General features: G+C 46.0%; 1 protein-coding gene, 1 long non-coding RNA gene and 1 pseudogene across 3 annotated transcripts; 2 read left to right on the plus strand and 1 right to left on the minus strand.

Annotated features, from left to right (window-relative positions):
* The first annotated feature begins 11,955 nt into the window (after positions 1-11,955).
* Positions 11,956-50,763, plus strand: CLIC2 (chloride intracellular channel 2). 2 transcript variants are annotated; one of them, XM_074278606.1, is made up of 6 exons: positions 11,956-12,244; positions 39,646-39,755; positions 44,201-44,326; positions 46,454-46,560; positions 47,873-48,054; positions 48,213-50,763. In XM_074278606.1, exons 1-6 carry the CDS (start codon positions 12,188-12,190, stop codon positions 48,366-48,368), a joined length of 738 nt encoding a protein of 245 aa, XP_074134707.1. In that variant the 5' UTR covers positions 11,956-12,187; the 3' UTR covers positions 48,369-50,763. The 2 variants fall into 2 exon arrangements, with proteins under 2 accessions (XP_074134707.1, XP_074134708.1); XM_074278607.1 differs by lacking the exon at positions 11,956-12,244 and adding an exon at positions 30,228-30,412.
* Positions 31,475-35,153, plus strand: LOC141548419 (polyadenylate-binding protein 1 pseudogene; annotated as a pseudogene).
* Positions 50,764-62,904: 12,141 nt separating the features above from the next.
* On the minus strand, positions 62,905-63,342 carry LOC141548449 (uncharacterized). The gene is made up of 2 exons (XR_012483952.1): positions 63,254-63,342; positions 62,905-62,970 (listed from the first exon to the last, which is right to left on the minus strand). It is a non-coding gene; the product is annotated as an uncharacterized LOC141548449 (long non-coding RNA).
* Positions 63,343-71,354: the final 8,012 nt, after the last annotated feature.

Genomic DNA, 71,354 nt, shown 5'->3' on the forward strand with positions numbered 1-71,354 from the left:
TCATGTGGATAGCCACTGTTAGCACCCCTCATCTACAACACCTGGCATATCATTTTAAAGTCTGAAAACACCTACTAGATTCTCATACATAGAATTTTGTTATTTTACAGATGAAGAAACTGAGGCACAGAGAAGTTAAAGGATGTGCTCACAGCCACATAACAAGTTAAGCCTCAGAGTTTGTGTTGAACCCATATTGTTTTCACTTCAAGCACAGTCGTCCATCAATTTCCCCACACTGCCTCCTCCTTAGGGCTAGCCTCCCTGGTCTCCCTGCCACTCCCTTTTCCCTTTCACACTTCTCTATTAAATCAATGTTCCAAATGTAAAGGTCTGTGATCATCATCCCCCCCCCAACTGTTTTACTCCAAGGAATAAAATATAACCTCCTTAGCGTTATTTTTGTGGGTCTTCCAGTTTCCTCCTCTATAAAGCAGGGCTTTGGGCCCAAATGACCTCTACAATTCCTTCCAGCTCCAAACTCAAAACACCTGAAGGAAAAATGACAGTCAGCTGGGTGGTCTACACAGCTGAGAGTGGAATTGACCGCAAGAATCAGAAGAAGTGCTTTAAAAAAATCTCTTCATTTAAAACATAAATACACAAAATAGAAAAAACCACATTTCCATGTGGCACCATTGTGGCACAGCACAATATTCAAACTATAAAACAATAAATTTCCATTTCAAGAAAGCCTATATAATGAATACTACACATTGTCTTCAGAGCTGTCCATCTTTGCTTCCTTGGAAGTTTTCTTTTATTCTCTGTCTGCACTTTTTATTTTCTTTTTTCCCCTTCCTGATTCCCTCCCCAAACAAGTACTCTGAATGAAGCACTTTCCCCCAGAACTGAAGGATGGTCTTAGCGATGCTTGGACCCAACCTCTATCCACATCCAAAGATCCCGGAATCAACATAGACAGAAAGACACACAGGGTAAGGCCCAGAAAATTTTTGAAATAGGAGAATTTGTCCTTGGAGCCTCGGTGAAAGTCCCCTCCCTAGCTTTATCAAAATATCTTGATCACCTCTTCCTTCCCCATCCCCCTATAGTGGTAAATCATGCATTTCCCCAGAAGATATGAAGATCTGGGGATTTTACATTTTATAATAGAGGCAGAGCCAAGATGGCAGAACAGCATGAAGCAAAGAAGTCCCACACCCCTCCAAACAGATCTAGAAAACGCAAAACTGAAACTTGTTGGGGAAATCTAAGAATGAGTCACTGTGTGTCATTTGTCCAGCCAGTGGCAACATTGGGAGATAGGTATGGATGTCTGTAAACAATGAGAATGGAGTATGGCCAACAAAAGCACACCAGCAGAGTGCTCCAGCGTGCACCAGACCTATTGCCTGGTAACTCCCAGAGCCATACCTCAACAGGAGCAGGTGCCAATTGATAGCTCTGTTGGTCACTACCCAGTTCTATGGCACAGATTCAGGGCTGATTCACTGTAATTGACTAGTATAATCAGAGCTGATTGAGGATGGGGCTCCCACCCAAGGGTGGTAGTCCAGAGTCTTAGACTTAAGCAAATGATGCAGAAAATATCAGAAATGAAGATTACTCTTCAAAGTGTGTGCATCCTGAGGAGAATGAAGTCAAGATGGTGGAATGAGGAGAAACATTTTTGCCTAGGTTACCCAGCAAGCCTCCTCTACAAGCTGGAAAAAAGTTTCTCTGAATTCTTATCAGCAAAGCCAAGAAAAAGTCCCAGCAAGTGATTCTGTAGATCCTAAGGTGGGATATGATCAAGAACACTCAACGCCCAGCACCCAGGCCTAGAGACAGAAAGGGACCAAGCCAAGGCGCCACAACAGGAAGCCCTGCACGAGCACTGGCTATGGGAATGGGGGCCATCTGGTAACTCAGGAGCCCATTACCCAGGTCCCCATTACAAAGCCAGGACAAAGAAGAACAGCTGCAAATGTATATAAGGAAGATCCTACTGTGCACTGAGCCCTCACCAAATTCCAGAAGCATAGCTCTCTGCATGGCTCAGAGTCTGGGGCAAAGGGTGCTTCACTTGTAATCTTTAGCCCATGAGCCTGCAGTGGAAGGAACCCCAGACCAACTGGAAGCCAGCAGTTCAGTCTTTCTGAACCTACAGAATCTCCCAGTGGGCTAAAAGCGACTGAATCCAGCAACAGCATATGAAAACTGAATCACTCATATAAACATGTGCTTTTCGTGAATTAGCCAGAGACTCCTGAGTGAATTGTGGTATTGGGAGAGCCTTGGTAGCCACTTGCATCTCTTTCTCTTTTTCTGTGTGTGTGTGTGTGTGTGTGTGTGTGTGTGTGTGTGTGTGTGTGTGTCTTTTTCTGTCACTGTCTCTATCTTTGTCTCTGTCTCTGCCTCTGTATCTCTTTATGTCTCTCTCTCCCTCCTTCCCTCTTCCTTTCTCCCCCTTCTCCTCTTTCTCCCTTCTTACCACCCTTTCCCTCTCCCCACCTCACATTCACACACACACACACACACACACACACAGATTTGGGTACAGAAATATATTTTGTTCCATACAGAAATGGGAGGGAGGAAATGAAGGGAAAAGGGGGAATTAGAGGGAGAGCTTATTTCTAATCAAAACAAGTTTGTAAACCAACCTGCATAGCATCTTTTTGTAGAGGCAAAGAACAGGAATCTGAGGGAGTACCTAAAATGGCTGAACAAGGTATGGTATATGAATGTGATAAAATACTATTGTTCTATAAGAAATGATGAAGGGAATGGTTTCAGAAAAACCTGGGTTGGTTGCTTGTTGTCCTCTGCAGTCAAAAGAACCAAGATAACATCACCATGTCAGGGCCAAATTACGATGTGTGTAACTGTAGCCGATCAGACCAATAGGAGCTCAGAAGGCTCACAGGTCAACTACACACGGTCCTTATGAATATCTGTAGGGGAGATGGCTCCAGATTTGCCCATCTCATGTTTCTTTTGAACTCTCACAATTATGCTTTGCTCATAGAGGATAGAGTCTTCTTTGATGCTGGTACGCCATCCTGGGCTTGGCTTTGCCAGTTTTGATTTCAAAATTCTTCAGAAAGACCCTGAGATTGTCCTTGTATTGCTTCTTCTAACCTTCATGCTTGCCTTGTATGAGCTCTCTATAAAAAGTCTTTTTAGGTGAGTGTATGTTTGACATTCAAACAAAGAGGCTGGCCCATCAAAGTTACATGCTCTGCAATAGAGTTTAAATGCTTGGGGCACTTCAGTTCAAGAAAGGACCTACTGTCTACCCAGGTTACTTATACCTTCGGAATCTAATAATGTGCAACAAAAAAATTGGATTTACACACATATTTTATATCTAGGTTATATTGTAACACATGTAAAATGTATGGGATTGCCTGTCATCAAGGGGAGGGAGTAGAGGGAGGGAGGGGATAATTTGGAAAAATGAATACAAGGGATAATGGTTTTTTTTTATTTAGAATTTTTTTCCACAGCACATATGCATGAGTAATTTTTTATAATATTATCCCTTGTAGGATATGAACAGATAATTCTCAGATGATGAAATTGGAACTATTTCCACTCATATGAAAGACTGTTCCAAATCACTATTGATGAGAGAAATGCAAGTTAAGACAACTCTGAGATACCACTACACACCTGTCAGATTGGCTAAGATGACAGGAACAAATAATGATGAATGTTGGAGGGGATGTGGGAAAACTGGGACACTGATGCATTGTTGGTGGAGTTGTGAAAGAATCCAACCATTCTGGAGAGCAATCTGGAATTATGCCCAAAAAGTTGTCAAACTGTGCATACCCTTTGACCCAGCATTGCTAATATTGGGCTTATATCCCAAAGAAATACTAAAGAGTGGAAAGGGACCTGTGTGTGCCAAAATGTTTGTGGCAGCCCTTTTTGTAGTGGCTAGAAGCTGGAAGTTGAATGAATGCCCATCAATTGGAGAATGGTTGGGTAAATTGTGGTATATGAAGGTTATGGAATACTATTGCTCTGTAAGAAATGACCAGCAGGAGGAATACAGAGAGGCTTGGAGAGACTTAAATCAACTGTTGCTGAGTGAAATGAGCAGAACCAGAAGATCACTATACACTTCAACAACAATACTGTATGAGGATGTATTCTGATGGAAGTGGAAATCTTCAACATAAAGAAGATCCAACTCACTTCCAGTTGATCAATGATGGACAGAAATAACTACACCCAGAGAAGGGACACTGGGAAGTGAATGTAAACTGTTAGCACTACTGTCTATCTACCCAGGTTACTTATACCGTCGGAATCTAATACTTAACGTGCAACAAGAAAATGGTATTTACACACATATATTGTATCTAGGTTATATTGTAACACATGCAAAATGTATGGGATTACCTGCCATCGGGGGGAGGGAGTAGAGGGAGGGAGGGGATAATTTGGAAAAATGAATTAAAAAAAATATTATCCCTTGTATTCATTTTTCCAAATTATCCCCCCCATGACAGGCAATCCCATACATTTACATATGTTACAATATAACCCAGATACAATATATGTGTGTAAATACCACTTTCTTGTTGCACATTAAGTATTAGATTCTGAAGGTATAAGTAACCTGGGTAGATAGACAGTAGTGCTAACAATTTACATTCACTTCCCATTGTTCCTTCTCTGGGTATAGTTATTTCTGTCCATCATTGATCAACTGGAAGGGAGTTGGATCTTCTTTATGTTGAAGATTTCCACTTCCATCAGACTACCTCTCCATACAGTATTGAAGTGTATAGTGATCTTCTGGTTCTGCTCATTTCACTCAGCATCAGTTGATGTAGGTCTCTCCAAGCCTCTCTGTATTCCTCCTGCTGGTCATTTCTTACAGAGCAATAATATTCCATAACCTTCATATACCACAATTTACCCAACCATTCTCCAACTGATGGACATCCATTCATCTTCCAGTTTCTAGCTACAACAAAAAGAGCTGCCACAAACATTTTGGCACATACAGGTCCCTTTCCACTCTTTAGTATTTCTTTGGGATATAATCCCAATAACAGCAATGCTGGGTCAAAGGGTATGCACAGTTTGATAACTTTTTGGGCATAGTTCCAAATTGCTCTCCAGAATGGCTAGATTCTTTCACAACTCCACCAACAATGTATCAGTGTCCCAGTTTTTACAAGGGATAATGTTATAAAAAAAATTACTCATGCATATATATTGTCAAAAAATTATAAATAAAATTTAAAAAAAAGAAAAAAGAAAAGATCTCAGTGCTCTGTACCCTATCTTGCCAGGTGATATTCAGAATCTTTCTCAGAAAATCTGAATGGAAGTGATTTCCTGGAATGGCGCTAGTATACTGTCCAGATTTCATAGGCATACAATAATGATGGCAGCACTTTCAGTTTGGTAGGCAGTCTAATATTTCTTCCCGCAAACACTTTCCTTTGGGGCTTCCCAAACACTAAGCCAGTTCTGACAATGTGTATATCAACCTCATCACCTATGTAGACAATCCTGGAAAGCATATTGCCAAGGTAACTGAATTTATCCACAATATTCATAATTCTCTATTTGCTGTAACTACAAATAGATGGTGTGGTGTTGGCTGGTGGAGAGCCTCTGTTTTCTTGGAGTTCATTGTGGGGCCAAAATTAGCACAAGCAGCAGAGAATCAATCTGTATTTTGTTGCATTTCAGCCTCAGAGACTGTACTGAATGCACAACAATCTGTAAATCAAAAATCACACACACAAAAGTTCATGCACCAACTCTCCCTCCACTTTCTCCACGTCAGTGTTGGCTTTAGCCTATTCAAGTTAAATAATTTACTATTCGTGTTGTAGCTGACCTTGGTGCTTTACTTGTTCTCATTGAAGGCACTGGGCAACATTGCTGACCACGTCATGCTAAAAGGCATGGGAACAAGCACACGGCTCTGGTTCACTCCATTAGTGACTGGAAAAGCATGATAGCATTGCCCATCATCCAGAAACTGTGCAAGCATGCCATCATAGAATTCTATGACGTACAATACTGATAAACTTCTCTGAGCAACTAAATTTTTCCATGATCTTCCACAAGCCCTCACAACTGACAGGATCTAAGGCCTTGGTCAGATTGATGCTGTGTAGAGAGACCTCTGTTCTGCTCCTGGCATTTCTCCTGGAATTGTCAGGCAGCAGATCCTAGAGCCATTCCTTGGTCCTTTCTGAAGCCACTCTAACTCTCAGGTAGATGACCATCTTCCAGGTAAAAATAACCTGGGGAGAAAAACCAAAAATGCGAACAGTTATGTAACCCATTTTCAATTAGCTTTTTTATGAGTAGTAGAATCCCTGCCTTGTAAATGTCAGCTGAATAGAGTCAGCACCAGGCAATTTGCCACCAGAAAGAAGAACCTAATGGCATTCAAAACCTTTTCTTCAGTTGGAAGTTCAGCTAGAAAGGGACTGACTTTAACCTGAGGTATATGGTCAATAGCTTCAGCATCAGCTGATGATGATCTGTTGGGAACACTATGGGAGTGTTCAGCCCATCTCTTCAGGATCATGTCCTTATCACTCATCAATGTGACTCCATTAACACCGAGTAGCTGAGATACACTCTAGGTCTTTGGCCCATAAATATCCTTTAGGGCATCAAAAAAGTGCTTTGGATTGTTACTATCAACATAAAATTTAATTTCATCTATATTCTTACTGAGCCAAGAATCCTGCATCTCTTCTGAGCTTTGCTTGCACTTTACTTTGGGAGTTAAACATTGCCTTTTTAGAGGTGGATGAATGATCCTGCTGGTACGCATTGTAGATTTCTCATTTTTTCATTTAGCAGCTTCTAAATTTTCTCATCAAACCAGTTGTGGTGTTTGTGGGTATTCTGACCCACATAAGTGCTGTAAGCCAAATCTCTGAAAACTGCCCATTCCTTTTCTTCTCCATTGTTGTGTTGGCTCAGTTTATCCTCTGAGTTAACACAAACTGGTACCTCTCAGAGGAGCACTCTAATCTGTTGACATTAATTCTTCTAGTAGTTTTTTTTTGCCTTTGGCCCACCATTTTTGTTGAATGTGAAAGGATAAGTCTATGATCAGTCCGATATTCTGCACCACGCATTGCCTTGCTCACTATGTCTCTTCTTCTTACGATCCCATAATTTAATAAATGCCAGTGTTTGCTGTGAATGCACCTCCATGAAATTGTATTGCTTTTAGAAAAGTGGAAGACAGTGCTGGTGATGAGGTTATGAGATGCACAAGTCTTCAATAGTAAATGACCATTGCTATGACTGTTTCCAACTCCATTCCTCCCAAGGACTCTCTGCCTTGTCTGGTAGTCTGAGCCTACTCTAGCATTAAAGTCACCCAGAATTGTAAGCTTGTCATCTTTTGGCATATTAATGATAAAGGTCTTCAGGTCTTCATAAAAGTTTGCTTTGACCTCATCAGAGTTCATCATCTGGGAACATAGGCACAGATGTGATGGTACTTTTTCTGCAAGTGGCAATCACATTGGCATGAGCCTGTCTTTCATTGCTTTTGGAAAGCATGGGAGCTGGTTTACTAGATTAGTTTGGATTGCAAAATCTCTACCAGCTTCATGGTGCTTCTCCTTACTATGGCCACTCCAGAAAAAGGGGTATCCATCTCTGAGGAATGATGGCCTTCACTTGCCAGCCTTGTTTCACTCGGGGTTGCTATTTGTAGGTGATATCCGATGAATTCTCTTGCAACAAGAACTGTTCATCTTTCAGATCTACTGGATTTTGTGTTGTCTACAAGTGTACACACATTCCATGAACCAATGGGGAATGGAATCATTTTCACAAATGTTTTTGTGCATTTGTTTTTGTGTTTCGATCTCAAGGTAGGATCCCTGACTACCATGGTTAGCAGGCAAGGGTTAGCTTAGATGAAACTGACAACGTTTTAGGGCACCATTTTTTCTCTTTTTTTGTTAAGTCTTAACGTTATTCAGTATTCATTATTTTACAATGACAGAATAATTCTCATATTTGAATTGAAAGATCACTCTTTTTGATTCAGGTTCCCACCCATATGGGCTCTAATATGATGTGAACTTCTTTAACATCATTTGTTTTGACTTTTCTTTTTTCTTTTTTAAAATGTTTCTCAATAGTATTTTATTTTTCCAAATTCATATAATGATAGTTTTCAACATTCACGTTTGTAAATCTTTGTGTTCCAAATTGTTCTCTTTCCCTTCCCCCTCCTCAAGACAGCAAGCAATCTCATATGGGTTAAATATGTGCAAATTTTAAAAATACATTTCCATATTTGTCATGTTCTGCAAGAAAAATTAGACCAAAAGAGAAAAAACATGAGAAGTAAAAAGCAAGCAAACAAACAAACAAAAAGTTCAAAATACTATGCTTGGATCTACATTCAGCCCTCATAGTTCTCACTGTGGATGTGGACGGCATTTTCCATTCAGGAACTTTTTTAGCCCCTTTCTCACACTAGGAGGTGAACAGTACTGTCCTTTAAAAAGGATACTCAAACACCCAGGGAACTGTGGAATCCTAGTCCAGTGAGATCACCCTATGGTCTGGGCTGCCTGCAGTTAGGGTTGTGACTGTATCTCCCAATGTATCTCTACCGGATACTTTGTCATTTTCCTGTTGCCACAGGATTTTGAAGTACATAAAATTTGCAAAATGGTATAGGTGACATCTTTTTATTTGTGCACAAATTGGTTTTAAGGCAGTCAGAGTTGCACAAAGTCATCAGACAAATTCTCTCTTCCAGCGTTATTACAGACCAGTGGCAGGACAAAGTCAAAATGACTAGTGAAGAGAAAACTATGGAAACTGAATGTGAATCAAAGCATAGTATTTCTCCTTTGGTTTTGTTGTTTGCTTGTTTTTTTCTTTCTTGTGTTTTTTTTCCCTTTGGATGTGATTTTTCTTGTGCAGTATTACAAATATGGAAATATATTTAAAAGAATTGCATATTTAATTTATATCGGATTGCTTACCGTCTAGGGGAAAGGGGTGGGAAGGAGGGAAGGAGAAAAATGTGGCATACAAGGATTTGCAAAGGTGAATGTTGAAAACTATCTTTGCACATATTTGGAAAAATAAAAAGCTACTAAAAATGATTGGTGATGGCCCGGGATGCGGTGGGTGACCTTGGCATATTTGGTGTCTAACCAAGCTCTAAACACTCCCCAGAGCCTGCTTCAGCTGCCTGCATGGTCATTGCAACAAAGTGTTCACATTTGCCCATTGCACTGGGGAAGCCTTTACGTGTTTGCAGTAGATACCCCCTTAACTCACTGATGATTTTGAGTCCCCTAGATCGATTTCAACCTGGATTACCCCATCTGCCAAAATGTTTTTATTTACTACTACACATTTTATAGCTTCTTAGAGCCACATTTAGGAGGTGGATGGATACCAAAGATGTAAAGAAGCCCTCACATCAGAGGTATTAGTCTTCTGTGAATATCCATATACCCCAATATTTTGAGGCACATTAAGAGAAGTCTTATTTCTTTTTAAAAATTAATTTTTAATACACATTGCTTTATGAATCATGTTGGGAGAAAAAAAATCAGAACAAAAGGAAAAAAACCATGGGAAAGAGAAAAAAAACAGAAAAAAGTGAACATAGCATGTGTCAATTTACAATCAGTCTCCATATTTCTTCTGGCTGCAGATGGCATTTTCTGTCCAAAGTCTACGGGGATTGCCTTGGAGCGCTGAACCACTGAGAAGAACCAAGTTTTCCTAGTTGATCATCGTACATTCTTGCTGTTTTTGTATATAACGTATTCCTGGTTCCACTTGTTTCACTCAACATCGATTCATGTCAATCTTTGCAGGCTTTTATAAAATCAGCTTGAGCATCATTTCTTATAGAACAATAATATTCCATTACCTTCAACCATTCCCCAACTGATAGGCATCCACTCGTTTTTCAATTCTTTGCCATCACAAAAAGAGCTGCTACAAACATTTTTACACATGTGGGCCCTTTTCCCTCCTTTAGAGAAGGCTTATTTTTAAGGAAAACCAACTCCAAGGGTATACAAAAATATTTATAGCTACTCTATTTGCAATGGCATAGAAAGGCATATATCAACTGGGGAAGGACTGCTCAAGCTACGGCATCTGAATGTGATGGAATAGTATTACACTGTAAGAAATGATGAAGGGGATGCTTTCAGAAAAACCTGGGAACACTTGCATGATAAATGAGCAGAACCAGGAGAAAAAATCATATCATTGCAATAAGACAAACAACTTTGAAAGAATTGGACACCAATCATAAGTCTGGAAGATTGACCTACATACTTACACACACACACACACACACACACACACACACGCACGCGCGCGTGCACACACATACACACACACACACACACACACACACACAAGAGAAAAAGGAAGACAATGTGGATACATCTGAGCTGTTGATTGCTTTTAACATGCAAGGGTTTCTGACACTGGGAATTTGGCTTCATGCTGCAGAGAAAAGAGTAAATGGCAGGCATCTGGGCTTAGAGACAAAAAAAGATTCTCTAGTCTAAGTACTTAGTAAACCTTAAATGTGTATTTGTGTGTATGTATATGTATACAAACATGCATACATATATATATATATTTAAAGAGACAGATCCACTATTTTACATATTTTTTTGTTCCACATAAGATTCTCGAGAGCAGAAAAACTGTCTTTGTCTAGCACATAGCAAATAGCCTCAGCCACTTTCTAGCTGTGTGATCCTGGGCAAGTCACCTCAACCAATTTGCATCAGTTTCTCTCATCCGTCAAAAGGGAATTATAACAGCACCCACCTCCCAGGGTTGTTGTGGGGACCAAATAAGAAAATATCTGTAAAGTGCTTAGCGTGGTGTTTGGAACATAGTAGGTGCTTTACAAATGTTAAGAGCTGCTTCATAAATGTTAGCTACTAACTAGTATTTTCACAGTGGTTTAAGGTTTGCCAAGTGTTTGACATACTTTATGCTGGTCTAATCCTCACCTTTGCTCTGGGGGGGTTGCTACTATTATCCCTATTTTACAGATGAAGAAGGCAGTTAGCAAGGAAGTGACTCGCTTAGGGATACAGAAGTAGTAGTTGTTGAAGGCAAGATTTCCACTCTGCTCTTCCTGATTTCAAGTCAGACACTCTACCTGCCTCCGTTCTACACATGGGGTTCAGTGACTTGTTGCAAGGCTAAGATTTGAATGGATGTTGTCTAACTCCAAGTTGAGGACATTAATGTAGTCTCTGATTCCTTTTCTCAATGTCCCTTGAACTTATTAGAATCTCTGCTTTCCCTTCTCTAGTTTTTTTTAGCTCAGTCAAGCCTGGGAACTTCATCTGGGTCAGTGTTGCCCACCACACCTTCCCTCCCGCCCTCCACTGCCAATTAGTTGAAATCTGCCTGGCTCAGTTGGTTGGCAAGCGTTAGGGGAGAAGTGAAATCTGCAAGCAGGCTGGGAAATGACCCTTCCCATCTCTGCTCCCTGCCCCACTTCCTATCTGCTAATGATGAGGGCTCCCAAGGACAGACATTGCTATGTGTGTGTGCTCTGTGTTGAAATGGTGGGGTGGAGAAGGGGACAGGACATCACTTTTTTCCTCTTTGGGATGGGACAATTCAGTAAATGACCTTCCTGACTGAGAAAATCCAGGACTCTGGGGGCCTGTTTCCTGTAAGAGCTTTTGGATGATGTCAGGTTATAGGAACAGATAGGAGAGGTCCTTTTCTGGGCGTGGAGCCCAGACCTCAGAGGGAGGTTTCAGGATAGCATTTGGCCCACTTGACAGATAAAAGCAAGTCTGTAGGGGTGTGCTGAATCTGTTCATGAGTGTGTGTGTGTGTGTGTGTGTGTGTGTGTGTGTGTGTGTGTGTGTGTGTGTCTTCTGTCTGATGCTGAGTCATGGCTCTGAGACCTCTCTGGTTAGCAACAACCACTCCCTTCCACCATACACGCCCCCTTTTGCCCCTCCTTGATTGAAAACTTTAAAGTCAACAGGAAGAAGGAAAATGAATTCAAGAACTTCCCCTAAGTGTTTCAAGTTTAGTCACCCCATATCTTGATAAAAAGGGTCTGCCCCTAGTTCTAGCCCTTCCCAGCCGGAGTCTACTGAGAGAAGCCCGACTGCTTCCTGGGCACCAGAGAGGCTTCTGTGCTTTGGTGGGGTGGTCTGCTCCCAGCTGGCAGTGCAGAAAGCAAGATAAGATGGCAGGCTTGGGGCCCAGCGCCAAACAGGAGCCCGAGATTGAGCTTTTTGTCAAGGTGAGTTTGCCCACTGGCTGGGTTTCAGAGGGAGGGTGGCATGAAGTGGGGGGGGTGGTAGAAGGTAGTCAGCAGAAGGAAGGAAAATCAAGTAGGGGGCATCGGGAGGCCACCTTTTTTTTTGCTGGAAAGATGAACAGTTCTCAAAGTATTATTCCTTGGCATTCCAGAAAGAAGTCTTGGTGATTTGTCTTGACTCTGAGTTAGCAAGAAGAAACAAATGTTAGGTTTACAGTGAGGAAGAACAAGGTTCTGATTCTGCTTCTCGTGATCATTATCTATGTGACTGGGCAAGTTACTTCCTGTCTGATTGTCCATTTCCTATTCTATAAAATAGGAAGGGAGGAAATACACATTTATACAGCAGCTACTATGTGCCGAGGCACATGCTAAGCACTTTAAAAAAATATCTCATTTGGAACTTAGGCCAACCCTGGGAGGTAGGGATCATCATCATGTCCATTTGACAGATGGGGTAACCTACAGGCAGCTGTTAAGTGACTTGCCCAGGGTCACACAGTCATTGTCCGAAGCTACATCTGAATTCAGGTCTTCAAGACGACACCAGGCTCAGGGCTCTGTGCACTGTGGGTCCCTCATTAGCCTCACTGGGATCCTGGGGATAAACAGAGTTTAAAATGCCATACCTTCTTTGGGAGCAGTTGTGGGATGGGATAATCACAACTTGCAAACTTTCTGTGGTTCTAGATCTCTCAGGTGTTGTTATCAAGTGAACCGAGCCCCTCTTGTCCCCTGTAGGCAGAGCACTGATTGTAGAGCTGAGAAGAAGGAGCAGAGGGGCTGAGGGTGAAGAAGATGGCCCAGGGACAGGTTAATTCCACTTTGGGCTCGATCTTGAAGTTTCCTTTGGAAAGCCCCTAAGGCTCTGGTTTTGTACCAGGCAGTGAACGAGGAAGCGAGCAAGAAAAGCTCTCCCTTTCTTCCCTTGCTTATTTCCAGCATTCTACTTGGCTTGGCTGAAGCCCTTAATGCCAGACACTTTCTATGTGTGTCATAAAAGAATTGGCCACTGGAGCCATCAGAGAACGGGCAAAAGTTCCACCCCTGCCACTTGCTGGCTGGGCGTTGGGACAAATCCCTTCCATTCCAGTCTCTGGTTTTTTCCTCTGGCATGTGGGGACCCTAATCATAGCTGCTGTTGAACTGGCTCCAGAAGAAGACCTGGCTAGGGCTTTCTTTGCTCCATCATGATTCATGTCTTCCGGCCTTCAAATGGACATTTGTTTCTTTTCTGTCTCTCATTTTCAACCTCTCTCTTTCCACTGGCTCCTTCCCTTCTACCTGCAGACGGGTGCTAGGGCCTACTTCCCCAGGTTCCCAATAATGGTAGTCTGATTTTTAGGGTCTGAGTACTCCATGTAGTAGTGCCTTAAGGCTAACATACATGAGCTTATCTGACTCCCATGGGGCCAGATGGTGCTATCGTCCCTGTGTTATAGAAGGAAAAAAAAAACACAAAACACCAAGACTCAGAGCTGAAGTGACATATCCAGAGTCACCCAACAAAGATGGATCTAAATTCAGCAGAATTCAGCCCCCTAACCCAGCACTCTATCCATATAGATCCATATAGGCCACATTGCATAGACCCACAGTTCCATAAGTCACTGTCCCGAGGGCAAGTACTCCATAACAACGGCAACAGTTATAGGGTCCTCGGGCTTAGTAGCCAAAGTCTGACCTGTGCAGTTCTTTCTGCTGCCATTAAGCCACCCGGCTGTTTAGCAAAAGTAGCTCTATGTCATGAAGTAGTTGAGAGGGGTCAGACACAGGTTGACATCAAACTGGTATCCAGTTAGTTATGTGAAGAACTCTTGAAGTAAGCACCCAAGTAATCCTCAACTAGAAGCAGAGGGGGGCCTATAGCAACACAGCTAAGATGATCAAAACAATGAACCAGATGGGCTGCCTGACTGCCTGCTTTAGGTCAGAGCTGAGATAAACCAAGAGTCACCGAGATAGGCCATGTCCCCACCAAGCACTTAAGACAAGCTTGCTGATCACTGGGTGTAAGTCACCCTTGGAATTTTTTATGTTCTGTATGTACTGCATTCTAAGGACAGGCAAGCTGACACATTTCCTCCTGGCTCAAGAAGCTAACATAGTTGCTTTTGGAAGGATTGGCGATTTGTTTGTTGTAAACAGCTGGTGCTGGCCAAGGAGACTGCTGGGAAACTTTCAAACACAAGGAGTTCACTACCAAACGTTCCATTCCATTGTTAGAAAGCTCTAGTCATCAAGTATCTCCCCCTCAAATCAAACTGAAATCAGCTTCCCTTCAACTACATCTTGGTGGTGGGGTTGCTCAGTCATTTCCATCCTGTCTCATTCTTCACGACCCCATTTGGGGTTTTCTTGGCACTGATGCTGAAGCAGTTGACCATTTTTCCAGGTCATCTTACAGAGGAGGAAACTGAGACAAACTGGTTAAGTGACTCGTCCAGGGTCTCACAGCTAGGAAGTGTCTGAGGCTGGATTTGAACTCAGATCCTCATGACTCCAGGTCCAGTGCTCTATGCACTGCAGCACCATGTAGTTAGAACATTTTTGTTACTTCCCATCTGATGATATTAGGTAGTTCTTCCCTCAGGGGTCAACCCAAACAAGGCAAGTCTCCCATCATCCCCGCACACTCCTTCAGGCTCAACAGTTTCAGTTTCTTCATTAGCTTCCTCCCAGCTCTCTCTCCTTGGCTCCAGAAGAAGCCTGGCTACCGCTGCTCTTTTTGCTCCATCATGATTCGTGTCTTCCAGTCTCCAAATGGACATCTATTCCTTTTCTGTCTCTCATTTTCGACCTCTCTCTTTCCACTGGCTCCTTCCCTTCTACTTGCAGACACTCAACTCTCCTAGCAGAGGGGTGCTAGAACCTGCTTCCCTGAGTTCCCAATCATGATAGTCTGATGAGGGTCTGAGTGCTTGATGTGGTGATTGTCTAGACTTTAGAATATATTTTTAATGTAGATGAAAATTCTATGTGCGTCCTATTTTGTTCGATATTCACTAGTGCCCCCTTCCCTTTAGCCATTAAAAAAATCCTTCTCTTTACCTTCAAATTGCAAGTCACGTAACTGTCAAATGGGCAAATAAAAGCTGCCGTTTCTGGAGCACAAGTAGCAGTATGTTTTGGCCATATTATCTTAATTGCCCCTTTCAACAGCCCGCAGAAGCCGGTGCTTATAGGGTCATCTTCATTATCAAGGTGGGTACGTAGAGGGATTTTGCCTGAGCCTGCCAGTTATGAGTCTCAAGGACCAAGGGTTTGGAACTTTGCTTTGCTTTCTAGTCACCTTTTCCAGCCCATCTTCTTGTTTGAACTTTAGCAGTTCACTGTGACTCCCAGGCACCCAAAGACCAAGACTTCCACTGACCACCTTGTGACCAGAAGGGCAGCTGCCTCTATGTCCTGGCTATTGTCCTCTATGCCCTCATTGGGTCTGAGGAGTAGCAATACTGGGGAGATAGCACAAAACAGTCACCTTGACTTGCTAGCCATCCCCAGCTCACCCAGTAGGTGTTTCACAATAGTTTTTCTGAATGAATCCATTTTAGCCATTCATCAAGTGGGTAGGTAGCTCACACAGTAGGTGTTTCGTAATACTTTTTTCTGAATGAATCCATTTTAGCCACCCATCGAGTGAGTGGCTAGGTTGGTAACCTCTTCTGTCTTCATGCTTTTTTCCATTTTGAGACATCTGAGGCTTTTTCTAGCAACATCATTCCCAAAGACCAGTTGCGGCTTCTTGGCTTTCAGGGCTCAGGCACTTGCTTCGCACTAGGGTTGGTATGATAGAACGCACCATTCTTTTCAGGCACATGGAATCAAAGCCACCTTCAGTACATGGTAGTTTAAGTTTCTTTTCTCTTCTTCTCCTCCTGCCAATTTTTTAGGAGACATTTGGGAGGTATCTCACTAATCAGGTTAGGATTTATGCCATGGCCCTTTTAATGAGCACGTCACTGAAAGAAAATAATAAAACAAAACGGGGTTTCCCCCGAAAACTTGGCTATGTTCTCCTTCCCCTTCTCCCCACCCCCAGTATTCTCTTGTGCCCAGAGAGTCCTCCCTTCCTGTTATGTCCAGTGTCAAATTCCATTTCCTCCCCACTTCCCATGTTAGGGCTCTGTTCACTCCCCCCAGTTCAGGATGCACCCACTGTCTGCTTTGTGTAATTTCCCCATCTAGAAAGCCTGCCGCCAAAGACAGATGGGGTTCCCTCTGCTCCCCTTTCCCTCCACCACAGAGGCAACCAAAACTGAGAGGATGCTGCTCTGTTCCATCCAGAGAGAAAAAGACACAGAGCAAAATCCCACAAGAAATCCAGGCATTTTCCAGAGCATTTGGAATGAGTCCTGACTCAGAGAGAGTTAAAGGACAAAGGCCTAGTCTGTCCTCTTCCATAGAGAGGACGTAGGAGCTGAGAGATCTGGGGATCCCAGAGGTTATTTAGAATCTCAAGACTGTATAAAAAAAGCTATAGGCAGGAGCAATGGCAGATCATTTCAGGGCATTCATGGAGTTGGGGAGTTGAGAGCCCCAAGAAAGGCTTTGTACAGAAAGGCCTCTAGTGGGTCTCTTTTGCCTCCAGGATCAAATAGAAAATCCTCTGTATATCATTCAAAGTCCCTCATAAAGCAGCCCTACACCTTCTTCTTACACCTTCTGATCCAGTAACATTGACCTCCCAGTTGCCTCCTGAACAAGCCGCTTCAGTCTCTTGGCTCTGGGCTTTCTCTAACGGAGACAGACAGGGTGAAGTGACTTGCCTGGGATCACACCAGGGTGAAGTGACTTGCCTGGAATCACACCACTGGTAAATGTCTAAGGTCAGCTTTGAACTCATGAAGATGAGTCTTCCCGAGTCTAAGCTCAGTGCTCTATCCACTTCGCTACCTAGTTGTCCTTGGGGATGAGAGGACAAGCGAAATAATATAGAGAAAGAAGAGTCTTCCAACGCAGACCCTTGGGAAAGACTCAGGTTTTGTGGGTGTTGCCTGAAGGAAAATCCACCCAAAGAGATTGAGTATTGATTAGTTACACAGGTAGGAGTAAGAAAAGAGAAAGCAGTGTTACAACAAGTAGAGAAGGAGAAAGTGGATGGACAGCGTCAGAGGCTGCAGAAGGGTCAAGGAGGAAGAGTGAGAAAAAGTCATTGGATTTGGTAACGAAGAGGTCATTGGTAACTTTGGAGAGAGCAGCTCCAGTTGAATGAGAACAGAAACCAGAGAGAAGAAGTGAAGGCAGTAAATGGCTTTCTAAAGGAGACCGAAGGGAAGAGAAATGGCTGCTTAGTGGGGATCAAGTGAGGGCTTTTTAAGGCTAGGGGGATTTGGGTGGGGTTGGAGGAAACAAGGAAGGGGGCAGTAGATGTGGAGTGCTGAAGATTAGGAACAGAGTGGGGGTGACAGGAGGCAGTCTGCTGGAGAGTTCTCAGATTTTGCCAGTTTCTGATGCTGAGTTATCCCAGTTTTCCATCGGTAATATGAAGAGGCTGAAATGGATGATCTCTTGGTTCTCTTTTAGTTTGAACATTCTATGGGTTACTAAGGCTTACATAAGGATACCGTCGCCCCAAGTGGTGGCTGGTTTGAGGTCAAGGTTCTTTTTGTTTTCAGGGAGCTTCTGGACTCTCCTGCAAAGAATTGGTCTCCCTACTGGGTCCACCTCAAGGAGGTGTGACTTCGTCAACAGACAGAATAAAGCCCTTCCCTAACTTAACAAGCATTCTGCAAGAGTTGTTGGGGCCTAATACCTCATCACTTGTGACCAACCAAGTTGGAAAGAGGTGAAGGACCTGAAAAAATGAAGGAAGCATTTCCCAGCAGGGAGAACCAAATTTCCCCACGGAAGACAAGCAGAGTGGGAGAAGTTTGGGGAAAGCTTGAGGCAGCCTTTAAGGCTTTGGAGCAGAGGAAGGACAGGAAGAACTGGGTGTAATGAGAACTCAAAGAAAAAGAGAAGTGAGGCTATCATTTCCTTAGGGGACTGTTACAGAAATCGGAGAGTTGGTGGGTCTAAGGAGCAAGTACTCTCTGGAGGGTCAGAGAGGACACAGCCGAGCTGCCCTTTTTCTAGGGCTGCCTCCATAAAGAGGGGGAAGTTGGCCATATCTGAGAAAGTGGGAGGAGACCATGGCCCTGAGCCAGTGTGGGAATTCTTCTCTTGATTTGGAGCCCCAAATTTGTCGGTGTTATGTAGCCCCTTTCCCAATTCTTTCCCTCTAGCCTTCATCTGAACCTCAGCCCCTGAGCTGCTTTGCATTTGCCTTGGTATTGGCCCTGGGAGGGTTCCCAGGAAATGACGCTCACTCTGACGCTGACTGCTGCCTCAGCACAGACAACTAACTGGGTGTGTAGGAATGTGGGAAAGGAGATGGGCAGATGGCTCCCCAAGCCTGGGATGCCAGCGGTTTCCACCCCAAATTAGACCAAATACCCAAGTTCTATACCCCACAGGGCCGCAAACTGGTGGGGATAACTCTCAGAGGAGTAAGGGGACACTCATCTTTCCCCAAATCTCATCAGGTAAGCACAGAAAAAGTGGGAAGATTAGCAATTTTGTTTAGGAGTGTTCAATCCGAGATGACGGTAGAAAGCCCAATTAAAAATATGCCTAAGGGGGCAGCTAGGGGGCGCAGTGGATAGAGCGCCAGCCCTGAAGTCGGGTCAATGTGACCTCAGACACTTAACACTTCCTAGCTGTGTGACCCTGGGCAAGTCACTACACCCCAATTGCCTCAGCAAATATATATATACATACATACCCAAGAATTGCACTCCAATCTCAAGAAAGCAGAAATCTCTAACTCCTTCAATATGTTTTGCCCAATTCAAGAGCTTAACCACTGCTGCTCTAAGCGGGACATTGCATCCCATTTGGGTTATACAATTCTTTACTGAGTTAAGATGTGATACAGATTTACCACTCATTTTTCTATTCTGAAATGAGAGTGGGGACAGGTCTTAGCCATGTGACTACTGTGAGCTAGACTGCTGCTGGGTGAAAGCGGCATCTAGTGGCAGGCCCATTTTATCTGCGGTTCCATGTAGAAGCCTGCATTGCAGTGCTTGTGATCTTTTCTTTTTACTGGCTTTGGGGAAAGCCCCCACCAAAGGAGGAGCAGAATTCTGGAAGTGGCTGGGCTAGCCCTTCTCTTTCAGCTCCTCTCATTTTAGACGTCCTCCCAGCTGAAGTGATGGCGCACTTGGGATGCCCTGATTCTGCCAGCCTTCCCAAACCACCCGTTGCTTTATTCTGGCCTGAGAAGTTTCCTCTCGTTCCTGTTAGCCAGTAAAACCAGTAAGCTACTGCCAGGGTGCCCACATCCCAACGTCCCCTCATGAGAGTCTCCTTCCCCAAGACAACTCAGATGACACAGGCTCGCTGCCCCGAATCTGCGGCCAAAGCTGGGCCAGGCAGGGGCTGCGCCACAGACTCCCCAGATTCTCAGCTCGTTGCCTCAGTGCAAGGCCAACACAGGCAGGCTCCCTATCTTCAGTGTGGTGGAAGCCAAAGAGGAAGGAGGGATCAGTGAAGGATGAAGGCTCAGGGCTCTCACTGTAGGCCAGAGAACCCGAGATTACCACCTAAACTAGCCCTTGGAGCTGTCAAATCCACAAGTTCTACAGCACGGGGGGCCGTGCCCTACAGCCTGCCAGTGGCGGGGGGCTATCAAGGTATCAGTGGCACAGTTAGGAGCCAGAGGAGAAGGGAGGAGAAGGTGGCAGGCGACAGCAGTGGTCAAGAGGATCCCAGAGAAGGGACCCACAGGGAGATCAGAAACAGAAGTCTGGAACCCAGAGGCAGGGACGAGCTGGTCATGGGGAAGCAGGGAGCAGGCAAATTAGGGAAAGAGACCAGCCGTGAAGATCAGAGCCTCAGATTCACAGAGAAATCACTGCTAGAGATCTACAGTCCAGTGGAGAGAAAGATGAAGTGGTAAGGGACAGTAGCTCTCAGGGAGATCAGGGTCAGGGACCCCCCCATGGAGATTAGGGCAGAGATTTTTGCCACAAAAGAAGGGAAAAGAAACTGACAGGGAACAGAGGTACAAAGGTATCAAGGGCTATTCAGCAAGATCAGATGGAAGAGATCGGGAGTTCATGGGAAGGGAAGAGAAAGTTGAAAGGAACACAAGTAGCAGGGAGATCAGGGGCACAGACCTGCCATGGATAGCCGAGGAAGAAACCAGTCTTGGAAATCAGGGGAAGAGACCCACCCAATGGTGATCAAGAGCTCAGATGCCCCCAAGAAGATGAGGGGAGAGGTCCACAAGGAGATCAAGGACAGAGATCTGCAGTCCAAGGGACAGGAAGAGGAAGTGGTAGGAGGCAGAAGGTTGCAGGGAGAACAGAGGCAGAGATGTTTAGCGCACACACAAAAAGTGACAGGACGCAGTAGGGTGTGGGCATATCAGGGGCTCCATAGCAAGATCAGGGGAAAGACATCAGGAGTTCATGGAAAGTGAGGAGAAAGTTGAAATGAACAGCAACTGACAGGGGATCAGGGCCACAGACCCACTCATGTAAAACAGGGACAGAGAAGCCAAATGGAGAGGAGTTGAAGAGATTCCCCATAGAGACCAGAAGAAAAGACCCCCATAAAGATCAGAGGCAGAGATTCCCCCCATGGAGGTCAGATGGAGAGACCCCCCCATGGAAATCAAGAAGAGAGACCAAGGTCAGAAACCCACCCATGGAAATCAGAGGTAGACCCTGTTCTGGGCCAGAACTCTGTCCTTACAACACGAATTCTTACAAGGTGTTAAGTCAGTGGAATTGATAAAGACAATGGTTATCTAGTTGGCGATTAATAGTTCTCTAATTCGGTACAAGTACTTAGGAACTTGAGATAGTTCCAGAAGAGTCACACCTACAATGATGTAATTAGAATAGACTTTATAACAGCCAGCAGGGGCCCAGAGACAGATTCATTCCCTCATCCACCTTTGTGGTGCTGGAGTCTGAAAAAGAACCCTTATAAGAACCTTACACGAACCCTTTTTTCAAATATGAGAGTTCTGGCCCCCCAGACCTCCCGCCATGGAGATCCAGGCCAAAGATCCCTATGGTAGAGACCACCCATAGGGAAGAGACCACCCCCCATGGAGATGCAGGGCAAATATCCCTGGGGTAGAGACCACCCTTGGAGAATGGGAAAGAGATTCCCCCATGGGGATCATGGGGAGACTGCCCATGAGATCAAGGTCAGAGAACGCCATGAAGATCAAGTACCCCGCATGCAAATCATAGGTGGAACCCCATGGAGATCAGGGTCAACAGTGGAGAGCATGATCATGGGGTGAAATTGACAGAGAGAGGGAGCTGAAGTCCACGCGGAAAGAAGGGAAGGTGGAAGCAAATGTGTGTGGAGGTGAGGGGCAAAGATTCACAGGGAAATCAGGGGGAAAAGATCAGGTCACAAGGAAGGCAAGAGAAACATGGAAGGAGAAGAAGGGGGCAGAATTATTGTGGCAGAGACCCCACCCAGGGGATCAGGGGCAGAGACTGAACGTGGACATCAGAGGCACAAAGCCCCCATGGAAGTCAGGAACCCCTGTGGAGATCAGTGGAAGAAATCCAGGTCAAATATCTGTAGGGGTAGAGACCCTCAGTGAATATGGGGACAGAGAATCCCATTAGAGATCAAGGTCAGAGACCCCCATGGACATCAGAGGCAGACTCCATGGAAATCATGGGGTGAATTGGAGAAACACATGAGGGACAGAGAGCTGTAGACTCAGGGAAGAGAAGAGAAGATGAAAGGGGGCAGCAGGGTGCGGGGAGATGTGGGGCAAAGATGTTCACAGAAATATGGGGGGAAAGATCAGGAGGTCACCAGGAAGGGAAGAGAAATGTGTAAGGAAGAAAATTTGGCAAGAGTATTTGGGCAGAGACCCCTCCACGGAGATCAGCAGCAGAAACTCCCCATGGAGATCCGGGTTAAATAGGCCTACGCGTAGAGACCTTTCATGGACATCGGCGTCAGTGATACCCCATGCAGATCTGCATCAAAAGCCTTCATGCAGATCATACAGAGGCTACGCTAGAGATCACAGGCACACACCCCCGCCCCCCGTGGAGGTAAGGGTTAGATACTCTCCATAGAGATCACAGGGAGTCACCCCATCGAGATACCAGGCAGACCCCCCGTGGAAATCAGGGTCAGAGACCTCTCATGGAATTCAGGCAGAGACCCTCCCATGGAGATGATGGGGTGAGATCCAGGAACACATGAGGCAATGAGAGCTGTATACCCAGGGAAGAGAAGAGGAGGTAGAAGTGGGCAACAGGGGACATGTGGCCAAAGATGTTCATGGAAATGTGGGGGGGGGGAGGAAATCAGAAGGTCATGATAAAGGGAACAGAAATATGTAAGGAAGAAAAGTTAGCTTACCGGGGCAGAGACCACATCATGGAGATCAGAGTAAGATTGCCATGAAGATCAGCATCATAGATGCCTCACGGAGACCCCATCAAAGTTTTCTAGGATAAAGAACCCCCATGGAGATCAAAGGAAGGAGATCAAGACCCCCCAAAGTCAGAAACTCCCATGGAGAACAGAGGCCGAGACCCCCACGGAGAGAGCACAGTTTCCCCCCATGGACATCTGGGGCATCGACCCAACCGTGGCTGGTCGTGAGGAAGCTGTGGCACTATTGAAAAATACCTCCTCAGTGATGGTTCTCAAAGATTTGGAACGAAGAGAATGTGAGTCCCTGGAAAATGGCAGCACCTGGCCAGTCCTGGAGCCCAAGCAGAGCACGGCACGAGGCAGCCAGTGGTCGCCAGCCTGCGTCATGCGCTTGGAGTTGCCACGGTCCTGCATACAGCTGCAAAGATGGCATATTACCAAGGAATCCAGCTGGAAGTCTAGGTTTCAGCATCCTAGGAGGTTATGAAGAATACAGTGGGAACAAAGCAGTTTTTACTAAATCTATTGTTGAAGGAACACCAGCATATAATGATGGAAGAATTAGATGGGGGGATGTTGTTCTTGCTATCAGTGGTAGAAGCACACCAGGAATGCTTGTTTGGCAAGGATGCTTAAAGAACTTAAAGGAAGAAGGACCCTCACTATTGTCTCCTGGCCTGGAACGTTTTTTATAGAACAAGTGATGCTGTGAAGCTCTCCACACTATTCAAAATTTGACGTGAGATTTGAACTTCCGTGGAGATTATAGGGAGAATCCCCATGGAGATCAAGAGTAGAAAGCTCAGTGAGAGAGATCGAAGATCAGGCTCAGTGACCCCAATATAGAGATCAGTGTTAGAGACCCATTATGGAGATCAGGATGAGAGATGTACCATGGATATCAGGATAAAAGACCCCCAGGGAAAGGGACCCCCTTTAGAGATCAGAGGAAGAGATCCCTATGAGGATCTGGGTCAAAGCTCCCTAGGGGTAGAGATCCCCCACAGAGTGGAGATCCACAAAGTGGAGAGAGAGGAGATCCACAGAGACTCACCTAATGGAAATCAAGGTCAGAGACCCCGCCATGGACATCAGGGGCAAAGACCTTCCACGGAGCTCAAAGGGAGACCCCCCATGGAAATCGACAACAGAGACCAGAGATCAGAGTGAGAGACCCAACATGGCAATAAGGATCAGAGAACCATTATGGGGATCAGAGTGAGAGATCCCCTGGACATTTCCCCCAGGGAAATCACGGGCAAAGACCCTCCCATGGAGATTCAGAACAAATATCCCTAGGGATAGAGACCCTCCAGGAAATCACAGAGATTCCCCATGGAGCTAAAGGTCAGAGACCATCCATGAAGATCAGGATCAGAGATCCCCCATGGAAATCAACGGGAGATCCCAACATGAGGATCAAGGTCTCTGACCCCCAACGGTCAGAAACACCCATGGAGACCAGAGGCAGAGATCCCCGAGAGCAATCAGAGACACAGACCCCCTCTTTAGAAATGAAGGCCAAAGAAAGCCATGGAGATAAGGTTCAGAGACTCCCCAGGGACAGAGAGCCGTTATGGAGATTAGAGGCAGAAACCTCACATGGAGATCCAGGTAAAACATCCTGTGCAGTAGACACCCCCAATGAAGAATGGGGCAGAGATCCCTCCCAGTGATCAGGGGTAAAGACCCCCCATGGCGATGCAGGAACAGATGAGGAATGAGAGCTGTATTCCCAGGGAAGGGAAGGGAAGGTGGAAGGGGGCTGGAGGATGTTCGGAGATGTGGGGCAAAGATTCTCAGGGAAATGTGGGGGGAGAGACCGGGGCGTCAGGGGTATGTAAGGAACAGAAGGGGACAAGGTTGTTTGGACAGAGATCTCTCCGTGGAGATGTGGGGCATGGACTCCCCATGGAGATCACGGTAAGAGATCCTCCATGGAGATCAATGGAGATCCACCCCAGATGGAGAGCCATTGCAGAAGTCCACAACAAAGACAAGTACAGAGGTCTGGAGTCCAACAAAAGCAGGGATGAGGGGCCAAGATCCACAGGGAGTTCGGAGGAAGAAACCTCGAGCTCAGGGGAAGGAAAGGCTGAAGAGGAGAGGTGGCAGGGAGATCAGGGGAAGAGACCACCCATGGAGATCAGGGACAAATATACACAGGGAGATCAGGGAGAGAGAACTGCAGTCAAACGGAAAAAAAGAAAAGAGAGCAGCAGATTGCAGAGAGATAAAAAGCAGAGAATCCCTATGGAGATCAGGGGGAGGGATCTCTTCCATGGAGATCAAGGGCAGAGACCCCAGTGGAGGTCAGGGACAGACACTAGGTGCACAGATCCCTCCATGGAACTCAGGGGTATAGACCCCCATGGAGATGAGGGGCAGAGACCCCCCCATTGACATACAGGGCAGAGACTTTCCATGGAAATAAGGGGCAGAGACCACGTCCATAGAGATGAGGGGCAGAGACGTCTCCATTGAGATCCAGGGCAGAGACTATATCCATGGAGATCTGAGGCAGAGAACCCCCACCCCATTGAGATCCAGATTAAAGACCTCCCATGGAGATCCAGGGCAGGGACCCCCCATTGAGATCCAGGGCAGGGACCCCCCATTGAGATCCAGGGCAGGGACCCCCCATTGAGATCCAGGGCAGAGACCCCCCCCACGGAGATCATAGGGAGAGGTCCCCATGTAGATGAAGGGCAGAGACCCCCCATTGAGATCCAGGGCAGAGACCCCCCATTGAGATCCAGGGCAGAGACTATATCCATGGAGATCTGAAGTAAAGAACCCCCACCCCATTAAGATCCAGATTAGAGACCCCTCATTGAGATCCAGATTAGAGACCCCTCATTGAGATCCAGGGCAGGGACCCCCTATTGAGATCCACGGCAGGGACCCCCCATTGAGATGCAGGGCAGGGACCCCCCCATTGAGATTCAGGGCAGGGACCCCCCCATTGAGATCCAGGGCAGAGACTATATCCATGGAGATCTGAGGTAGAGAACCCCCACCCCATTGAGATCCAGATTAGAGACCCCTCATTGAGATCCAGATTAGAGACCCCTCATTGAGATCCAGGGCAGAGACTTTCCACGCAGATCATAGGGAGAGGTCCCCATGTTGATGAGGGGCAGAGACTCCCCCATTGAGATCCAGGGCAGAGACTTTCAATGGAAATGAGGGGCCGAGACCACGTCCATGGAGATGAGGGGCAGAGACCCCCCCATTGAGATCATAGGGAGAGGTCCCCATGTTGATGAGGGGCAGAGACCCCTCATTGAGATCCAGGGCAGGGACTTTCCATGGAAATGAGGGGCAGAGACCACGTCCATGGAGATGAGGGACAGAGACGGCTCCATTGAGATCCAGGGCAGAGACTATATCCATGGAGATCTGAGGTAGAGAACCCCCACCCCATTGAGATCCAGATTAGAGACCCCTCATTGAGATCCAGATTAGAGACCCCTCATTGAGATCCAGGGCAGGGACCCCCTATTGAGATCCACGGCAGGGACCCCCCATTGAGATGCAGGGCAGGGACCCCCCCATTGAGATTCAGGGCAGGGACCCCCCCATTGAGATCCAGGGCAGAGACTATATCCATGGAGATCTGAGGTAGAGAACCCCCACCCCATTGAGATCCAGATTAGAGACCCCTCATTGAGATCCAGATTAGAGACCCCTCATTGAGATCCAGGGCAGGGACCCCCCATTGAGATCCACGGCAGGGACCCCCCATTGAGATCCAGGGCAGAGACCCCCCCCACGGAGATCATAGGGAGAGGTCCCCATGTAGATGAAGGGCAGAGACCCCCCATTGAGATCCAGGGCAGAGACCCCCCCATTGAGATCCAGGGCAGAGACTATATCCATGGAGATCTGAAGTAAAGAACCCCCACCCCATTAAGATCCAGATTAGAGACCCCTCATTGAGATCCAGATTAGAGACCCCTCATTGAGATCCAGGGCAGGGACCCCCTATTGAGATCCACGGCAGGGACCCCCCATTGAGATGCAGGGCAGGGACCCCCCCATTGAGATTCAGGGCAGGGACCCCCCCATTGAGATCCAGGGCAGAGACTATATCCATGGAGATCTGAGGCAGAGAACCCCCACCCCATTGAGATCCAGATTAGAGACCCCCCCATTGAGATCCAGAGCAGGGGACCCCCCAATGAGATCCAGGGCAAAGACTTTCCACGCAGATCATAGGGAGAGGTCCCCATGTTGATGAGGGGCAGAGACCCCTCATTGAGATCCAGGGCAGGGACTTTCCATGGAAATGAGGGGCCGAGACCACGTCCATGGAGATGAGGGACAGAGACCCCCCCATTGAGATCCAGATTAGAGACCCCTCATTAAGATCCAGGGCAGAGATCCCCCCATTGAGATCATAGGGAGAGGTCCCCATGTAGATGAGGGGCAGAGACCCCCCATGGAGATCCAGGGCAGGGACCCCCCATTGAGATCCAGGGCAGAGACCCCTCCCACGGAGATCATAGGGAGAGGTCCCCATGTAGATGAGGGGCAGAGACCCCCCATGGAGATCCAGGGCAGAGACGATATCCATGGAGATCTGAGGTAAAGAACCCCCACCCCATTGAGATCCAGATTAGAGACCCCCCCATTGAGATCCAGAGCAGGGGACTCCCCAATGAGATCCAGGGCAAAGACTTTCCACGCAGATCATAGGGAGAGGTCCCCATGTTGATGAGGGGCAGAGACCCCTCATTGAGATCCAGGGCAGGGACTTTCAATGGAAATGAGGGGCCGAGACCACGTCCATGTTGATGAGGGGCAGAGACCCCCCCATTGAGATCATAGGGAGAGGTCCACATGTAGATGAGGGGCAGAGACCCCCCATTGAGATCCAGGGCAGAGACTTTCCATGGAAATGAGGGGCCGAGACCACGTCCATGGAGATGAGGGACAGAGACGGCTCCATTGAGATCCAGGGCAGAGACCCCCCCATGGAGATCTGAGGCAGAGAACCCCACCCCATTGAGATCCAGATTAGAGACCCCCCATTGAGATCCAGGGCAGAGATCCCCCCATTGAGATCATAGGGAGAGGTCCCCATGTAGATGAGGGGCAGAGACCCCCCATTGAGATCCAGGGCAGGGACTTTCCATGGAAATAAGGGGCAGAGACCACGTCCATAGAGATGAGGGACAGAGACGGCTCCATTGAGATCCAGGGCAGAGACCCCCCCATGGAGATCTGAGGCAGAGAACCCCCCCATTGAGATCCAGATTAGAGACCCCCCCATTGAGATCCAGAGCAGGGGACCCCCCAATGAGATCCAGGGCAAAGACTTTCCACGCAGATCATAGGGAGAGGTCCCCATGTTGATGAGGGGCAGAGACCCCTCATTGAGATCCAGGGCAGGGACTTTCCATGGCAATGAGGGGCCGAGACCACGTCCATGGAGATGAGGGGCAGAGACGTCTCCATTGAGATCCAGATTAGAGACCCCTCATTAAGATCCAGGGCAGAGATCCCCCCATTGAGATCATAGGGAGAGGTCCCCATGTAGATGAGGGGCAGAGACCCCCCATGGAGATCCAGGGCAGGGACCCCCATTAAGATCCAGGGCAGAGATCCCCCCATTGAGATCATAGGGAGAGGTCCCCATGTAGATGAGGGGCAGAGACCCCCCATGGAGATCCAGGGCAGGGACTTTCCATGGAAATAAGGGGCAGAGACCACTTCCATAGAGATGAGGGGAAGAGACGTCTCCATTGAGATCCAGGGCAGGGACCTTCTATGGAAATGAGGGGCCGAGACCACGTCCGTGGGCGGTCAGGGGCACAGACCCTGGGGAGGTCGGGGGCAGAGATGTAGAGACCATGGGAAAGGAGTTGAGTAGTGAGTGGTAGGGGCAGAGTCTGGAGCCCAGGTAAAGGGAGGTGGATGTGGCAGCAGTGGGCAAGGAGATCAGGGGCAAGGGAATCCCCCATGGAGGTCAGGGGCAGGAGGACCTCCCACCATGGTGATCCCGAGCAGAGAACCCCCCCCCCACCCACCAGGGACATCAGGTGACAGAGAAATGGAGCCCAGGGAAAGTGAGCGGGGGCAGGGGCAGGAGGGAGATCCAGGGCAGAAACTCCGACCCAGGGACCAGAGTGCCAGAGATTGGCAGCCCAGGGGAAAGGAGGAGATGGTGTCAGGGGGCTGCAGAGGGCAGGGAGATCAGGTGACCGGAACCCGGGGCCCAGGGCATGGAAGGAGACGGGGGTGGGGAAAGCAGGCGGCTGGGGATGGGCTGAGGAGGGCGACGTGGCAATAAGGATCTGACCAACCTTTCCCCCCCTTTTTGGTTGGGGTAGAACTTTTTTAATTTTTAGTTATTAAAGTAATATTTATTTTATAAAACTATGCCCTCCCCATTTGAAAGTGACCTTTCAGATCCTCCAGCCCTCCCCTGCTGGACTCTCCACTTGAGGCCGCTAAAGTAAGCCTGGAGGCCACCTACTAAAGAGGAAGGGGATAAGGGCAGGGACTCTCCAAGACCCCAATCACAGTGACCCCGGGGGCACGTCGGAGGGCTGATCCTCTCAAGCGGCTCCTTGGCCCAGGCCCCGGGCGGTGGCCCGGGCACCGCCCCGGGCACCCCGGCTCCAGGGCAGGAGGCGAGCTGGTCTGACTTGCCACAGCAGGGCGACTCCCTCGGCTTCCCTACTCAGAGCGGCCAGGAGGCTCTCGGGGAGGGTGTGAGGCCTCCTGGGGTGGACCCCCGCGCCAGATCTTCCTTCAGCAACCCTGACCAAAGCTGCCAGCAGGTTCTCCGGGATGGTCCGGGGCCTTCGGAGATGACTCACGGGGTGATCTCTGTGGAGACCGTGAGGGAGGCCTTGGGACCGTCTTGGATAGGCAAAAACTTCAGGTCTTCCATCTCCAGCACCAAGTAAAGGTCCATGAAGACGATCGGGGAGAATCCGGGATCTCCTCAAGTGGGTCGCCATCCTATCTCCTCCGTCTCCGGCACCCATCATGGCGTTGTGAAGGTCCTCCTCGAAGCCCTGGGGCCACCTGGGATAGACCATCGGAGGGGGCATCGCCTCAGCCACCTCCTCCCCTCCACCGACCAAGCCTGCAAGAAAAAGATTCTGGAGACCCGGAGGCCCCCCAGCCTGTTCCCCGGGGGGGAGCATCATGTCCCCTCCGTCCCCTCCAGCACCTAGGGCACCCTGAACAGCATCTGGTGCGACCAGAGGTAGCCCAGCACGGGCGTCAGGCGACGGGGGCAGCCTAGCTAGTCCTTCTCTTCTCCTCGCTAGGGGCTGAGCAGATGCCGTATCAGAGGGCCTCATGCCCCCTCTAAAGCATGATGGGTGAGGGCAGCAAACCTATCCTTCCTTCCTTCCTCCCTTCCTTCCTTCCTTGCCCCCCCCGGAGTCTTCACACCTAAGTCGGAAGGATGGCTTCTGGGCTACAGGTCCTGGGAGACGGTCAGTTGTGGCTCCCCTGTCCCATGGTAACCTTGGAACACCGGCGTTCGGAACAATTAGCCGCTTGCCTGGGAAATCTGCCGCCTCAGGCGAGGCATTCTACGTTCGCGGGAGCTGGAATCCCCAAGTTACAAACCTGCTTCTGCTTGGGGGGCGCTGAGCAGGGAGGGCGCCGCCAAAGAAGAAGAAGTGCTCCTTGCGGGGGAGGTGAAGGGCCCCCTGCGCACCCCGGAGGCTCCTGCCAACCCATCGCAGACTAGCTGTGTGTCCCTGAGTAAGTCCCTTTCCCCGTTTGCCTCAGTTGTCTCATTTGTCACTCGGACGTGGAAATATCAAAGCACTCCACTAGCTCTGGGCAGAAAACCCCCACGGGCCGGAGCCAGGGTGCAAACCAGACTTTACAGCGTGGGGCTTTAAGATTTGCGGAGTCCTCCGCCTTTTGTTCTGCAGAACAATCCCAGGAGGCAGAAGCTGGGGTTCCCCCCTTCTAGGGGAGCAAATTGAGGTTAAGGGGCTTGCCTCCTAGTTGGAAGGAAAAGAAGGGGGGAGAGGAGAGAGGGGCAGAGGAAGGGAGGGAGGAGCAGGCATTTTATACAGTACCTACTATGTGCCAAGCAGTGAGCGCTTTCCGTTCTCCCCGCTCCCGGGAGGGGGGGAGCCTCCTTCTCCCCCGTTTCCCGCTCGAGGAAAATGAGGCAGGCGGTGGCGGAGTGACGTGGCCCGGGTCACCCGGCGGGCCTGAGGCTGGGTTCGGGGCGCGGGGACTCAGGCGGCTGCACCCCGCCCCTCCCCCCCCCCGTACCGCTAATCGTTAAGTCGGGAAATCGATCCGGGCGCCCCAGACCCCGAGCACCGGGGGCAGGCAGAGCTCGGCGGGTGAGCGCGGGAGCGCGCGCTCGGGTCCGAGCCCCCTCCGCCGCAGACAAAGAAAGGGCCGAATCCCTCGGCGGCTCTCCCCCCGCCCCCGCCCCCCACCCCCAGTCCCCGTAGCCCCCCTCGAGCCCCTCGCTCCCGCAGCCCCTCCTTCGCGGTCCGGGGTTTTCTAAGAATCCATCTCGAGGAGGCGGGGGAGGGGAAGGGGAAGGGGAGCGGGGTTTGGGCGGCCCGTCAGGACCACGACCACCTCCCCGCTCCCGGGCTCTGCGCGCGCCCCTGGCCCCGTCACCGCCCCCTCGCTCTCTCCCTCCCTCGGCCGCCGCCGCGCCGCCGCCGTGGAGGGTTTTCGATTCCCGGAGATTTTTGTCCCTCCGCGCTCGCCCTCTCTCCCCTCCCTCCCCTGGCCTCCCCCCGCCCAACCCCCACCCCGGCTCCAGACTGCGCCCCCCCCCCAGCCGTTCCTTCCCTCTTGCTGGAGAGCTCTCGGCGGCGGCGGCAGCGGTGGCGGTAGCAGCCCGTGGCCCTCCTCCTCCTCCTCTTCCTTCTCATCTTCCCGGTGCTCTCGCTGCAGCTCCTGCTCTTCCTCCTCCTCCTCCTCCTCTCCTCCTCCTCTCCTCCTCCTCCTCCTCCTCGGGCGGCGGCGGCCGCGGCCGCGGAGGCGAGATGCACCCCAGCGCCCCCAGCTACCCCACGGCCTCGCTGTACGTGGGGGACCTGCACCCCGAGGTGAGCGAGGCGATGCTGTACGAGAAGTTCAGCCCGGCCGGGCCCATCCTCTCCATCCGCGTCTGCAGGGACATGATCACCCGGCGCTCCCTGGGCTACGCCTATGTCAACTTCCAGCAGCCGGCGGATGCCGAGAGAGCCCTGGAGACCATGAATTTCGATGTCATCAAGGGCAAGCCGGTGCGCATCATGTGGTCCCAGAGGGACCCCTCCCTCCGCAAAAGCGGCGTGGGCAACATCTTCATCAAGAACCTGGACAAGTCCATAGACAACAAGGCTCTGTTCGACACCTTCTCGGCCTTCGGCAACATCCTGTCCTGCAAGGTGGTGTGCGACGAGAACGGCTCCAAGGGCTACGGCTTCGTCCACTTCGAGACCCGCGAGGCGGCCGAGAGGGCCATCGACAAGATGAACGGCATGCTCCTGAACGACCGCAAGGTCTTCGTGGGCCGCTTCAAGTCCCGCAAAGAGAGGGAGGCCGAGCTGGGCGCCAGGGCCAAGGAGTTCACCAACGTGTACATCAAGAACTTCGGGGAGGACATGGACGACCTGAGGCTCAAGAGGCTCTTCGGTAAGTTCGGGCCCTCCCTCAGCGTCAAAGTCATGACGGACGAGAGCGGCACGTCCAAAGGCTTCGGCTTCGTCAACTTCGAGAGGCACGAGGACGCCCAGAAGGCCGTGGAGGAGATGAACGGCAAGGAGCTGAACGGGAAGAAGATCTACGTGGGCCGGGCTCAGAAGAAGGTCGAGCGCCAGACGGAACTCAAGCGCAAGTTCGAGCAGATGAAGCAGGACCGGATCACCAGGTACCAGGGGGTGAACCTGTACGTCAAGAACCTGGACGACGGCATCGACGACGAGCGCCTGCGCAAAGAGTTCTCCCCCTTCGGGACCATCACCAGCGCCAAGGTGATGATGGAAGGGGGCCGCAGCAAAGGCTTCGGCTTCGTGTGCTTCTCCTCCCCCGAGGAGGCCACCAAAGCCGTCACGGAGATGAACGGCCGGATCGTGGCCACCAAGCCCCTCTACATAGCCTTGGCCCAGCGCAAGGAGGAGCGGCAGGCCCACCTCACGAACCAGTACATGCAGAGGATGGCCAGCGTCCGGGCCGTGCCCAACCCCGTGATCAACCCTTACCAGCCTCCCTCGGGCTACTTCATGGCGGCCATCCCCCAGGCGCAGAACCGCCCGGCCTACTATCCCCCCGGCCAGATCGCCCCTCTCAGACCCAGTCCCCGGTGGACCGCCCAGGGCGCCAGGCCCCATCCGTTCCAAAACATGCCCGGGGCCATCCGGCCGGCGGCTCCCAGGCCCCCCTTCGGGACCATGAGGCCGTCTTCCTCACAGGTGCCCAGGGCGGTGTCCTCCCGGGTCTCCAACACCGCCGCGCAGAACGTGGGCCCCCGCCCGGCCGCGGGGGCCTCCGCGGCGGGGACTCCCGCCGTGCGCTCCGCGCCCCAGTACAAGTACGCGGCCGGCGTGCGCAATCCCCAGCAGCACCTGAACCCTCCTCCTCAGGTGACCCTGCAGCAGCCCGCCGTCCACGTGCAAGGTCAGGAGCCTCTCACGGCTTCCATGTTGGCCTCCGCCCCTCCGCAGGAGCAGAAGCAGATGCTGGGAGAACGGCTGTTCCCGCTCATCCAGGCCATGCACCCGACCCTGGCGGGGAAGATCACCGGCATGCTGCTGGAGATCGACAACTCGGAGCTTCTCCACATGCTCGAGTCCCCGGAGTCTCTGCGGTCTAAGGTCGACGAAGCGGTGGCGGTGCTGCAAGCTCACCAGGCGAAAGAGGCCGCCCAGAAAGCGGTCAACAGTACTTCCGACGGGCCTGCTGTCTAAAAGAAAGGATGAGGAACCGGGAGATGGAACGTCTGCTTCTTTGAAGAAAAATGGCTGTTGTGGAAACAAAAACATTGCAAACTAAGGGAAAAAAATTGGAAAGGAAACTTTGAACTTGATATACCAACAAATGCCAGGTCTAGCAAACTTAACGCTAGTCCTAGATTACTTATTGATTTAAAAGCAAAAAAAAAAAAAAAAGGAAAAGAAAAGAAATGAAAAGAAAAGAAAAGAAACCCAAAAAAGAGTAAAATACAAAAACAAATTAATGTTGAATAGACGGGGTGGGGGTGGGGGTGGGGAATTTTCAGCACAGTTGTTGTTGTTCCGTCGTTTCAGTCGTGTCCGACTCTTTGTGACCCCATTTGGGGTTTTCTTGGCAAAGATACTGGAGGGGTTTGTCCTTTCCTCCTCCAGCTCATATGACAGATGAGGAACTGAAGTATTCCTGTCTTTAACTTTGTAATTCTTTATTGTAGAAAAGCTCAGAATATCACCACTGTTTTAAATAACAGAATTGAGAGCTGAGCAAGGAAACAGAATTTGAATTATAAAATTCTTGCTGTAATAAAAATACCTTAAACAGTGAAAAAAAAAACAAGTGCCAATTAGTCCCCCCACCCCACCCCAATATAATTCCATAGCAAAAAGGGGGGGGTAGAGGATCAAGTGCAGAATTTGTTGTGGGTTGGTGCTGTTTTTTTTTGTTTGTTTGTTTGTTTTTGGGGGGTTTTTTATTTTGTCCTGTTTTTCCAGTAGAGGAGAAATCTGAATGTTTTTAGCTGGAAGGGAATAAGGTAGAGAAGAAAGAGGTAAATTGAAGCTATGACAGGAGGAGTAGAATGTGTAAGGTCAAAGTTCATGAGAACCTCTCAGTAAAGCCTGAGTCTAGATGGCAGAGGAAGGATGAGAGGGTGAAGACATTAGGGACTCAGAGAAGATAAGGTTGGCAATCGTCCAATAACCACTAGGTAGTGTGCCAGGCAATCAATGAAAGATTAAAAGAATAATTGGCAAGTAGTAACAAGGGACCAGGGTTTGGGAAGGAGTTCTGTTGAAGGTTGCTGATATAGCCCAGGCTTTCTTCAAATGTGGGCCCCTGAGAGTGAGCCTGAGGTTTGAGGTGTACCTCAGCTCTGTGTCTGTTGGAAAATGTGGTCTGGGAGGCCCCACCAGTGCTTATTTTCCACCATCACAAACTGGGGAGGAGGGGTGCTGCATGGGAAGACAAAACAAAGATACTTCATGAAACAGAATAGTACGGAACTATTGTCTACACTGTGATTCTCCAAAACACCAATTGATAGATAAAGGTGGGTTTGGCCTGAATATCAGCAGCTATGGGAGATAGATCTGATGCTTCCCGGGCCTCTACTGCTTTCTCTTGAAAGGGACCAGGTCATCTTACAGATGAGGTTGGTCCTGAGGCAGAAAAAGCACAGCTTGTATGGGGTTGGTGTTCCTGAGATTTGGCATTGTTCCCACTGCTCTGCAGGATTTCCTTCTGACCAAACATTGCTGTCCTGGCAAATAACAGTGTGTGTTTTTATTAAATTGTTTCCTTTTAATAACACTGAGTAAATTTATTTTGATCACAGTTCTAGAGTGGAGACTAATGCCCCCATTAGCAATTCCCTGGGCTGAGCCTTCTGCTTAAGCCTCAGGGCACCCAATGTGGTTAGGAGGGTGCTAGCCTGCCCAGTCTCAATGGGGGAGGGGGGAGGGAGGGGGTCTCCTCGTGGATGGTGTGGTATCTGTGGAGACTCCACTTTCCTCAGCAGCCATCTCCTTCGGTAGAACGGATCCTGGTTGGGAAGTGACAAATGGCCAAAATCCTCCCATGCTTCGGTCACTGTAGAGAGGTTCTGGTTTGCCGGTTTAGGTCTGCCTCTGAATGCCAGGTGAGATGGTTGGATACCACAAAGATGTTGCTTGGTTTTTTTCTATCTTTTCCCAGAGATTTAAAAAAAAAAAAAAGTGGGGCTTACCTTCCAGCTTCAGAAGCTTACTGATACCTGGACTCTCCAGAGAAGCAATATGGGGCAGGTGTTTTCCTTTGAATGTACCAAGTACATCGCACACATCCTCCATTTCTCTGCTGCTATCTTGGGCTGGAGAAGAATCATTTCCAGAGCAGCTAGAGAGGCCTACCCGGGCCCAAGTACCCAGAGTCGTCCTGTAGCGTTTGCATGGCTGTATGCCTTTAGTGTCACCAACTGCTTTCGTGTCCTTTGTGTCTGATTTCTTCCCATTTGCTGGTCCTTCCTAGCGTAGCCCCAAACCTGCCATTCTCTTTAACAGTAGGTGTTAAGCTCTGGGAAATGAGGTTTGAGGCAATTTTTTTCCCCTTATAATTTTCTCTCCTTACAGACCAAGAAAGGGGATGCCAAAGAATAGAACCATAGCAAGAGGGGGAAGTGGCATTAAGTGCAGGGCTTGGTGTGGTGTTGTTGCTGCTATTGTTGTGGTTGCTGTTGGTGGTGTTATTGTTGTTGTTGTTGTTGTTTTTAAGAAAAGGTTCCTCCAAGTGTAAGTAGAAGGGAATGAGGATGTGAAAAATGAGGGGGAAACTAAAGACCCCTAGGTCCTGGGAACTGTGTGAGCTCCAGATCTCTGGGAATCTGTCAGTAAAGCTCAAGTCCGGCAGACATCGATAGAGATGGGGAGGGGATCAGGTGATTCAACAGAGAAGTTTGGTGACAGCCCAGGAGCTACGATTGGATGATGTGCCAGGCAGTCGATGAGAGATTTCAGAAGGACTAGCCAACGATGGCAAAGACCAAATTCAAGTTGGCCCCCTGACTGGAAAGGCTTTAAGGAGGAAGCCAACTCTGTGCTATGTTTTTAAAGTCTGTGCTATGTGGTATTTGGAGGGAGGAGGAATGAAGACACTTGGGTATATGGAGGGGTGGGCCAGGGATTGAGTGAAGAGTATGTATAAATGCAGGGAAACATAAAGAATCCACTTAGGAGAAGAATATGGGAAGAATGTTTCGGGTTCAAGGTACTAATTTTTAGAGATGGGAAAGGTAACTGGTCTCCTCTGTTTGCTCCCCACTATTTCCTAGCAAAAGATTTCTGAGTGAATGGCTGTGAGGGAAATGAGAAGAAAAGCATACCGATTCCCATATTCCAATGCAGTTTATTGAAAGATATAGTTACATATTGGAAGGTAGAAAAAGACCTGCCTTTGTAGCCAGAGGGCCTGAGTTCAAATCCTAGCTCTGCTACTTCCAACCTGCACATTCTCTGGAGAGCCACTTTGGTGCGCTGGGCCCCAGTTCCCTGACCTACACAGCAGGGGGCTAGGGTCACGACTTAGGTCGTTCAGCCCTAAATGGAGGATGCTATGGTATACAAGGAAAAGCTGTTTGACTACTCAACCTTTGATCAGTCAATCAAGATGCATTTATCCAGGAAAGTCCCTTTTCTCAAAGAGCTTCCATCCTGTCAGGGAAGACAACATGAGGGTAACCTGCGGAGTTGTTGAGAGTGAGCTTGTTCTTCTGGCTTCCGGCTTCAAGATGGGTCCCATGTACTTCCACTTGTACCCTGCAGAGACAGGTATCTGGAGGGAGAGAAGCTAGGCCTCAATCACATTCCTACTCCCGGAACTAACGGGGTTATTAGTGACCAGCCAGGGAATTTCCCTGGGATAAACTAATTCTCAGTGGGAATCATTCTTTCTGTACATTGTCTGGTTTATTCTAATTAGCATGACTTCCCTGAATACTGCTTTACTCCATGTAGTGGTCTTTGTGTGACTAGCATTGTTGGGAAGGGGGGAGGGCTCAAGCCTTCAGATATAGCTTAGGGCACTCAAATAGAAATGGAGAGCACTAATTTGTTTTTTTAAAAAGATCCCTGTGGGCCACATAGCGACTTAGTTTTCAAATGTAACATTATTTATGTTTTATTATATTTTTACTTTTTAAAATAGCTCCCAAGTTCATTTGAATCTGCTTAAGGCTGTGCTAGGGAGTGTTGTAGGCTACATTTGGCCCACGGACCTTGTGTTTGATACCTCTGATTTAGGACACTTCTCATTAAGGGATAACAGCCAGGAACATACTTCGCATCACACTAGCAATATGACGGAAGCAGGGGAGAGAGATCATTTTAGCCTGGCATTCTCTCTCTGGGGAGAGCAGAGCTGTCAACTTGATGGCCCAATGTCTTGCGCCCTGCTTGGCAGGTAACAAAACTCCCTTGGAGGAGAGAGAGTCCAAAAACATCCATTAGTGAGTCCCTTTGAATCACATCTAGACGAATTTGTGTGGACTCACAGACCCTACGTGTGTATAAAAATGGCTGGCTAGCAGAGCCTACGTAGGTTTGTGGGACTGGAGGTCACGTCATCCATCCCAGGTCCCCCTTTCCCAGTGAAGCATTCAGCTCCTCTATAACATAGAAAATGCAGCAGAATATTTGCCTAAGCATGAATTCTTTTCCAATAGGACTGTCCCAGTGGGGCCTACCAAATATTTGTATTGTATTGTGACAAATGTTGTCACCCCATCAATCAAGTCCAGCTGACAAATGACTAGGTAATAAGGCCTCCCCAAAGCTAGGCAAGATGCAAAGTGGTTTAAACCCTCAGCATTTGGCATCCCACACCATTCCACCCAAACTGCTCTCTTCAGTTACTAATCAGCTCAGTGGCTAACGCGCTAATGACCTTTTCTCAGTTTTCCCTCCTGACTTCTCTGCAGCTTTTCACACTATTGATCACCTTCTGCTGGATACTTGAGCTTCCCTCTGCCCCTTCTCTCTCTGTCTCTCTGTCTCTGTCTCTGTCTCTGTCTCTCTCTTTCTCTCTCTCTCTCTCTCTGTCTCTCTCTCTCTCTCTCTCACTCTCTCTCTCTCTCCTGATTCTCTTCCTACACGGCAGACTGCTCCTTCTCTTTCTCCTTTGCTGGATCTTCAGCTAGGTCATGTGTAGTAACCGTGAGTACCTCCCCCAAATCTGGTCTTCCTCTGGATTACCTTGCTTGGTGATCTCAATTCCCACCATCTCTATGAAAATAATTCCCTTCCTTTTATAAGTTCCCCCGTCTCTCCTGATCTCCAGCATCACTTTTCTAAATGCTTCTCAAACATCTTAAACAGTATCCAATAGCCGTCTTAAACTCAACCTGTCTAGAATGGAATCCCAGTCTCCATTCTTTTGAACCTTTTTATTACTGCCAAGACCACTGTCAGACTTGCAGATACCCAGGCTGGCCACCTTGCAAACATCCTCTATTTCTCAGTTGCACTTGTCCCACATAGCCAATCACTTGTCATTTCTACCTTTACATTCACTCTCATCTAGGTGCCCATCTCTCCCCACACACTGTCGCTGCTCTGGGTCATGCCCTTGTTTCTGCCCAAAGCTTCGGCGGCTGCTGGGCTCCCCTGCCTCAAGCCTTTCTCTGTTCCGGCCCATCTTCCTCAGTTGCCAAAGTGTCCGTCTGAGCAGGCTGTTCTCCTCAATAAGTTCCAGTGGTTCTTCTTAGCTCTAGGACCAAATATACAATCCTGTTTGGCCTTGGAATCCCTCATCTGACCCTCTCCTATGTCTCCTCTCACAAGTGGTGTTCCATCCCCTTGTCTGTATAGCTCTCCACTGACTATCCCCTATTCTCCCGCCATGTTTCTCCCCCCACCTTCACCTCCCAACCTCCCCAGCTTCTACTCAGCTCAGATCTTCTCCTCTTCCCTCTCCTGCCCTTCCTTTCCCCAAGTGCCTTCTCTTGCCTCTCAGATTATCTTTCATTTCCTCTGTCTCTTATTTTTTTGTCTCTATCTTATTTGGATATAGTGGTTTGCACATTGTTTCCCCAAGAAGAATATGAGCTCCTCCAAGTCTGGAGCCATTTTTGTTTTTCTTTGTATCCCCAGTGATTAGCACAGGCTGCTAAACAGTAAACCACTTAATAAGTGCTTCTTGATTTAACTAATCATTTGGGATTAATTTGCCAACATTCTCTATTTGAAATATAAAAACAAGTTGTGGAGTTTATTTTTTTTCTCCATTTTCAGTTAAAGATGTCTTATGTTTCCTTTTTCATCCCTTGACAGGCTGGTTTTGATGGAGAGAGCATTGGAAATTGTCCCTTTTGCCAACGCCTCTTCATGGTCCTCTGGTTGAAAGGAGTCAAGTTCAATGTGACAACTGTTGACATGACCAGGTGAGAAAAAGCAGGTCCTGTTTGATAACAGGGCCTAAGTTGAACAAGACAGCTGGGAAAGTCTGCCTTGGCACTGTGCTTGTCCCAGTTCTGGCAAGACTGGGGGAATAGTATCATATCATCCCATCATAAAGTTTCTCAGAGTCAACCAGTGATAATCTAGCACGTGATGTGACCTTCACTTTGGGGGGGGGGAACTGACATTCCCCCTAAAGAGCATCGCTTGACTGACATTCAATCATTAAAAAATAAAAAAGGACTCCTTTATTTCAATATGCAAATGTTGAAAGGGAACATGGAATGCTTGATAAAGGACTTGACTTAGAGTCAATTTTTCAGTCATGTCCGACTTTTCGTGACCCCATGGACCTATGACCAAAGGGTTTCTTGGCAAAGATGCTGTAATGGTTTGCCATTTCCTTCTCGAGTGGCAAACACAGGTTAAGTGACTTGCCCAAGTGGCTGGGATGGCTGCCCATGCATGATGCCACAGTTCAGTTTCACTTTCTTTTTTACCCTCTCCCCAGGAAGTTTCTGAGTCCGGATTTGAACTCAGATTTTCTTGCCTCTACGCCAAGTGCTCTAGCCACTTTACCATCTAGCTGTCTGGAGCCAGGAATGCCTGAGTTCAAATTTTTCTCTAAGCCACACACCCTGAGCTAATCACTTCAGCCCAAAGGGCTCCAGGACACTTCTAAAACAAACTGCATCTACCATTCCATAAGGGAGATCCCTATTCCAGCGAAATCACAGGTCTGCCCTCACTCCCTCTAGGAGTCGCTAGAAAATTAGTGCACAACATGAAGCATCTGAAAAAATATGTAAGAGCAGCTGGATAGTGCAGTGGGGCTACAGCACCAACCCTGAAGTCAGGAGGACCTGAATTCAACTCCAACCTCAGTCACTTAATACTTCTTAACTGTGTGACCTTAGGCAAGTCACTTAACCCCAATTGTTTCACAAAAAAAAAAAGACAAAAAAAAGACAAAAAAAAAAAAAAAAAAAAAGCATGCTCAGTTATTGAAGTACTCCCACCCCATGCCGGTGTTACTGGCTTTCCCAGTTGCAGTTAAGCCCAGAGAACTGGGAGATAAGATCAATCTCCCTAGGCAGTGTGGCATTGGAAACAAAGAACTGGCATTAGGAAGATCTGAGTGCAAATCCAGCCTCTAACACTTACTAGACCCTGAGCATGTCAGTTAAAGTCTGTCCTTCTTTATCTGTGGACAACTCAACAGGTCTAAGAGTGAACTCTAGTTTTCCCTCTCAACATCCCCTCTGCCTAAGTTCCCTATTACTGTGGAAGGAACAACCATGTTTCCATCTGGCCTTGTTCTCAGCTTCCGATTCTCCCTCACCGCCCACATTGGATCAGTTGCCATTTCTGCCATCATAACACACCTTTTGCATCCACTACCTTCCCCACTCACACAGGTACGACCTTCGTTTATTTGCTCGTTACCTCTCAACTCAGTGGTCACAATGGCTTCCTATTAAGGTCTCTTTTGTCATCTCAGCCCATCCTATTTCTGCTGCCAAAGGCAGATCTGACCATGTGACTCCTCTGCTTAACCAATCCCAAAGGTTCTCTGTTGCCTCTAGGAACACATAGAAATGCCTCTGTTTAGTATTTAAAAGCCCTCATCATCTGACCCCAGCCTTCCTTTCCCATCATCTGCAATGGAGACATTGTTTCCTTCTCCCGGGTGACCCCCCACCTCCAACCCCCTGCTTTAGTACTGGCCATGCTTAGCATCCCCTGCCTCCTACTCTCACCTCAGGGTGTCCTTATTCCTTTAAGATGGCTCTTCTCGCACTATCTTCAGCGAGAAGGTTTTCTTGATGCCCCCAAGTGTTAGTAGCCTCCCTCCCGAACTACCTTGTACTTAACTGATATGTGTGAAGTCTGTATGTAACGTATCGATTTCCTTTCTATTTATGCTGTATCCATTTGTGTATGTCTCCTCCAGACTGTAAGCTTCTTGGGAAGCGTGTAAGAGTGGGAATCGGACCTCTCTCCCTAGCACTTACTTAGCCCAGGGCCTGGTTCATAGTGGGTGTTGACCGATTGCTTAATCCATCTGAAAATGGAGATAATTGCATACCTATTTGTGCCATTTATGGGATTATTATGAGGATGGCATGAAATCATGCAGGGAAAGGATTTCGAGTGCCGTGTGAATTGCAATTCTTGTCATTCTTCATTACTATTAGAATCTGGAGGCCAGTTAGTTTCTGCCTTCTAAATCCTCTCCCAGATTTCCAGAATTGGGAAGGACACAGGGACCATCTCTGACCATGAACCTCCAGCAAGTGGCTAGCGGTTCCTGCTCCAAGTCTCTGTTCAGTGAGTCCCTCCTCCTGTGATGTGCACTAGTGCTCAAATTTACTCTCTGAGGACAGCTGGAATATCTTTTAAGGACAATTTCCCCTACTGTGCCTGGAGTAAGGGTTTGGGGCCTTTCACCTCCTACACTAGGGTACGGGTCTCATAGTACTCTGACCTAGTATGTTATCCATTTCCATATATTGCTTCCCCAAGGTTCCCCAAGGCCCCCTTTGAGGGGAAAGGTGTGCCAGGATCATCACACACTACTTTGGCAGCTTCTCTCTTCAAATCGACTTTGGCCCTAGCCAAGAGGAAAGTAGGCATTTAAAAAGGTAGCCCAGTATTGGGGTGGGGGGGGGAATAAAAGTAAAGAAAATATGAAAAAAAAATAGCACAAATTGCACATGTATCATCTCCTTTGGTAATCATGGCCACTTCTATGGAATAAGTGCCTCATTTTACAGATGAGACAACTGAGGTTCAAAGAAGGATTATTTCTTTGCCCAGGATGATATACCCATCCAGATGTCTGGTTCATGATGCAGAGTCGGCTCTTCCTGAAAGCCACCATATAAGTTGTTTGGTTAGTTATTAAGTAATATCTTCCCGTCTCTTTCTACAACTTAGGTGCACTTTCTGATTTGTATCCCAGTTATCCGTATGCATGTCACATTCCCTTAATAGATTCCTTGAGGAGTTTTAAAATAATTGTTTTTCATCTTGCTATTTCCCGTGCCTGGGCCATAATAGGCACTTGAGAAATATTTATTTGAATTTCAGTTCAATGCCAGAGAAAAGAAGATGGATCACCTCCCGAATTCTGTTTCCTAAGATCCACTACAAAGTTGCGTTATCTAATCTTAACCAGGCATTGTCGCAGCAAGGCAATCCGCCCAAATCAATTCACTAGCGCTGTGATGATCCTGGCCTATGTGACAGGATGACTGCTCTTCAGCCCCTACAGGGAGTCTTGGGGAGTCTATGGTTGCAAAGACACCTGCAGCAACTACGACTATTCCAAACCTTCTTTCCTTTCCTCAAGCCTCCCATTGCACCCCATTCTTTCATCTGAAGACCTAGAAACAAAACAAATTGAAGTCAATCAATGGACTCTCCATTTTCTCCTCTTTATCATCTCCCATGACTCATGCCTTCCTGCATCATCTCCTCCTTCATTCTGTCTCAGGTCTCTGGCCCATCTTCTTGCCAAGGCCAGTTCTTTTAAGTACAATTCTGATCCCACCCCCTCCTATCCTTTCCAGCAGATTGCATTGCCAACCTTTTTTTTTTTTTTTACCTTCACCTTTCCCTCTATCTATTGGTTTGCATGTTATCTCCCCCATTCGACTGAGCTCCATGGGGGAAGAGAGACTGGTTCTGGCTTTTTGTGTGTCTCCAGTACTGGTACAGAGTAAGTGTTTAATAGGTACTTATTTACTGATTAGCTGATTATCTGCTCAAAGACGAAAATTGACCAAAAGAGAAGGTAAAGAGGCAGGATAATTTATGAACAAGATAACCAGCTCTTAAAAAGTGTAAAGCAGCCATGAGTTGTCTTGGCCTTCTGTTAGCCCCGAGTAGATAGGCTTCATCTTTGCTTCTCTCACAGGATATTCTGTAATCTCCTTGGGTAATGTGTGGGTGGCTTCTCTGCTAGGTGTCTAAATCCAACTCAGATAGAAATGGATCCCTGCAGGGCTTATATTGATGTAGAAAATCACAAATGAACATGATCTATTGGTGGCCCAGTAGATAGAGCACTGGGCCTGGAGTCAGAAAAGCCTGAGTTCAAATCTGGCCTCAGACACTTCCTAGCTCTTGTGATCCTGGACAAGTCACTTCATCCTGTTTGCCTCAGTTTCCTTATCTGTCAAATGAGCTAGAGAAGGAAACAGCAAACCACTCCAATATCTTTGCTGAGAAAATCCCAAATGGCGTTACGGAGAGTTGGATACAACTGACTAACAACAGTGTTTTATTGCATTTTTATTTATTTTGTTAAACATTTCCCAATTACATTTTTATCTGGTCCCCACTGCAAGAGGAATTTTGCTGCAGCATGCACCCGGGTGAGTCTGAGCCTTTGTAAATAACCCTTTCTTTCCAATCCCTCTAGGAAACCTATAGAGCTGAAAGAGCTAGCCCCAGGAACCAGTCCTCCTTTTTTGTTGTTCAACAAGGAACTGAAGACAGACTTCATTAAAATCGAGGAGTTTCTAGAGCAAGTCCTGGCTCCTCCAAGGTACAGAATTTTTCCCATTCCTCCACTGAAGAAGGCGTATGTGTGACTGACGTTTACATCCCCTCCTTCTAGGACTCCATGGCATAATAAGTGGATCAATTGAATTTCTTCTTCCATCTGTTTACCCTGCAGACTTTTGACTCCCTCACGTTTAGGCCTGTGGAGTTTGGGGGCCAGACCTCTCTTTCATTCTTGAGGAGAATCTTGTAAATAACCACTTGCTCATTTCCCCAAAGAAGAGGAAATGATACTAATTGTGCTGATTTGGCTTATCTGGAGAAGATTCTATATTTAATCTTGGAAGTTATAATGGGGTAACATCAAGTATTTCTGATGAGCCCAGCAATCACAGTGAGATAGGGCAGACCTACTTTAATCTGAGAGTCATGTTGGGGTTTTGGTGGTGGTGGTGGTGGTGGTTTTGGATTTGTGGGGGGGTGGGTTGTTTGTTTTTTGTTTTTTTGTTTTTTTTAAATAAAAGAGTTGGAGTTAAGTGACTTGCCGAGAGTCACACAACTAGGAAATATTAAGTGTCTAGGGCCAGATTTGAATTCAGGTCTCCTAACTTCAGAGCCAGTGCCCGCCGATCTCTGCTGATGTGACTCTTGTCTTTCCACAATCACCTTCACAGCTTTGGTCTGTCTACTTCCTGTTACCATTACCTTCCAAATCGACTGCCTCAGATTCCCTTCCTCAGAGGTGAACACCCAAACTGGCTTTAACTTTTAGTTCCTCTAACCTCTGGGAGAGTCTCCTTTCCACCAGGCTTATGACCCAACTTCCCCAGTTTCTAATTCCTCACCTCCCATTTCCTGAAGGTGTTCAGTTCCTCTAGTTCAGGGGTTCATAACTTTTTCTGAGTCATGGATCCCTTTGACAGGCGGTCTAGCAAGCCTGTGGATGCCTTCTCAGAAATGTGTTTTTAAATACCTAAAATAAAATCATTGGTATTAAAAGGGAAACCAATTATAGCAAAAATATATATTTAAAAAAAACTCCCAAATTTACAGCCCTGTACCCTGCATGGATTCTATCTTAACTACCTACCGGATAGATAAATCACACTCAAGACCCAAGTCACCACCTGAAATTGCTCCACCTTGATACTCCTGAATTCTCAGATACCCATCTGTGATCCTAAGCTCCCATCCTCCCAGCTGTCCCACCTCCCGACTCCTTAGGAGCCCGCCCAATGGCCTTCCATCTTGAACTTCTTTTCCCAGTCCAACACCCTTCTTTAGCTTCACCGCCCTCCCAGCACAGTTTGGCCCTTATAAATCTGCCACTCCCACAAGGCGTCCTCCTCCCCCATGTTCTTCAACTATGGGTTCCCATGCTGGAAAGCCACAACACTGGTCTTTCTCTCTGAATGATACCTTCTCGGCTTCTTCAGAGATTTTGAGCATACTAGAGAAAACCAAGAAATTGTTCACTATGACACCTCAATAATTGCCCACTGATCCTTTTATTCATCTTGGACTCATTCCCTATCACACTGTCTCCCAATTGGGGATCCCGAACTTTCTCCTCTCTTAGCCCCAATTCTACCTGTGTCTTTTATGTTTTTTTTAAGATTTTTTTTCTACCTATATGTTTTATGTTTTTTAAAAATTCTTTTCTACCTATGTCTTTTAGCTAATGTGTCTCCTTATTCTGCTGAGATCATCCAGTATGAGCTCTCTCGTTCCCCTTCCTGTGAACCTCAAGATCTCTCTATCTTGATTTACCCTTGCTTCCTTCCTTCTGGTTTCAGAGAATGAGGCGGATTGCCTTGGGAACTTAGCTCCCATGTGTAACATCAATTCTATAGATAAAATGCCTTCTTCAGGTCTGGAGAACCGAAATGAATTGGAAGTCAAAAGGTTGTAGCAGACACTAAGTGAAGATATAGATAAATGGCTTCTATTTTTACAAAGTCCTTTTGCCTCCTGGCACAAAGAATAGAAAACAAAATGTTCCTTGATTATTTCTTCGCCTATCCCAGTAGAACATGGCCTCTTGGAGTTGTTATTAACAACGCATAGACATGTTGATGGTTTGGGTTCAGTGTTACCCCAAAACCCAAGTGGACAAAGTTGATGCTCTGGCTAAAGTCTGTTTGAGGGTCTATCTTGTTCTTCTCCTAAGGTATCCACGTCTGAGTCCCAAGTATATGGAGTCCTTTGATGTGGGGTGCGACATCTTTGCCAAGTTTTCTGCATATATTAAGAACACACAAAAGGATACCAATAAACGTAAGACGCAACTTTGTATCTGCCATCTTAGATCCTAGGGGGTTTTGTTGTTGTTTAGTTGTTTTTTCAGTCATGTCTGACTCTGTATGATCCCCTTTGGGGTATTTTGGAGCAAAGATACCAAAGTGCTTTGCCATTTCCTTCTCCAGCTCATTTTGCTGATGAGGAAACTGAGGCAAACAGGATGAAGTGCCTGACCCAGGGTCACACAGCTAATAAATGTCTGACTCTTGATTTGAACTCAGGCCTTCCTGACTCCAGGACCAGTGCTCTATCCACTGTGCCACCTAACTGCCTGTTAGAGTCTTTTTTTTTGGTGAGGGATTAAAGTGATTTGCTCAGAATCACATAGCTAGTAAGGGCTAAGTGTCTGGGGCTGGATTTGAATTCAGAGCCTCTTGACTCCTTGCTTAATTTCTTTAATTCTTCCCATCTTCCCCAAATTTTCATCTTACCCATACAACAAGAAAAAAAAAAAAAGATATGAACCAATCAATGAACCCAATCCGATTCATTCCAGTGGGAGATGGCAAACTAATGTGTCAGCATATGGTATTCCACTCTTTGCTAATAAAGAATGATAATAATAATACTTAACCTTATATAACACTTACACTGTGCTAAGTTCTTTACAATTACAGTCTCATTTGATCCTAACAACAACATTGCAGGATAGGTATCCCTACTTTAAAGTTGAAGAAATTGAAGCAGGCAGAAATGAAGTGACTTGGTCAGAGGCATACAGCTAGTAGCCTCAGACTGGACTGGAATTTAGGCCTTCCTGACTGTCTCTAAGCCTGCAGTTCTATCCATCCTGCCCCTACTGGTCCTTCTAGCAAACACATCATCAAGTACAAGGCCTGGCCCATCATAAGCAGGCACCCGATGAATATTTGATGTTTGAATGAATAAAGGAATCGGTTGGTTGATTGTTGTCCTCGAGTCTTGAAGAGAACCAAAATAATATCATGATGTTGGGTCAAAGTAGAATGTGTCCAATTGTGGCTGATCAGTCCCATACGAGCTTGGAAGACTCTACCACGAGTTGACATACATTTGGGGCAGAGATGGCTCTAGATATGCACATCTTCTATTTCCTTTGAGCTACTACAATTGTGCTTTGCTCATAGGCCACAGCGCCTTCTTTGATGCGCTAGGTGGTCCTTTGCCAGTGTCTCCCTTGTCTCCCAATTAATTTGAAAGTTCTATGTCTGAGTGAACTAAAGCATGGGCAAATAAGCACATTGGGAAACATTTGACAGTGACAGTTGAGCATCTAAAAATAAACCTGTGACTTCATTAAATGATTCAGATCTGGAGAAAGCTTTGCTGAAGGAATTTAAGCGTCTAGACATCTATCTGAATACCCCTCTTCCCGAGGAAATTGATCATGACACTGTTGAAGAAATCGTGGTCTCCAGAAGGATGTTCCTGGATGGAGATCAGTTGACCCTGGCAGACTGCAACCTACTCCCAAAGCTGCATATCATCAAGGTGAGAAAGAAACAGTAAGAACAATAGGTATAGTATACCACGCTTTGGGTGGCCATTTCTACTGAAGAACGCCCACGATGATCACTTTTTACCAGTGTTGATGTGTATATGGCTTCACAGATCAACGACTTTTCCCTCTCTTTTACTTGGTCTTCTAGGTGGTTGCCAAGAAATATCGGGACTTTGACATCCCCGAGGAATTCTCTGGAGTCTGGCGCTATCTGGGAAATGCCTACGCCCGAGAGGAGTTCAGCCACACATGCCCTGCAGATAAGGAGATTGAAAACACTTATGCATCTGTGGCTAAAAAGTGAAAAATTAAGGCTGCATGTTCCAAAGCGAACAATAGCCATGCAGGTTACCTTTTGTATCACATCCCTATTTCTGCTAGAAACGTTGGTGAAACATTTAGTTTGAAAGAGTATTCTCTGCTTTCTGTCTAGCCAGCCATACCCACAATGCCCTGCAATTTCTGTGTGGCCTCAAGCTTTCCCAAGCTTCCAGCATCCTGATGGCAAATCCATTTGATTCCCGAATCCCTAAAATGTGTTAGGTAAATCTCAACAGAATTAGAGTCTAAATTGTCTGGTGAACCCCAGCCCGAGATCCTGGATGAAATCATTTAAGTGGTGTAGCATCTTTTAACGCTACCCTGGCTTTGGAGCTTCCCTTATGAAGTGGGACTCTGTCAGTTCAGTTGTTTTACAAGCAAGACAGCGGCAGGCCAAGATTCTGAACCTGAGGGAAAAAACTATATTCCTCCCCCCCCTCCCCCGCCTAAGAGTTCATCCTACTTGAGTCAGGGGAAGAGAATAAGCATTTGTATGGCACCTACTATGTGCCAGATATCGTGATAAGTATTCCAAAGATGACCAGTAAAATAACGAAAGCCAGCCAGTCTTAGAAACGTCACTACACCTCATGAATGTAGATGATTAGACCATACCCGTCACTATACTGAAATGCTACCACACTGATAAGTTTAACTGATAACCGATTATTAGTCGCCTTATCCGTGAGAAACCAAACCAAAATTATAAAAATCCGAGATGCAGACATTTCCTGTCATAAAGTGTACTCACCGATTGACGTCACTAGCTTAAAGTTTTCTATCCCCAGTATAACATAGCTACTATTTTTCTTGCTTTTAGTAGAACAGCGTATGATGCTCCCCTCCCCCACAGTTTAGGTAAACCATAGAAAAAGGGAGCTATGGAGGGAAATCTCTGGCCCCCATGTGACTTTGATTTTCCCTCAAAGAGGGACAGAACTCCCAAATTTAAGAGATGCACCAGTAGCTAATGGGCTAAATTGCTCTGTGTATGCATACAAATCAAATGTCGTCTTTCTCTATCCAGAGATCTGAGGAAAACTTGGCAGCATATATTAAGCCCCTACTGTGTGCTAAGTGCTGGGGATACAAAGGCAGGCAAAAATACAGTTCCTGCTTTCAAGGAGCCCACCATCTATGGAGAGCCGTAGCTGAGGGAAGATTCTAGAATTAAGAGGGAGCAGGAAGGATGTGGTGCAGGAAGTAAGTCTTCAGCTGAGACTCGAAGGAAGCCAAGGGAGCCCAGCAGGGGAGATGAGAAGAGAAAACATTCTAGGCATAAGGAACAGCCAGTGAAAACATTCAGAAATTGGGAGATGGAGTGTGTTGTTTGAAAAATAACAAGGAGGTTATAGTGTCACATTGGATCCCTCTTTTTTTTTTTTTTTTTTTTTTTTTGAGGCTGGGGTTAAGTGACTTGCCCAGGGTCACACAGCTAGGACGTGTTAAGTGTCTGAGACAGATTTGAACTCCCGTCCTCTGAGTTCAAGGCTGGTGCTCTATCCACTGCGCCACCTCGCTGCCCCCCCTCTTTTTTTTTTTTTTTTTTTATTTTGTGTCACATTGGATCAAAGAAGATGTTGGGGTGGGGTGGTATAAGGTGTGAGAAGACTAGAAAGGAAGGAGGGGGCTCGATTATGAAGAAATATGAAGAGGGTTTTGTACTTGATCCTGGAGGCAATAGGGAGCCACGGGAGTTGATTGAATAAGGAGGTGACGTGATCCAATGTACAATTTAGAAAGATCCTTTCGGTGGCTGGATTGAAGATGGACTGGAGTGGGGAGGCAGGTAGACCCTCCCAGAAGATATTGCACTAATGTAGGCTGAGGTGATGAGGGCAGTACCCCCAGAATTTGAGGATTGGGGCATATTCGAGAGATAACTCCAAGTTAGAAACAAGAGGACTTAAATGATTATGCAAACGAATCACTGATGCTGTACACACCCAGGGCAATGTAGAACAGCAGCCTTAAAGTACTAGATAAATATTAGCTATTTTTAAAAAAATAAAATATCACTGAGAGGCAGCATTGGCTGCCCTCGGAGCCAAGAGAGCTGGCTTCAAATCCAGCCTATTGTGTATAATTCTAGAAAAGTTACTTCCATTCCTCGTTTTGGCAGTCCAGAAAGTCGCAGAAAAGGTACCCAACTGATGGGCTTTCCTCTCCTTGGAGTTTCCTAAGCCAGTAGAATCCCCTCTGGTCTGGGTTTTAAGTCAAACACCAGCACATGGTATTCACGGACAAATCAATGGACAGAAGCTCTGGAATCCTGAGAGTTTTTTGGATATTAAAACATGTATTCTTCTTCTTCCATTATTATCAGTCACTTTTTCCTATTCTATAACATCATGAATAAAAAACAATTTTGTACTTTCTGTTCTCAGAAGCTTGTTTCTGGCACCTTTTGAGAAAGGCAGTTGTGCAGTTCAGCTAGGATTACCTAGCCCGGATCCGTGCCAAGGTCCCTGAGAACCCCTGTAGGGCTTTCCCAGCCTTCCCGGATAAGCAGAGAAAATGGCAGGGAACCCCTTGATCAGAAGACTTCCTTCAATTGCCTCTGGTCATTCTAGACCCCAGGTCTATTTACCCCCATTCTCCTCCCCGCTCCCACCTTCAAAGGAAGTGCCATTGGTCAATGAGGGGCCTCCATCAATATGGATCCCAACTTCTTCATGCTTTAATAGTCTTCATAAGTTCCTGTGCCCTCACCCCATCCTCAAATCATCACTTACCTCAGCTTCTGCTAATGAGTGTCTCTGGATGATTTTCACTGGGCCATCTCTGGGAGATGGAGGCCCTTTCTCTTTCAGAGGAGGAAGGATCTGGAGCCCTTCCTCATATGTGGAGTGGTGGGTAGGGCACTGACTGTGCCTCTGTTCCCTCTCCCTCCCAGCTTAATGAGACTCATAACAGCTGGCCCCTGACTGGACCAGACCTCCAGGCCCCATTAAAGCCAGGAACAGGCAGGAGAAAAAGTTGCTCCCCGGCTGTCCATTTGCTTCTTACCAAAGCTAGGCTCCAGCTCAGCCCAGGGAACTGGGCAGGGTGCTAAAGCAACAGCTTGCCTAGAAAATTCCTCTAATCATCCTCCCCACATCTGCCCAACACCTCCGGGAGGAGACACTTTCCCTTCTGTAATGCGCGTTTGGGCTTGGCCCGCTCTATCGGCCGTTGGTTCCTTCACGCGAGCCTCTTGGGCCCCCTTTGACCAGAGGCACACTCCCACTTGGGCAACAAGAATGATGCCGTGGGCCTATGGTGAAACCAGCTGGCCTCTGGGAGGTCTACTGGCAGGCCCTGTCAGCTGCCCTGGATGCAACCCAAGAGGACCGTGAATCTCTGCATGTTGCACGTGTCCCAGAGAACTTCCAACGAGGACATAGTGTCCAAGGTTCTTACTTCTCAGGGTTCCCGGCCTTCCCACAAGGATCGTGATGCCACGGAAGGCACGATAAAATCCGGCCCAAAGTGCAGACAAAGGTCCACCTAAGAATCGGGAGGAGCGAGCGAGGACAACTCTTTGGGGGCCTGTGGAAGAACGGCGTCCCTACGTGGCTCATTTGGGCCACCAGCAGCTTACAGATTCATCAGAGGGAAGGGACCCCTGTAACCTCCCACCCCACAACCTGAAAGAGTGGTGGCCCCATGCTGTCAGCAGGGATTAGGAGGTTCTCTGATATAGGGGTCCCCAGGAGACAATCATGCAGGTACACCCCTGGAAGTAAGTTCATGGTCCTCTTAGACACTGCAATCACTGGGAATCTTGAGCACTAAGCAGGATGGCCACTAGCATCGAGGAGCTGGGAGGACAAGTGTCACTCCGTTAGATCTGCAGGGGCGGTGTTATCTATCCCTGCCATCATCCGTGTAACTGTACCCCCGACCTGTGCCCTGACCATCATTGATACGGATAGCCTTGCCTGGCAATTCACCATTAGGAACAAACCTAAGAACTTTTCCCTAGTTGTAAAGGCCTGCTGGGATTTGGTAGCCCTGCTCTCCCCTGCGGGTGGGTGACATTCCCCGATGTCACCTGCTGAGAGACTGAGGGTTTGTCATAAACACCCTCTTAGATTCTGGTGGGTTAGCGTGCAGCTTTGCCCTCCCAAACTCCTGCTTGCTGATGGTCAAGAGTGGTAACTCACTGAACTCGGGTTCCCCTCTTGGAGTACCCCTTCCACACATTTCTGCACTCGCTGCAGCAGGGCCACAACTGGCCTGCTCTTACACACCTCAGCAATATGATTTCTTCTGCCACTCTTCCTGCTGCCAGCTGGCCCCAGTCTGCTTTCGTCTTCATCCACCTCCCTATGGGTTATTTGATTGCCCTATGGGTTGTGCAGACCACACTTATTGTTGCTCCTTTATCCAAGGGCCCAAGACACTCCTACCAGGATGGTACGCGCTATCGTTCGTCCTGGTGACTGAGAAAGGCTATAGACACCCCTTATCGTTGGCCCCCATGGACCAAGGGATGGGCATGTGGAACATAATCCAATATGATCTGCTTGTCATCACCCTTCTGTGGTCATCCAACTATAGGAAAGGGCAGACAGAAACTCCATCCTTGAAAGAGAATTTTCTGCCTCCTAGTAAAATGTCATGGCACATACCAGACCTGATGGTACTCTTCCAGATAGTAAAGTAAAAGCCATCACCCCAGGCCCTGGAACCAGCCTGTGGGTAATGTGCCAAGGGAGGAGGGGCACTCCACCGATACCTGCCGACTCCTCCGCACTCATGACTAGAGGACAAGGAAGAATTCAAAGTTCTTCATGCAGACCACTAAGATCCCACAGCCTCTAGGGCCTGTAGGATTGCACATCCTGTATGAAGAACAGAATGGACACCTGCTGCAGCTTCCCACTTTTAAAAAGACTATATTGCCATTTTCTATATTGCCTCACTTTCTTATTACTGCTCCTGGTGCCGTGGTTTCTATGGTAGACAACTGCCATTGTTCCCCAAGGGACCCCGAGTCTGGAACATGTCTAATGCACGATGCTATGAATGATTGGGCACTCACCCTGAATTGGAGCATGGAATGGGGCCTGGTTTCCAAGCGAGAGTATTCGTGAAGAGAAGGGGCAATGTGTTGGGCCATGACGATAGGACTTCTGACCCTGGGACACATCATCCTGAAACTGTATTCGTGGGACCAGAAAACTGACTGCCACCCTGACCTTGTCAACCTTGATTGGCCTGGGGAAAGCCCAAATTTCTGATGCACCAGATGATGACAGCAACTTCCACACCCTCCCCAAACCTCCTAGAGTCTCATGAGACGGGAGGCCCATCTACTTCATGGCCAGGTCAAGATATACTATCAGAATATATACAGCAAATAGGATTTGTCTTTGGATTTAGACATCTCCCAGATTGTAAAGGACAGAAGCATATCCCTGGACTAGTTCCTTCACACCTCACTGCAATGGGTGATGGCATTAATGCCTTAATGCAGCTAAGTGGGAGCCTGGTTATTTTACCATGGTCCTCCCAACTTCTCAATACAAAGCCTTGGAGACAGCTCACCTCCCTGTTCAAACACATGGAGAGGATGAAGAAAATGGGGAGTTTTCTTTGACTGCTCTCCTGTCACTAACCATGATTTCTATTCTATCCAGCCTGGCTCCTCAAAGGGATCCCTCAACACTTCCCATAAACCTTCAGACATCTATAACCTATTATCTACAATTATATAATCTACAAGTCAGCAACAACCACCCCTAGTGCTCACACCAGGACTATCTGCGTGTAGTTAAAATCTCTGGCCAGTAGGAGGCAGAGGGAGTGTAATAAACAAGATGAACCACTTCGGCCTTACTGCTCAGAGACTATCCAATACTTGGGAAATCCCCTCTTCACTCTCCCCAATGCTGATCTTTTACACTAATCCTACCCTGACAGAAAAGGGACTTCTTTTTTTAAATTTTTAATTATTATTTTTATTATAGCTTTTTGTATACAAAACATATGCATGGATAATTTTTCAACATTGACCCTTGCAAAAACTTCTGTTCCAACTTTTCCCCTCCTTCCGTCCACCCCTACCCTAGATGGCAGGTAGTCCCATTCATGTTAAATATGTTAAAGTACATGTTAAATGCAATATATGTGTACATATTTATACAGTTCTCTTGCTGCACAAGAAAGATCGGATTTAGAAAGAGGGTAAAAATAACCTGGGAAGAAAAAAAACAAAAATGCAAGCAAACAATAACAGAAAGAGTGGAAATGTTATGTTGTGGTCCACACTCATTTCCCAGAGTTCTTTCTCTGATTGTAGCTGATTCTGTTCATTACAGATCAATTGGAACTGATTTGGATCCTCTCATTGTTGAAGAGAGCCACATCTATCGGAACTGATTATCATGTAGTATCATTGTTGAAGTTCTGCTCATTTCATTCAGCATCAGTTCATGTAAGTCCCTCCAAGCCTCTCTGCATTCATTCTGCTGGTCATTTCTTACAGAACGATAATATCCCATAATATTCATATACCTCATTTTATTCAACCATTCCCCAGTTGATGAGCATCCATTCAGTTTCTAGTTTCTGGCCACTACAAAAAGTGCTGCCACAAACATTGCACAGATAGGTCCCTTTCCCTTCTTTAGGATCTCTTTCGGATATAAGCCCAGTAGTAACACTTCTGCGTCAAAGGATATGAACAGTTTGATAACATTTTGAGCATAGTTCCAGATTACTCTCCAGAATGGTTGGATATGTTCACAACTCCACCAACAATGCACCAGTGTCCCAGTTTTCCCACATCCCCTCCAATAGTCATCATTATCTTTTTCTGTCACCTTGGGCAATCTGAAAGGTGTGTAGTGATATCTCAGAGTTGTATTAATTTACATTTCTCTGATCAATAGTGATTTGGATTACCTTATCATATGACTAGAAATCGTTTCAATTTCTTCATCTGAGAATTGTCTGTTCGTATCCTTGGACCATTTATAAATTGAAGATTGGCTTGATTTCTTATAAATTAGAGTCAATTCTCTATATATTTTGGAAATGAGGTCTTTATTGGAACCTTTAACAGTAAAAATGTTTTCCCAATTTGTTACTTCCCTTCTAATCTTGTTTGCATTAGTTTTGTTTGTACAAAAGCTTTTTGATTTGATGTAATCAAAATTTTCTATTTTGTGATCAATAATGGTCTCTACTTCTCCTTTGGTCACAAATTCCTTCCTCCTCCACAGTTCTGAGAGGTAGACTATCCTATGTTCCTCTAATTTATTTATAATCTCATTCATTATGCCTAGATCATGGACCCATTTTTATCTTATCTTGATGTACAGTGTTAAGTATGGGTCAATGCCTAGTTTTTGCCATACTAATTTCCAATTTTCCCAGCAATTTTTGTCAAATAATGAATTCTTATCCCAAAAGTTGGGATCATTGGGTTTGTCAAACACTAGATTGCTATAGTTATTAACTATTTTGTCCTGTGAACCTAATCTATTCCACTGATCAACTAGTCTATTTCTTAGCCAATACCAAATGGTTTTGGTGACCGCTGCTTTATAATATAGTTTTAGATCAGGTACAGCTAGGCCACCTTCATTTGATTTTTTTTTTCATTAGTTCCCTTGAAATTCTTGACTTTTTGTTCTGCCATATGAATTGTTATTTTTTTCTAGGTCATTAAAAAAGTTTCTTGGGAGTCTGATTGGTATAGCATTAAATAAATAGATTAGTTTAGGTAGTATTGTCATCTTTATTATATTTGCTTGACCTATCCAGGAGCACAATATTTTTCCCATTGTTTAGATCTCCTCTGTTAATCTGGACAACCTATATTTTTGAAGGTATTCATCCATTTCATTTATCAACTTTATTGGCATAAAGTTGGGCAAAGTAACTCCTAATTATTTCTCTAATTTCCTCTTCATTAGTGGAAATTTTTCCCTTTTCATTTTTAAGAATAACAATTTCATTTTCCTCTTTCCTTTTTCTAATCAAATTTACCAAGGGTTTATCTATTTTGATGGTTTTTTCATAAAACCAACTCTTAGTTTTATTTATTAATTCAATAGTTTTTTTTTACTTTCAACTTTGTAGATCTCTCCTTTTATTTTTAGAATTTCAAATTGAGTATTTAATTGGGGGGGTTAATTTGCTCTTTTTCTAGCTTTTTTAGTTGCAAGCCTAATTCATTGATTTTCTCTTTTTCTATTTTATGCAAGTAAACTTTTAGAGAGATAAAATTTCCCTTTATTACTGGCTTGGCTGCATCCCACACATTTTTGGTACGACATCTCATTATTGTCATTCTCTTGCATGAAATTATTAATTGTGTCTATGATTTGCTGTTTCACCCAATCATTCTTTAGGATGAGATTATTTAGTTTCCAATTATTTTTTGGTCTATTTTCCCCTGGCTTTTTATTGAATGTAATTTTCATTGCATCGTGATCTGAAAAGGATGCATTTACTATTTCTGCCTTTCTCCATTTGAATTTGAGGTCTTTATGTTCTAATATATTTTCAAATTTTGCATAGGTTCCATGAACTGCCGAGAAGAAAGTGTACTCCTTTCTGTCTCCATTCAGTTTTCTCCAAAGACCTATCATTTCTAACTTCTTTCTTGTTTATTTTGTAGTTTGATTTATCTAGTTCTGAGAGTACAAGGTTGAGATCTCCCACTATTTTAGTTTTACTCTCTATTTCTTCTTGCAACTCTCTTAACTTCTTTAGGAATTTAGATACTATACCACTTGGAGCATAGATGTTTAGTATTGATATTGCTTCATTATCTATGCTTTAGCAAGATATAATGCCCTTCCTTATCTCTTTTACTTAGATCAACTTTTGCCTTTGCTTGATCTGAGATCAGAATGGCTACCCCTGCTTTTTTTACTTCACCTGAAGCATAGTAGATTCTGTTACAGTCTTTTACCTTTATTCTGTATGTATCACCCTGCTTCAAGTGTGTTTCCTGTAAACAACATATTGTAGGATTCTGGCTTTTAATGTAGTCTGCTATCCGCCTCCGCTTTATGGGAGAGTTTACCACATTCACATTACTAATTCTGTATTTCTTGCCATCTTGTTAACCCCAGCTTATGCTTTTCTCCTTTCTTTCCCTCTTATCCCTCTTTCCAGTATTAAACTTGTGAGCACCACTTGCCTCACACAGCCCTCCCTTTTTAGGATCCCTCCCCCCCTTAGAGTTCCTCCCCTTTTCTTAACCCTTTTCTTCACAATTTGTGTATTCTCTTCCACTTAGCTTACTCCTTCCCTTTTCACTTTTCCCCTCCCACTTTTCAATGAGGTGGGAGAAGTTTCTCTGTAAATCAAATATGTCTAATATTTTCTCACTGAACCAATTCGGATGAGAGTAAGATTCACACTATGTTCATCCCCTTCCTTCTTTCCCTCAGATATAATACGTTTCCTTTGCCTCTTTGTGAGATGTAGTACCTCCACTTTTCCCTTTTCTGGTACAATTTCCTTTCCACCTCTAGATTCTTTTTTATAGTATATCAGTAAAACCAAAGTATACGTGTACTCTTTATGTATACTCATAACAGAAATATTAGTTTCCAAGACTTCTTTTTACCTTTTTCTGTTTCACTTGAGTTCTATATTTGGAGAGCAAACTTTTTGTTTAGTTCCAGTTTTTTCATCAGAAATAGATGGAATTCACCTATTTCATTGAATGTCCATCTTCTTCCCTGGAAGAAAATGATCGTTTTGGCTGGGTCTCTTGCTTGCATACCAAGTTCTTTTGCCTTTTGGAATATCAGATTTCAGGCCCTTCTATCTTTTAATGTGGATGCTGCTAGATCCTGAGTGATCCTTGGTATTTGAATTGTTTTTTTCTAGCTGCTTGTAATATTTTTTCCATGGTGTGATAGTTCTGGAATTTAGCCACAATATTTCTTGGAGTTTTGATTTTGGGATCTCTTTCAGTAGGTGACTTGTTAAGATTACAAGGTGATAACTCAGGCTGTCTAAACAATTCTCTAGATCAGAATTCACACCTTTGGTTCAGGCCTTTGAAAGGAGTTTGCACCAATTAAGACAACTCTGAGATATCACTACACACCAGTCAGATTGGCTAAGATGACAGGAACAAATAATGATGAATGTTGGAGGGGATGTGGGAAAACTGGGACACTAATACATTGTTGGTGGAGTTGTGAAAGAATCTGTCCATTCTGGAGAGCAATATGGAACTATGCCCAAAAAGTAATCAAACTGTGCATGCCCTTTGATCCAGCAGTGCTCCTACTGGGTTTATATCCCAAAGAAATACTAAAGAGGGGAAAGGGACCTGTGTGTGCCAAAATGCTTGTAGGAGCTTTTTTTGTAGTGGCTAGAAACTGGAAGATGAGTGGATATCCATCAATTGGAGAATGGTTGGGTAAATTATGGTATATGAATGTTATGAAATATTATTGTTCTGTAAGAAATGACCAGCAGGATGAATTCAGAAAGGCTTGGAGAGACTTGCATGAACTGATGCTGAGTGAAATGAGCAGAACCAGAAGATCACTATACACTTCAACAACAATATTGTATGAAGATGTATTCTGATGGAAGTGGATATCTTCAACATAAAGAAGATCCAACTCACTTCCAGTTGATCAATGATGGACAGAAACAACTACACCCAAAGAAGGAACACTGGGAATTGAATGTAAAATATTAGCACTACTGTCTATTTACCCAGGTTACTTATACCTTTGGAATCCGATACTTAACGTGCAACAAGAAAATTAGATTTACACACATATATTATATCTAAGTTATACTGTAACACATGTAAAATGTATGAGATTGCCTGTCATCTAGGGGAGGGAGTAAAGGGAGGGAGGGGAAAATCTGGAAAAATGAATACAAGGGATAATGTTATAAAAAAATTACTCATGCATATATACTGTCAAAAAAATGTATAATTATAAAATTAATAAATAAATTTTAAAAAGAAAGGAAGTTTGCACCTTTGGACTTCTGGGGCTCTTTTTTTCATCATGATTTTCAGGGAGTCCAATAATCCTTAGATTATCTCTCCTAGATCTGTTTTCCAGGTCTGTTGTTATCCCAAGTAGATATTTAACATTTTTTTTCTATTCATTTTTTTTTTTTTTTGCTTTTGCTTGCCTGATTCTTGGTGTCTCCTCGAGTCATTCTTTTCCATTTGTTCAAGTCTGATTTTTAATGAATGATTCTCTTAATTTACTTTTTAAATTTCTTTTTATATTTGTCCAATCAAGTTTTTAAATGAGTTGTTTTGTTCTATGGAATTTTTTTCCATTTCAAAAAAATTTTTTAAAGAATTATTTTCGTTTTCCAATTCACCAATTCTGTTTTCCTTGGAATTGTTTACATTTTCCAATTCACTAATTATGTTTTTAGAGAGTTGATTTCTTTTCCCACTCTATCTTTTAATGACTTACATATATTGTCCAGATCCTTTAAAATTTCTTCTGAGAGCCTTATGTGATGGGGACCAGGTCATATCCATCTTTGGATCTAGAGACAAACTGTTTATAGTCTCTTCAGGGTTGAAGTCTGCTCTTTTTCCATATAGAAGCTGTCTATAGTTAGAGCCCACTTCGGTTTTGTTTTTTTTTTGTTTGTTTGTTTGTTTGTTTTTGTTTTTTGTTTGTTTGTTTGCTCATTTTAAGAAAAGAAAAAAAGAAAAAAGTCTGCTTATGGGCTTTTCCAAGCTGCCTTTATCAACAACCGGAAGTGGCAGTGAAGAGGCAGTGGGACAGCACCCACAGGTTATGTTGGGATTAAGAGCTGTGTTGAAATCAGCTACAGTGGGAAGGCAGTATCAGCACCGGGAACAGTAACTGTGGTTGCGTTTGGACCACGCTGAGTTCTTCCTGAGTTATTTCAGGTCTAGCATTTTGAGGTTATATTTACCCCCTTTGTTTATAAGCTTCTCTGCTGATTTACTGGCTTGCTGCCAGGGCAAAGTAGCTCACATTGTAGTAAAGTTCTCCCCGCAGGTTTTCTGCCAGTAGACCACACTCAGCCCCGCTCCAGTCTGCTTAGCATGAGCTGTTTCCCGTGCTCTCACTGCCTGTCTGAGTCTGCCCCTGGCCTACCCCGTGTTCTGTCCCGTCCCACCTTTTCTGGTGAATTACGAGATTATCTTTGGTTGGTAATGTGTCGTACTCCCAATATTTGTGAGTTCTGACAGTCAAGCACTAATTCCAAGGCTGAACTTTGTTAAAATTGATTGAGGGAAAAGGAGAGCCTAGGAAGGCACGTGTGTCCTCTCCACCATCTTGGCTCTGCCCCCCCCCAACTCCAAAAAAGGGACTTCTTGAACTCAGTTGTATTGATAGCTATGAGGATGATGATCTTCTCCATAGATGACTACTGGGATCTTACCCTTGAGACCATTTTGACTTCACTGATATCCTCCTTTGCCAATCTTGGGGCCACTACATTCTAGTACTGACAGTTGGAACTCCCGCTGCTATACCAGTGCCACTGGCCATCCAACCACACTTCCAAATAAATCTTGTTCTTCAGCCCTGCAATTCTATCCACGCATGCCTTTTGGATTGGATTTACTGGAAGCAAAACTGCAATTGAGGTGGTTGGACACCAGGGCCTGTTGAATACAAAAGAGTGTGGTAGAGTAGGTGGCAAGTGCTAGACACAAGAGGAGCAAGAATATTTCCATGAACTAGTAAAGAAAAAGAGACAGCTGAACAACAGCTGATTGCAATCAAGTTAAAACAGAGGGTGATGGCACTCCTGCTTGGCTGGCTTTCACAAAAACAATCATTGATATCTCCACTTCACCACATTGGATCACATGGCAAGGGACCTAAGTTGTACCCTGGAGTACAAAACAATTGGAATCTGGCCTTGTACATATAGGGCAATCACTACCTCCTGTATCTCTACCATGGACTATCTTTAGGGACACCTACATGCTGTTCACTTGCCCCTACCTCCTGGAGAACAGGATGTGTTAGTGATAGGTAAATGCTTCCTGGCTAATATGTGAACTCCAGAAGGTGGACCCATTCTGTCTTGAAGAGATTAAATGAACTTGCTTTAAGTTTCCACAAGTTTTAAGTCTACTACTTCCTCAAGCCTTCCTTCTCCCTCTCAACCCCTATTGAAGAGAAATGGATGGTTACCAGAACAAGGAATATGGACCATGATATAGAAGTCCTTAGAAGAGTAGGGACCGCGATATAGAAGTCCTTAGAAGAGTAAGGACCACGATATAGAAGTCCTTAGAAGAGTAAGGACCGCAATATAGAAGTCCTTAGAAGAGTAAGGACCGCGATATAGAAGTCCTTAGAAGAGTAAGGACCACGATATAGAAGTCCTTAGAAGAGTAGGGACCGCGATATAGAAGTCCTTAGAAGAGTAGGGACCACGATATAGAAGTCCTTAGAAGAGTAAGGACCGCGATATAGAAGTCCTTAGAAGAGTAAGGACCACGATATAGAAGTCCTTAGAAGAGTAGGGACCGCGATATAGAAGTCCTTAGAAGAGTAGGGACCACGATATAGAAGTCCTTAGAAGAGTAAGGACCGCGATATAGAAGTCCTTAGAAGAGTAAGGACCACGATATAGAAGTCCTTAGAAGAGTAGGGACCGCGATATAGAAGTCCTTAGAAGAGTAAGGACCACGATATAGAAGTCCTTAGAAGAGTAGGGACCACGATATAGAAGTTGTTCCAAGTTCCTGATCCTCTGACCTTGCCTTGTTTACGTCCCTGGTGTCCACCTCCAGTGCTTTCTGAAAGAAATACTTGCATACTGAGCTCTGTAACTATACTATGCCACGTTGCTAGAAACTTAGAACCCCTCAACCTTTAGAGAATTCTCTGTCCATGGCATCCATCAGCACCTTCTCCCTGGTTTTCAAAGGGAGGAATATTCTTGATACGTTTGTTCAGCCACAGTGAACTCAGCTATGGCTCGATCTGCTGGACAGCTCCCTCTAGCAAGTGCTGAAAGAGACTGAGTTACTGCCTTACAGAGAAGCCCTTTGGAAGAACCTTCCTAGAGGCAGCCTTGGAGCCAAAGCAGAGATAGACATCCCTGGGAATCGGGACATCCTCAGAAAAGGCAATGGATGAAGGACTCTCCCTATGGGGAGGGTCGTGTAACTTTGCTCTTTCTGCCTTTACTGTAGGTTTCCCCTGAGGTTTGCTGTTTGCTCTTCTTTCCCCAAGAGAGCCATAACATCAAGGAGGTGGCACCCTAACTCTGTGACACGGAAGTGAATTTGGATTGGAGGGAGGGAGGGACAAGGTCCCCTGCCTCACTTTTCCCTCCAGCCCTTGCTGGCTGTACTGGAAGCCAAACACAGGTCTCCTTTTCCTTTCCTCCTCTGGATTTAATCCCTTAATAAACAATCACTGAAGCATCATCCTAGTCTTCCTACAGTTTGCATTTCACAGAAATCACGCAACCTCCTAGATGTCTCTAAGGCACGATGATGCCCCCCCCCCCGCTGGGAGGGAGCCTCCCCCTGCAGAGCGCAAGAACCCTCTCGGCACCCCCGGGTTCCTCAGAGGCGTGTTTATTGACCAGATGCATCACGCCTCAGGGAGGCAGGCCGCCCGAGCCGGCACCTGGAGACAAGGACAGCAGTCAGCGGCTGGCCGGCAGAGGGAGGGGGCTCCGGGGTCCGGAAGCGGCCGGTGGCGGGCAGCACCCAAAGGGGCCCGGGGGACCCAGAGTGCCGAGGGACCGGGCCCTCCCCTCTGCCCTCTGGCCCGGGCGGCCAGCACACCTGGAGGCGCCACTCTAGTCCTGGCTAGAACTTGTCTGGGGGGGAGGGCAGGCAGAGGAGGCCCCCCTGCCCTGCCCCCCCCCCCCGCCCTGGCCAGCCCAGCCAGACCGGGCCCCACTTACTCAGGGTCTGAGCGGGCAGCAGTCGGGCTCGGTCCTACCGGTCCATGCTGCAGCTGACCCGCCGTCCTGGCGCCCCACGAGAGGTGCTGCTTCTGCCTCTGGTCCTGGAACACACCCTAGCCGCCCCCAGGGCCCCTTGTGAGGAGCAAGGCCTGGCTGCCTTGGGGCTGTGTGTGTGCCCTGAAGGGGGGGGCGCCCCTCTGGGTGGTTGGTATGTGGATTTGTGTGTGAAGTGTACTTTTATATCTGTTGTGTATTTGCATGTGGTGTGTATATTTATGTGTCTATAGTATGTTTAGTATGTGTGTTTATTTGTGTAGTGTATTTTTGTGTCTGGGGGGTGTAGATTTCTGAGGGATGTGTATTTGTGTATGGTATGTTCATTCATGTGTCTATAATGTGTTTTGTATGTATATTTGTATTTGAAGTGTATTTTCTTTCCTGTTGTGCATCTTTGTTTCTGGTATGTGTGCATTTGTGTGTAGTGTGTCTTTGTGTGTTTGTATTTGTGCGTGGAATGTATATGCATGTGTCTATAGTGTTTTGGGCATGTGTATTTGTGTGTGCTGTGTATTTTGGGGTCTGTTGTATATTTTTATGTCTGGTGTGTGTATTTATATGTGGTATGTATTTTTTGTCTGGAGTGTGGGTATTTGTGTGTTGTTTGTATTTGTGTGAGGTGTGTGTTTGGGTGGCTGGTATGTGTCTGTATGTGGAGCTGGTGTGTGTGTATTTGTGTATGGTGTATATTTGGATGTATTTGGATGTATTTGCATGTGGTGTGTGTGCATTTGTGAGTTGATAGGTTGTATGGTATGCTTCTTTGTGATGTGTATTTGTGTTTTTGGTGTGTGTGACATGTGTATTTGTATCTGGTATGTATATTTATGTGTCTATTGTATGTGCTATGTGTATTTGTGTGCCTCATGTGTGTATTTGTGTGTCTACATTGAAGTATATGTATTTTTGTGTGTATTGTAGGTGTAGAATGTGTATTTGTGTGTACTGTATGTGGTATGTGTATATTTTTATGGGATGTGTTTTTTTAAATGTATGTGTGTATTTGTGTGTGTCATATGTATATTCATGTGTCTATGGAGTGTATGATATGTGTATTTTTGCATTGTGTGTATTTGTGTATATATGCTGTGTGGTATGTGTATTTGTGTGTATGAAATATATGTGATATGTGTAAATTTTTATATATAGAGTGTGTGAAATGTGAATTTATGTGAAGGGTGTGGTTTGTGTTGTTTGCATACATATGTATATGTATTTGTGTGTGATATATTTGAGAATAATGTGTGTATTCTTGGTGTATGTGGTGTATATGTCCTGAGCATTTTTGTGCATGTGTGTCTTCTGTGCAGTATATGTATTTGTGTTATATTTAGTGTTTGAGTGTGATGTGTAGATATGTATGGTGTGTTATCTGTATATGCACACATGTCAATTTGTGTGTGATATATGTGGTATGTATTGAAGTTTTGTGTATAAATGTATTGTATATTTGTGTGGGGTATAAGCATTATTTTTAGGTATTGTATTTGTATATGTGTGAATTTGGTGGATGCTGTGCCTGATGTAAGTATTTGTGTGTCTGTGGTGTGTGTTATGAATAGTTAGTTGTATGTGTATAGTGTGTATAATGTATATTTGTGTGTATAATGCATATGGTATGGGTTTATTTTATGGGGTTGTGGTTTGTGTGATGTTTGTATAAAAATGCATGTATATACTTGTGTATGATATACACACATGAGTTTGATGGATTGTGTATTTGTAAGGTGTGAGTGGTTTGTGTGTTGTGTATTTATATGAAGTGAGTGGATTGTGCATTGTTTATTTGTATGATGTGAGTAGTCTCTGTGTTGTGTATTTGTATGATATGTGTATTTTCTGTGATCTGTATTTGTAAAATGTGAAAGGTTTGTGTGTTATGTTTTTGTATGATGTGTTTTGTGCACTATGTATTTGAATGGTATGAGTGATTTGTGTGTTATGCATTTGCATGGTATGTGGTAGTACATATGTTGTGTATTTGTACGGTGAGTGGTTTGTGCATTGTGTATTTATATGGTGTGAGTGGTTTGTGCATTGTGTATTTATATGGTGTGAGTGGTTTATGTGTTGTGTATTTGTATGGTGTGAGTGGTGTGTGGGTTCTGTGTTTATATGGTATGAGTGGTATGTGTGTTGTGTATTTTGATGGTATGTGTGGTTTGTGTGTGTGTATTTGTATGGTATATGTAGTGCATATGTTGTGTATTTGTATGATGAGTGGTTTGTTAGTTGTGTATTTGTATGGTATGAGTGGTTTGTGTGTTGTGTATTTATATGGTATGAGTGGTTTATGTGTTGTGTATTTATATGGTGTGAGTAGTGTGTGAGTTCTGTGTTTATGTGGTGTGAGTGGTGTGTGTTGTGTATATAGTGTAAGTGGTTTGTGTGCTGTGTATTTATATGGTATGAGTGGTTTGTGAATTGTGTATTTGTATGGTATGTGTAGTTCATGTGTTGTGTATTTGTATGGTATATGTGGTTTGTGCGTTATTTGTATGGTATGTATGGTTTGTGTGTTGTATATTTGTATGATGTGAGTGGTTTGTGCATTGAGTGTTTGTATGGTATGTGTGATTTGGGAGTTGTATATTTTTCTGGTATCTGGGTTTGTGCGTTGTGTATTTGTATGGTATGTATGGTTCGTATGTTGTATGTGAGTGCTTTGTGTGCTATGTATTTGTATGGTATGAGTGGTTTGTGCATTGTATGTTTGTATGGTATGTGTGGTTTGTGTGTTGTATATTTGTATAGTGGTAGTGGTTTGTGCATTGTGTATTTATATGGTGTGAGTGGTTTGTGTGTTGTATATTTGTATGGTGTGTGTGGTTTCTGTGCACTGTGAGTGATTTGTTTGTTATGTATTTGTATGGTAAGTGTGGTACATTTGTATGGTGTGAGTGGTTGGTGCATTGTGTATAAGGCATGTGTGGTTTGTGCATTGTGTATTTCTATAGTATGTGTAGTTCATGTGTGTAAGTGGTTTGTGTGCTGTATATTTGTATGGTGGAAGTGATGTATGAGTTGTGTATTTGTATGGTATGTGTGGTTCATGTGTTGTGTATTTGTATAGTATGTGTGGTTTGTGTGTTGTGTATTTGTATGGTATGTGTGGTTTGTGTGCTGTGTATTTGTATGGTGCGAGTGCTTTGTGTTCTGTTATTTATATGGTATATGTGGATTCTGTGTTGTATACTTCTACAGTATAAGTGGGCTTTGTGTTGTGTATTTATATGATGCAATTGCTTCGTGTGTTGTGTATTTGTATAGTGAGAGTGGTTTGTGGGTTGTTTATTTGTATATGTAAGTGGTATGTGTGTTGTATATTTGTATGGTGGGAGTGTTTTGTGTGCTGTGTATTTCTAAGGTGTGAGTGGTTTGTGTGTTATATATTTGATCAGTGTGAGTGGTGTGTGCGTTGTGTATTTATATGCTGAGAGTAGGTTTGTGTGCTGTGTATTAGTATGATATGTGTAGTTTGTGTGTTGAGTATTTGTATGGTGTGAGTGGTTTCTGCATTGTTTGTATGGTATATGAGATTTGTGAGCTGTGTATTTGAATAGTATGTGTGGATAGTGTGTTGTGTATTTATATGATGTGAGTACTTTGTGTGCTGTGTGTTTCTATGATGTGAGTGGTCTGTGCATTGTGTATTTAGATGGTGTGAGTGGTTTTTGTATTATATATTTGTATGGTGTGAGTGCATTCTGTGTTGTATATTTCTATGGTATGTATGGTTTGTTTGTTGTATATTTGTATGGTGGAAGTGGTTTGTATATTGTGTATTTATGTGCTATGAGGACTTGTGTCCTGTAAATTTGGACAGTATGTTTTTTGCATTGTGTATTTATATGGTGTGAGTGGTTTATGCTGTGTGTTTGTATGGTGTGAGTGGTTTGGGAGTTGTGTATTTGTATGATGTGAGTGGTTCATGAGTTGTGTGTTTCTATGTGGTTTCTGTGCTGTGTATTTCTACAGAGTCAGTGGTTTTTGCATTATGTATTTATATGGTGCGATTGGTTCGTGTGTTGTGTTTTTATATAGTGTGAGTGGTTTGTGGGTTGTTTATTTGTATATGTGAGTGGTATATGTGTTGTGTATTTGTATGGTGTGAGTGATTTGTATGTTGTGTATTTGTATGGTGTGAGTACTTTCTGTGCTGTGTATTTATATAGTATGAGTGGTTTCTGTGTAGTGTATTTGCACAGTGTGAGTGGTTTCGGTGTTAAGTATTTCTATGATGCATTTTGTGTGTTGTGTGTGTATCATGTGTGGTTTGTGCATTACGTATTTCTATGGTATGTGTGGTTTCTGTGCTGTGTATTTATATGATGAGTGCTGTTGTGCTGTATATTTGTATGATGTGAGTGGTTTCTGTGTTGTGTATTTATATGGTATGAGTGCTTTTGTGCTGAGTATTTGTATGGGGTGAGTGATTTGTGTGTTGTGCATTTATATGTATGAGTGCTTTTGTGCTGTGTATTTGGGTGAGTCGCTTGTGTGTTGTATATTTGTATGATGTGAGTATTTTGTGTGTTGAATATTTGTATGGTGTGAGTGGTTTATGTGTTGTGTATTTGTATGGGGTGAGTGTTTGTATGTTGTGTATTTGTATGGTGTGAATGATTTGTGTGTTGATCAAATGATGTGAGTGCTTTGTGTGCTATGTATTTGTATGGTGTGAGTACTTTGTATACTGTGTATTTGTATGGTGTGAGTGGTTTGTGTGTTGTATATTTGTATGATGTGAGTACTTTGTGTGATGTGTATTGTATGGTGTGAGTGGCTTGTGTGTTGTATATTTATATGATGTGAGTATTTTGTGTGTTGAATATTTGTATGGTGTAAGTAGTTTGTGTGCTGTGTATTTGCACAGTGTGAATGGTTTGTGTGTTGAGTATTTCTATGATGTGAGTGTTTTGTGTGCTTTGTATTTGTATGGTGTGAATATTTTGTGTACTGTGTATTTGTATGGTGTCAGTGGCTTGTGTGTTATATATTTGTATTATGTGAGTACTTTGCGTGCTGTGTATTTATATGGTGTGAGTGGTTTGTGTGTTGTGTATTTGTATGGAGTGAATGGTTTGTGTGTTGATTTCTATGATGTGAGTGCTTTGTGTGCTATGTATTTGTATGATGTGAGTACTTTGTGTGATGTGTATTGTATGGTGTGAGTGGCTTGTGTGTTGTATATTTATATGGAGTATTTTATGTGTTGAATATTTGTATGGTGTGAGTGGTTTTGTGTGCTTTCTGTTTGTATGGTGTGAGTACTTTGTGTACTGGGTATTTGTATGGTGTCAGTGGCTTGTGTGTTGTATATTTGTATGATGTGAGTACTTTGCGTGCTGTGTATTTATATGGTGTGAGTGGTTTGTGTGTTGTGTATTTATATGGCATGAGTGCTTTTGTGCTGTGTATTTGTATGGTGTGAGTACTTTGTGTACTGTGTATTTGGTGTGAGTTGCTTGTGTGTTGTATATTTGTATGATGTATTTTGTGTGTTGAATACTTTTATAGTGTGAGTGGTTTGTGTGTTGTGTATTTGTATGGGGTGAGTGCTTTGTTTACTGTGTATTTGTATGGTGAGTGGTTTGTGTACTGGGTATTTGTATGGTGTGAGTACTTTGTGTACTGGGTATTTGTATGGTGTCAGTGGCTTGTGTGTTGTATATTTGTATGATGTGAGTACTTTGCGTGTTGTGTATTTATATGGTGTGAGTGGTTTGTGTGTTGTGTATTTATATGGTATGAGTGCTTTTGTGCTGTGTATTTGTATGGGGTGAGTGCTTTGTGTACTGTGTATGTATATTATGTGTGGTTTGTGCATTATGCATTTCCATGGTATGTGTGGTTTCTTTGCTGTGTATTTATATGGTGTGAGTGCTGTTGTGCTGTGTATTTGTATGATATGAGTGCTTTGTGTGTTATGTATTTATATAGTATGTGTGGTTCATGTGTTGTTTATTTGTATATTATGTGTGGTTTGTGTGGTTTGTATTTGTGTGGTGTGCGTGGTTTGGGAGTTGGTTATTTTCTATGATGTGAGTGGTTCATGGGTTGTGTATTTCTATGGTTTTAGTAGTTTCTGCACCGATTGCATGGTGTGAGAGCTTTGTGTGTTTGTATGTTGTGAGATGTTTGTGTGTTTGTACGGTGTGAGAGGTTTGTGTGTTTGTATGGTGTGTGTGTGGTTTTTGGCCTTTTTTGGTCTGAGTGTTAGATGTGGGTTTTTGTTCAGTTTGTGAACACTTGTGTGCTGTGCATACCTATGTGTCAGTGTATTGTGTGTGTGTGTGTAAATAGCCATGGCACACGTTGGGGGGGGGGGGGGGGGACACATGGCGGAGCCTTTCAACAGGGGCCCAAGCACAGCTTCTGGGGAGAAGCAGCCCCAATACCGCCGCCTGCTGGTACCTGGGGAGGAGAATGGCAGTTTGTCACTGGAGATCTGTGCTAAGGCTCTTCTGGAGCTGCCATTGGGGATCTTGGGGCAGGATCCGCACTGGAGGCCTCCTGGAGGACGAAGAGCCAGGGCCACCCACCAGGGCAGCTGGGGCACTGGGGGCCATTGCCTCCCCTTGGCTCTCAGGGGTCCCGGGGGCCAGACCCCCTGCAGAGAGCCTGTGCCCTGGGGGAGGGCAGAAGCCAAGGCTGCCCTACCCGGAGATAGATGGGGGGGGGGGCCTCCCTCCCTTTCAGGGCAAGTGGTCGTCCTGCTCTCCCCGTGCAGCCCGGCCCGGCCCAGGCTGTCTCAGCAGAGCTGCCTTCCCAGCATCCCAAGGGCCTTCCCAGTGTCCCCACCTGGGACCCCCCCAGCAGCCTGTCAGGTAGCAGCTCCAGCCTGGCCCCCTGTGAGCCTCTGTTTCCCCCTCTGTAACAGGAAGCAGTCGTAGTCAGCAGACTCTGAGCTCCTCCGGCCCTGAGCCCGGCTTCCTTTGGCCCCAACTGCCAAGGCGCCGAGGCAGGGAGGGCAGCGGTTTCTTGCCCCTCGGCCGCGGCCTCCTGAGGATCAGCAGGGCAGAGTGCGCCCCCGGGCGGCTTCCCTCCCTCCTGTGGGCCTGCCGAGGGGCCGGGGAGTCAGCAGGCCCGGCCCGGGCTCCCGGCTGTAACAGCCCAGATGATGGAGTTCAATGCCCCCCCCCCCAGCCCACTGCTGGGATGAAAAGCCTTCCTTTGTCCTCTGTTTTCCCTGGAAGCTCCCCCCGAACATTGGGGTCTGCCCTTTGGGACAGCCACGGCCAAGGAGCTTCCCACCCCCCAGCGCAGCTTCCTGGGGTGCCGGTGGTCTTGGGTTCCCAGCACACCCGCAGTCTTCCCTGAGCTCCCTGGCTCTGTGGGGCCCCGGGGAAAGCAGAGGGGTGCCCGGGGCTGCCCCGGAGATGGGGAGACTGGGGCCCTCGGGGGAGCCGGGAAGCGCCTTGGGAGCCCTGGCAGGCGGCTGGGTCAGGACAGCCGGGGAGCCCCCAGCCCGCCTCACAGCTGCTTCCTTCCGGCCGATCTCAGAGGGGCTCCCAAGGACAGGCCCCTGGGCCGGAGCCCCCCAGTCCTTGTGTACCTTCCCCCTCCCATTTCCCAGAGCCCCAGGGGTCTCGCCCCTCTCTGTGAAGGGGAAGCGGGGGGCAGAGTTCAGACGGGGCTTCCCGCCCAAAAGGGCCCCTGTCCCAGCCACATCCCCATGTGACCCTGCAGCCTGCTGGGCCGGGTCTCTCAAGGGATCGGGAGCGGGCACCTGGAGATTAGGCGAAAGGAGGCAGCAGCAGGAGACAGTAGGGGGCAGGGATATCAAGGGGCAGAGACCTGTAGCCCAGGGAAAGGGACAGGCAGAGGGCAGGGAGATAGAGGGGGCCCCAGCCAGACTGTGGTGGGGTTGGGAGGGGGGAGAGAGAAAGACAAAAGAACAAAGGTAATTTCAACAGAGAAAGATTTTTAATTTTCTTGGTGGGTGGAAGAAAGCTCTTTTAATTTTAGAGGAAAGGATGTAGGGCAACAGGATAACATTTCAAAGAATAGATCCTTCCCAGAAAGATAAGGGGAGACA

The sequence above is a fragment of the Sminthopsis crassicaudata genome, chromosome X (assembly GCF_048593235.1).
Source record: "Sminthopsis crassicaudata isolate SCR6 chromosome X, ASM4859323v1, whole genome shotgun sequence".
NCBI lineage: Eukaryota > Metazoa > Chordata > Mammalia > Dasyuromorphia > Dasyuridae > Sminthopsis > Sminthopsis crassicaudata.

What these genes read in the sequence shown, in the direction of transcription:
- CLIC2 (XM_074278606.1), top strand. Translation starts at nt 12,188, where the DNA reads ATGGCAGGCTTGGGGCCCAGCGCCAAACAGGAGCCCGAGATTGAGCTT. An exon ending in AGATTGAGCTTTTTGTCAAG is followed by an intron (nt 12,245 to 39,645) that starts GTGAGTTTGCCC and finishes ATCCCTTGACAG; the next exon opens with GCTGGTTTTGATGGAGAGAG. An exon ending in CAAAGCTGCATATCATCAAG is followed by an intron (nt 48,055 to 48,212) that starts GTGAGAAAGAAA and finishes TTGGTCTTCTAG; the next exon opens with GTGGTTGCCAAGAAATATCG.